The sequence below is a fragment of the Manis pentadactyla genome, chromosome 8 (genome assembly GCF_030020395.1).
Source record: "Manis pentadactyla isolate mManPen7 chromosome 8, mManPen7.hap1, whole genome shotgun sequence".
NCBI lineage: Eukaryota > Metazoa > Chordata > Mammalia > Pholidota > Manidae > Manis > Manis pentadactyla.
In genome coordinates, this window is record NC_080026.1 from 32,045,370 (window position 1) to 32,117,458 (window position 72,089).

The 72,089-nt window shown below is 37.7% G+C and overlaps 1 long non-coding RNA gene across 1 annotated transcript; it reads right to left on the minus strand.

Annotated features, from left to right (window-relative positions):
• Nucleotides 1-20,361: 20,361 nt before the first annotated feature.
• On the minus strand, nt 20,362-26,796 carry LOC118913017 (uncharacterized). The gene is made up of 3 exons (XR_005025043.2): nt 26,702-26,796; nt 24,907-25,052; nt 20,362-20,847 (listed from the first exon to the last, which is right to left on the minus strand). It is a non-coding gene; the product is annotated as an uncharacterized LOC118913017 (long non-coding RNA).
• Nucleotides 26,797-72,089: the final 45,293 nt, after the last annotated feature.

Sequence of the window (72,089 nt, forward strand, 5' to 3'; positions counted from 1 at the left end):
TTATTTCCACCATGTCACACTCCTCCATCCCCTTGGTGTTGATGCTGAGCTCCTGACATTTGCAAACCCTGTTCTGCAACTTCATTTAAATGTAGGGTATTGGGATTTTTTTTCAGCTGAGCTGGTGATGTAATCTTTAATATTAAGAGCACCCTACCATATTTTTTGACGTCTTAGGAAAAAGTAAATTGGACATATAGAGAAAGTAGAAAAAAAAAATAGTAGAAACAGTTAAGTAGATACAGTGAAAAAAAATCACAAAGAAAAGTAAGAAAGGAAGAAACAAATGAGATAATATTATTTAAAGCTAAAAATGTGCCATGTGCTTAGTAAATGTTAAGCACTTTACATGCATTATCTAATAAGCTAAAATAGCCCTGGGAGGTAAATACCCTTTTCCTGTCTAACTAGTTACATCTCACCTTCCACCCAGTCAGCTTAATACAAATCCCCATGGTCTGTATCCACAGATTCAAACCAAGTCTACCAGGTTCTGAAGCTTGAGCCTTAATTCATTAAACTCTAGTGTTTCTGCAAACATAATTTGATACAAATGCTGAATTGTGAGGATTTTCAGGAAGAAGTAGATAAATTATGAAAAGAAGGCAGATTCTAGGTAAGCTAGTGAATGCAGTTGATGGGGAGAAAGAAATAAGATCATGGACCATATTGTTAAAAAATAGAAATAGATGATTAAAAGCAAAGATGCCTGAGACCTGCAACAGAATTCTCCTGGACTTGGTGGTTGGGATGTGTTACCATGTTTTTGTAGGCATGAGAATGTACAATAAAATGTCATGCCTTTTCCTACATATGGCATCGGAATCCTGCATTAGCATTCACTAGAATCTCTTTGATTTGATGCTATTTGCGTTTGCCCGAGCCCAGGTAGCTTTGTCCTGAGGAGCACCAAATTCAGTCCTGCCAATCCTTCTCTAGTCAGAGTCAAATGCAGTGTTGTTAATGGAGAGAAATATGACAGGGAGTGCAGAAGGAGGGGAAGAATGAAACAGGGCAAAGGGTCCAAGGTAATTGTGGAACAGTGACAATGTGTGGGAAAGGGTGGGTCTCCTTTATGTTACAGACTCACAGTGAGCCTGGGCTTCCATACTCTGGGCTAGGAAATAATCCAGGAAACTTCCTTTTGGTCAAATAATTAACCTTAATGTACACCTTGTTCTGAGGCAGTCTCTTTACACTATATTTGAAATTGTATAACATGGTTTTTCTCTATTTTATATGATGATATACTTGCCAAGTCCACAAGGCCATCCTTTTTTTGAGCACTGGAGTTACATATATTTATACAGGAATATGGGAAGTGTTTGAGTTCAATTTCCCAATAGAAGTCATCTTAGCAGGTCCTATATTCTCTTCTTCGACTTAGTTCTGAACTATAGGACCTCCCATGAGATTAACACTTAGCATTGAGATCTTTCCTTCCTTCCTTATGTGGCTTCCAGTAATAGGCCATGGAGGTCATTCACAAAAGGAGCACAGCGCTGACCTGCTGAGCAATACTAGGGACTAAAAAAGCTATCTAGTATTGGCCTAAAGAAGGCAGAACATAATATTGGGTAAGAAGTTCTTAAGAACAGATTTTCAATGACCAGAAGAATGACACTGAACCTTTTCTCTGGGTGTTCCCTGTCACATGCTCTGTCCAAACTTCTCTATATTCCAGAATTTTTTAAATGGGAGGTAAATTGACAAGCTGCTAACCCCTTGCTTCTGCACATGTACTGCTACTACCATCCTACCAATATTCGTAACTACCTTTTGTTAATGTATTGAACATTTAAAAATTGTTTGTTTCAAATGTATTATAGTAATACATATATGTAAAATAAATAATGCACATAACATCCTTTTATTCCTATAAAAGTGCTTCAATATTCCAATTTTACAGATGATAAAAATACTCCAAATGGTGATAAGAAGTAGCAAATTTGAGATTAATATTCAGGTATCTAAGACCCAAAAGCCCCAAATATTTTTACTATACTTCATTTCCTCTTACTTTGTTCAGGAAAGAAAGGAAACCAGGTGAAAACTTTAATCTTTGAAAATCTAGTTAGGAGAAGGAGCTGTTCTTGAGGAGTATGTTTAAGCTAAAAGCCATGTCAGAATTTCCAGGGAATTTTTGAAAATTTCTTTTTAAGATCCATTCATTCCAAAATATTTCTCCTGCTCACCTAAGAACCATTGGCACAGTGATAGAGTTTATTCACTGAAGGACCAACTATCCCATAGCATAAAAAATGTTGAGAACTCCTGATCTTGGCATCTCCTTGTACAATACTTTTTCCATCCACATTATGGGATTCTGTGTGCACACACATATGTGTGATGTGTGTGTACCTAATTCACTGAATGCAGTGCCCTGAAAAACACTGAAATTAATTGTTATATTAATTGCAATTACTGGAATTTATTATATTGATGCATATGTACTTGCATGAGAATGCACACACACTTTTACCCCTTCTTCCCTCGACACATATATGCATCATAGCTATGAGGCCCAAGTGAGAAAATATGCCTCTTTGTTAATATCTCAGTGAGAGTCCTGTGGGAAACAGTTGGCTTGCTCAAAGTGGGAATAATTGAGAAGGTCTTGTTTACAAAGGTGTGGTTAAGGAACCAATAAAGTGCAGTAGCAAAGGGCACACGAAGACTTCATCAGTCCTAAGTCTAAATGAACAAGGGGATGAAGAATTTATTGGAATCCAGAGGGAGGTTGTATTTGGAGATTCAGCTGTCAGGAGTTGTGACCTTTAATAGAGGGATATAGGTAACCTATGACCCCAAGAAGGGAGGTTATGGGGAAATAGGCACCATGACCTCTTTTCATCCTGTTCTCTGATTCCCTTCACCTACATCCCACTGACCAACCCAATAGGAAACTGGAGGGCACATGAGCCCACTAATGCAGGAGAAGCGGGTCAGCTTGCAGGTGCATTGAGCAGGGTAGAAAAATGTAGGTGAATCTAGTAGGGCAAACAGAAGACTTCTAGTTAGGTAAGTAGATCAGTATATCTGTGCATTGTCAGAAGGATCTTATCAAAGCTTGCAAAAAGGAGGATCACATCATTGCAAATTCTAATTTACTTCTGAATCCTCTTGGATTGCTATTTAATGAAGTCTTACTGTTTGCCAGGCACTGTGTCAAACTCTTTAAATATACTGTGTCTTCATTCATCAAAATAACTGTTATAAGGTAGACACCATCATTACTATTTTACAGGAAAGAAAACTGTGTTGGCCAGCTCTCAAAAACTTGTCAAAGACCATGGATAACAAGCAGGGAAGCTTATATTCAAGTTCAGCCTGGCTGACTCCAAAGCCAGGCTCTTCCTCATCATTACAGTTTACTGCAGACCAAAATGAAGCAATAGTCTAAGAAATTGCTTGTGGAAAAATCTAGGCCTTGTGTATAATGTTAATATTCAGAGAAAGCAACATAATTTGATCCAGAACTGAGTTACACCAATTAGTTTAAATCAAATTGTGTATTTAACACTTTCATACTTCAAAATAAGAAGCAGTGGATGTTGTCAGTGTCCCCATCTACATCCCTTAGACACTACCATTTCGAGGCGCTCTAGATGATTTCTAATTCCCAGTATCTACATCTGGAGCCATGCTGGCTTTGTTCATGGCAAGTCACAAATACTGGGAAAGAACATCCCTGAAAAAGCCTCCCATCAGTGACTCTTAGAAAGTGGTATACAAATGTCCCGCTTCCCTTGTTGCTCATGTGGGATAATTCTGAGGTGTGTTTTAGACTTTTTCTCAGAATTTTCTCATAGGATTAAGAGCCTGATGCCCATTTCTGGTGGAGGCTTAATAGTGCACCCTTTCAGCTGCCTTCCCTTCCCTGTATCACGTTCCCACTTCCTGGAAGTGTTCCCTGCACTTCCACTTGCACTCAGATCTTTTGGGGACCACTGAAACTGGAAGAAGTTCTGCCAGAAGTCTTTCTATTGGTTTTCCTAAGAAAGTGCTCCTTGATAAGGGATTTTAAATGGGATCATTTGCTGGCCAGATGGCCAAGAGGAGACCATTGCTGGTGGAAGAGCTGTGGTGATAACTCTGGTGTGCCATAATACCACGGTTACTGAGATGCACATCTGTAGTAAATTGGGATGGAATAGAAGTGTAGTTGCCTTGGCTTGTGCAGTATTTCATGCAATGAGAAAGAAATATGGTGACAATCACAATTAAATGGTGGCACAGATTGGGTTGGTGTCATTATTGCAGTGATGGCTACAAAATCTGGCTTAAGTAAGCCAATTATCAGTTCAGAAGCATGATATCAAAACCAGAATGTGTCTGTGGTTAAAGAGACCCTTATCTCCTATAGCCACAGGGCTGAAACTCTTAGGCTTTGTAAAATCATTAACAACAGCAGAAGAAAAAATCATGATCTTTGTGGAAATGGGAAGATATTAAACAGATTCAAAGACAAAGTTATGAAGTCCAAGTTTTCTTTAAACATTTGATTGATTTGGATTTGAGCAAATAGTCTTCCTGTGTACAATTTCAACAGGAAAAGATGAAATTTTCAAAGCTGTAAAGAGCATGTTCCTTGGCTAAGAGTTTTCGGAGCTAAGTTTTAGTCTCTTCTATTTAATAAGACATTGAATTATTCCAAGCAGCCAGCACTCTTTTCCTGAGAAGAGCAAAGGAACAGAGCATGCTGTTATGCCACTTGGGATAAACAATTACTCTGAAAACTGAGACAGCCAATCAATTAAATAAATAAGATACCGTAGGCAAATAACTATCTGCAAATGAAATGTAGGGTTGGTGGCAAAGATGCTGAATAAATGTGAAACTTAATCTGTAATTATGATAAAAAACAAACCTTCTAAGTACAGGGGCAAAAGTTACACATATTTGATGGAACTGGAGGATTGGCCCAGAGGATCTGAAGGGGAATTTCCCCTGAAAAAAGAAGCAGGGATTGGGGGGAGAAGGGAGCTGACAGTAATTCTTCCCTGAGCCTAGAGATGGCTCTCCTGGTAAGCTTTACCTGAGTCTATGGGCACTTTGAGTAAGACTGACTTTACATACCTGTCCATGGGAGATGTTGTGGGATTATAGACTGAAGTGAGGAAAATACCAGGGAAGAAAGTATTGTTACCCTGATAGAATTATTAATGGTGCCCCCTTTCTCTTTCTTAAATATCCCAGTTCTGTTGATACTTTACATTGCTACCCTAGTCATGTGCTATTCACAATACTGCTCATTATCTTAGAAAAATGGGTGGTCTACTTGCTACCTGGATCAGCGTGAGTCATGGGAAGCACTGGGATATAGAATCAAAAGAGCTGGATTTGAGTCCTTTGTTCATACTCTGTTGACTGTGTGACCTAGTTCTCTTCATCTGTAGAATTAGCATGGCAATGTTTTCCTTGTGGTGGTAATATAAGTATATAAAGCACTTTACCAGTGCGAGGTATTTTTATTATTAACCCTTGAGTGAAATTTGAGTTTTCAGAGTGAGCCACACATGATCCACATTTTGTGGTAAGGCCCAAGGTCTAATTTCAGGATTATGGCAACCAAGGGAATGTGACCGTCAGATTTCCACCTGCAAGGAAGCTGGTTGTTCAAAAGCTTCAGCTGCTGCTCTCTGGTATCCATTTGTGTGTCTGCACAGAGACACACTTCCTGTGCACTGCTCCCAGACAACAACGGAGCACAAGGGAATATTGAGGCTGGCTCATCTGGGGAGATGGGGACTGCTCTGAAGGCTGAGCTGAGCTTGAGGAGTCTTTGACAAGGTCACCAAACTTTCTTAGCACAGCGTTGCAACCTGCAATGCTTCCACGCAACCTGCCTGCCTGCCTTCTCTCTCTCCTTTCCTCAGGGTCAGCCTGTATCACAGTCTGACAGCCCTCCCCAGCCTCTCATCTCCCTCCCTCTTCTCTTGAAGGTATTTTTCCCTAATATATTTCTTGCATGTCTGATCACTTTTTAGCATCCGCTGCTTGAAGGACCCAAACTAACACAATGATAAATATTATAAAGAAAGTTGTGAGGATATCACTACTTCTCAAATATGCATAGGGGTTGATATTGTGGCTAAAAACCAATGCTGCTTACTTTTATTTATGTTGTTTTATTTAGTACAGTAGTTGTAGGAATATACACTTTTCCTGCCTGTGCAGGAGAACCAGTGAAGTAAATACCCATTTTTACTTTAAATGGGGCAAATAGCCCTAAAGACCTCTTATTGTTCCTGCATTGGGCTTTGTAAAAAAAGCACTCTGCTGGCCAAGGTCCCCAGAATGGGTCCTACCTCTAAACTTTCCTCACATCATTTCATTACTGGAAATCATTTTTTTCTTCCTTTCATTTAATTTGACTCTTCCTCATCCTCTAAGAAACTTTCTAGGACAATTCCAAAACCACACTGGTTCTTCACCTCTGCCATCTGCCTTAATACAGTAAGTGAGCACAGCTTGGCTTTATTAAATTTAGCTTTATATATATTGGTCATATAAAAAAATTAACTTGATTAGAAAAATTATAGGACAGTCATTTTCAGAAATTTTGCTTAAAAATACTTAATAGTTTTTAAGCCCATTAGCAAGCATTTGCTAATAGTTTAGTGACAAATGATCCTAAGTCACGTATTCAAGTAGATCAAGCAGGAATTCTACTGGGGAACATTTTGTGGCCTTGAGTGAGTTTCTGAAAATGGTAAACCAAAGAAACTACATTTCTTCAGAAATACTCAGTAGCATACCAAGTTTCTAACACCCACCGATTTGTCCCATATGCTGTTTGATGTTTATGTATAAAGAATTTCTTTGGGGCAGATAAAGAAGAAACTGATGGAGTTTGTAATAGAACAACTGCAGAGAAATCGAATCTAGAATAGGGTCCAAGTATTTTGGTCTAAATCAAAATAAAGACTTGAATTTCATTTTCTCTGGGACCATCTGTCCAAAACCAGCTGACTTTTTTCCTACTGAACTATAAGCCCTTGAAGGACAGAGACCTTATCTAATTAAGTGCTTAAGAAATGTATTAAATAGGCCTATGGATGGAAGGTTAAAAGGGGCCAGAATTCTCTGAGATGGTCTGAGACCTCTGCTCAGACTGGCTGCCCATAAAGCTATGTAGCAGACATAGTTGCCTTTCAGTGCTACCTTCCCGGTCTCCCTTCCCCTGGGACCTAGCAGAGATGAATCGGCCTGCAGCCATTCCACAGAGAGGACCAGCCTGGCTGGAGAGTCCTGGGCCAGTCCTGCCCATCTCCTCCATCCCCAACTCTGCTAATGAGATAGAACATGCTAATCAGCTCACCTCACTTGTCAGGACCCACAAATTATATTTAACCAAGGACTTCCAGAGGCAGAGACCCCGAGAAATCAGGCAACTCTCGAGGTCACAGCAGCAGGTGGTACTAGGTATGTGGAAGCCATGCTTTCTGACACTTGATTTGTTGCTTTTGGATGCCATTTTGTATCTGCTATATGTTTTGAGTTACACTAGCATTGTGGTATATTTTCAATTACAAGTATAAACTTTCTGTAAGTTTTATCTGTCCTTCAATTTTCTACAGTTTCATGGTTATTTATTTGCAAGACCCAATGGACTGAGCCAAGCCACAGAAGGACAGGGCTCTGTTTTCCTGAGGAAATTGTATCCCTCCTTCCTCTTTAGTCAGAGTGCATCCAGCATTGCAGTTAGACGCAGGTACCTCTGTCCCTGACAACTCCTGGACCTTTGGATCTTGACGCAAAGGCCATGGAGTTTAAAGTGGTGTGAGCCAAGATGCATAATTCAAGGTGCCTTTCCATGCAGGCATTGCCTGAGTGTTTCAGGAACCTTGGAGATTGGTGGCAAGGAAATCCAGGAGTGAATTTTCAGGCAAAGCAGCATAATTTGTGATTAAGGTTATCAGTAATATCTAACCTTTAGTAAATGCCAGCTGCATAATGATGGCTAACGTGCTTTCTACAGATACTGCACTGCAGAGTCAGTTCAGCCAGGCCATAAGAATCTATTTAATAGACTCTAATGGGAAACGACCAGGATCTGACTACAAGAGATTAAAAGTGACAACACTAATTGACTGCAGAGGTATCTACATGAAGACCGGCCAGAAAAATCATTTAAGTCTAAATGAAACTGGATTGATTTGATATTTGAAAAAAGTACTACCTTCCTGCTGTGTTTGGCAGTGGGAATTAACTGCTTTATGTTTCTCAGAGAAGAGCCTTTGTGGAACAATGGGCTGCAGTTGTTGGGAAAAGAACTTTCCTTAGCCAGATTAGAGAAAAGAATTGTGGCTAAAGGTTTCATGCTATTGCAATCAGTGCTTAGTATCAGTGAGCAATACTGGTATCTAAATTGGAAAGGGTCTCAGAACAGTAAAGGATGGCCCATTCTTCACACCCAGAGGACAGAACAGCAAAGAGATGCTGCTGCTGATGGGAGATGAAGATCAACTCCTAACTTAGAAAGTCTTCTCTTTAAATTTAGGAATGCAAACTAATGAAACTTTAAAGTCAATATTATCTCTCTTTTCTGACTGTTTAATGATACTTAGAATCTCCTATAAGTTTTGTAGAATTACTAGATATGTACAATTTGTCCATCAGCTATGCCATCCTCCCAGCCATGTCAGGGGATTTGCATACATTCTTCTATTCCTCTTCCATGTGATTCCTACCTGGAATTCTGAATTCTCAGATCTCAGCTTAAATGTTTTTTTATTTGTTTTTGTTTTTATTTTTCAGGGATATCTTCTTAAACATCCAGACCAGATGGATATGCTTTGCATCATTATGTTTAAGAACACAGAATCTAGAGGTAGAATGCCTGGATGGAAACTCTGGCTTGGCCACTGGCCAACTCTGTGACCTTTGGTAAGTTACTAATTCTCTTATTACCTCAGATTCTTCAGGAACTAAATGGAAACAGTAATGATTGCAATTACTTCATAGGATTTTTATAATAAATAAATATAAGGAATTTCTATTTTGTTAGAAACTCTCATAGCTCTGTATACTTTCCTTTATTGCTCTTTTCATATTAGTACTAATTTAGTATACATTTAGTACTAATTAGTATATACTAATACATACATTGGTATGATTATTTGATAAATATCTGCCCCCCACCCACCCCACACTATGAGAGTGGTCCCATGATGTTAGCTAATTTACCATTAGATCATGGGCCTACAACAATGCAGTTTGTATTAGGCACTGATGAAATATATGATTGAATTAATGAATGAATAGTGGTTTCCACTGGTGACAGCTTGCTTCTTTCACTGAGTGCAAGGGCAGCCATTTCTACTTATAACTTCCCACAACTCTTCATTCAGTGTTTCTTACCTCCTACAACTCTGCTAAGGTAACTTTGCAATTAGAATCTCCAAACTACTTCTGAATGGCTCTGGGCATGGCTTCCTAGTGTATGCCTGAGAGTAGCAATTTTGAACCTTGATATGTAGTGAGGTAAAAAGTATTCTACATAATTTGTTATTAATAAAGTAGAGAGACCAAAGTTTGCAAGAGATGTGCTATTTTTATTTATTAACATAAAACTTATGAATAGTGAAATGCACACTTTTCAGTGTACAATTTAATGGAGATTTTTACAAAATATGCCTATCTAACTACCACACCAATCAGTAGGTTATTTCCATTACCTAAGAATATTGCCTCTTACCTCCATCCAGTCAATTTACAGTTACCACTGGCAATCTCTGTTCTGATTTTGTTTTTGTCCAGAATTACTAAGATATAATTGAAATATAACATTGTATAAATTTAAGGTGTGTAAATATGTTGATTTGATACACATATATTGCAAAATGCTTACCACCATAGTGCAGGCTAACACTTCCATCACATCACATAATTGTCACTTATTTTTGAGAACATTTAAGATCTACTCTCTTAACAACTTTCAAGTACATAATAAAATATTATTAACTATAATCACCATGCTGTACATTAGATCCCCAGAACTTATTTGTCTTATAACTGGACATTTGCACTCTATGATCAACATCACCCTATTCCCCCTAGCCTCTGTCTAGTCCCTGGTCACCACCAATCTACTCCCTGTTTTTGAAAGTTTGGCTTTTAAGATTTCAAATATAAGTGATATCATAGTTTTTGTCTTTCTCTGACTTATTTCACTTAGAATTATACCTTCAAGTTCCATTCATGTTGTCACAAATGACAGGATTTCCTTCTTTCTCATGGCTGAATAATATTTCAGTGTGTGTATTTGTGTGTGTGTGTGTATATGTGAGTACATATAAGTGTATATATATGCGTGTGTGTGTGTGTGTGTGTATAGATAGGTAGATAGATGGATGGATAGATAGATGATAGATAGATAGATAGATAGATAGATAGATAGATAGATAGATAGATGGTAGATAGATGGTAGATAGATAGTTTCGCATCTTCTTTATCCATCCATCTGTTAATGGACACTTAGGTTGTTTCTATATCTTGGTTATTGTGAATAATGCTTCAATTAACATAGGAGTAGATATACCTCTTTAAGATACTGTTCGCATTTCCTTTGGATATTTACCACAGATTTGGATTGCTGATCATATTTCTATTTTTAATTTTTTGAGGAACCCCATCCTGTTTTATATAATGGCTGTGACATTTACATCCTCACCAACAGCACACAAGGGTTCTATTTTCTCCATATGCTTGCCAACACTTGTTATCTCTTATCTTTTTGCTGATAGTCATTCTAGAAGATGTGAGCTGATATCTTATTGTGGTTTTGATTTGAATTTCCCTTATGATTAGTGATATCAAGGACCTTGTCATGTACCTGTTGACCATTTGTGTATCTTCTTTGCAAAAATGTCTCTGCATTTCTTTTTCCCATTTTTAATAGGATTGTTTTGCTGTTATTAAGTTGTGTAAGTTCTTTATGTATTTTGTATATTTAACCCCTTATCAGATATATAATTTGCAAATATTTTCTCCAATTCTGTAAGTTTCCTTTTATTTTGCTGATTGTTTCCTTTGCTGTACAGAAGATTTTTTATTTGGTATAGTCCCTCTGATTAACTTCTGCTTTCGTTGCCTGTGCTTTTGGTGTCATATCCAAAAAATTATTGCCGAGACAGTCAAGGAGCTTTTCCCTTTTTCTAGGATTTTTATAGTTTCAGGTATTACATTTAAGTTTTTAATCCATTCCTAGTTAATTTTTGTGAGTGGTGTAGGAAAGGGGTCCAATTTCATTCTTCTGCAGGTGATTGTCAAGTTTTCCCAACACAATTAATGAAAAAACTATCCTTTTCCATTGTGTATTCTTGGCTCCCTTGTCAAATATTGGTCAATCATATATGTAGGGTTTATTTCTAGGCTCTCAATTCTGTTTCATTTGTCTATGTACCTTTCTTATGCTAGTACCACACTGTTTTGATTATTATAGCTTTATAATATAGTTTGAAACCAGAGTGCATAATGCCTCCAGCTTTAACCTTTTTCAGGATTGCTTTGGCAATTTGAAGTCTTTTGGTTCCGTGCAAATTTAGATTTATTTCAGTGAAAAATGCCATTGAAATTTTGAGAGGCACTGTATTGAATCTATAGATGGCTTTGTGTGGTATGGACATTTTAACAATATGAATTCTTCTGATCTATTAATATGGGATATCTTCCCATTTGTTTGTGTCTTCTTCAGTTTCTTTCTTCAAAGTGTTACAGTTTTCAATGTACAGATCTTTCACCTCCTTGGATAAATTTATTCCCAGGCACTTTAATTTTTTGATGCTGTTGTAAATGGGATTGTTTTCATCCCTTTTCAGCTATTTTATTGTTAGTGTGTAGAAGTACAACTGATTTTTGATTTTTGTATATTGATTTTTTTATCCTGCAAATTTACTGAATTTGTTGATTAGTTTTAATAAGGCTTTTTTAGGATTCTCTCTACATAAGATCACATCATCTGCAAACAAAGACGGCTTTTCTTCTTGTTTTCTGATTTAGATGTCTCTTATTTCTTTTTCTTCCCTGATTGCTCATGCTAGGACTTCCAGTACTATGTTGAATAAGAGTGGTGAGAGTGGACATCCATGTCTTGTTCTCAGTCTTAGAGGAACAGCTTTTCACTATTAAGTATGATGTTGGCTGTGGATCTATCATATATGGTCTTGATTATGTTGAGGTACTTACCCTCTATACCTATTTTGTTGAAAGTTTTTATTATGAACAGATGTTACATTTTGTCAAAAGTGTTTTCTGCATCTATTAAGAAGGTCATATGATTTTCATCTTTCATTCTATCAATGTGATATATCATATTCATTTATTTATGTTGAACCATCCTTAGATCCCAGAAATAAATCCCACTTAGTCATGATGTATGATCCTTTTAATGTTCTACTAAATTCAAGGGGTTTTGGGAGAATTTTTTCATCTAATTTTACCAGGGATATTGGCCTATAGTCTTTTTTGTTTGTTTGTTTGTTTGTTTGTTTGTTTAGTATCCTTGTCTGGCTTTGGTATCAGGGTAATGCTGGACTTATAAAATGAGTTTGGGAGTGTCCCTCCTTTTCATTTTTTTGGCAGAACTTGAGAAGTTGATACTAACTGTTCTTTAAACATTTGGTGAAATTCAGCTGTAAAACCATCTGGTTCTTTTTGCTCTTTTGTTTGTTTTTATTCTAATTAGTTACTTTGATAAACATATAAGGATAACCTCTGGGGGTGTCAGTGATTGTATGATCACATAGTCCACATTTTAAATGTGCTGACGCATGTTACGTGTCCACCAAAGTGAACCCTTTGCTTACTGTAGGTACACCCCCAGTGGCTACTTTGCTCCTTTTACATTCTGTTTGAATTCAAATAATTTGGAGCTTTTGAAAAACTGAAAACTTTCTTAAGACATGTTATATCTTCACTGTGCTGGTCAGAAACTAACTTATGTATAAAAAAATTCTAGTGATTTGAGGTATATGTGTACATTAACAGCAAAGTAACCTTGTGCTACTTCAAGATAGAAAAAGGACACTCTCTAGTTTTTCTATTATTTTCAGAAATGAAATATTTCACAAGAGAAATTTCCAAATAACTTATGTTTAACAAAACAAGGATTGAAAACATTTAACTTCTTTTTGAAGGAAATCTATCAAAATTATGTTTTAATGAACAGTGCAGTGAATATGTCATACTTTGTTCATTATGGACATTTATTGTTGTACTGCTTTATATTGAACATACAAGCCCAGATGTCCACCAGGCATGTTCAATTAATGTTTCTGCTGACTTTCTAGCACTTACTTTTTTTCCACCTAGATATAACAGTTTATAGTTCTTCCCTATAGCTCACTTGTGAATACTCTCTCTGAATCTGGCAGTAATATTACTTTGTTAAAGAAAAAGATAATTATGATTATTGAATAAATAGTTTTGATTTTATAATTAAAAACTGAATAATGAAGGTATATGGGTTTTGTGACATGTGATTTGTTCATTGTGGAGCATAACATTTAAAACAATTATTTCTTGGTAAATCATGTTTGTGTTTTAACTTACTGCTATAATGCTGACTCTAGGCATACATATTTTATGTATGAATATTATTATATATAAAGAGCTTATAATCATATGACCATTGTTGTTTACATTTAAGTGAAAAATAAAACAAAAGTTGCACTTCTCAAAAAAGTTACTTTTTTAAATAGTAGCAATATCAAAAGGATTAAAGAAAAGTAGAACAAATTTAGCATACTCATGCTAAGATTGACATCCTTAGCATATCATTTTTAGAAATCTATCTTGAACTACATACTAGATTCTCAAGAATATTTGTAATTTCAGTAACATAAAAATTATATATTTCTCTTTTATGTGCTCAGTGTGGATTTAGGACATGGATTACAGTAATTGGCAGAAAACCAAACCTCAGTGCACATTGTAATTGTCAATGGGTCATGTTAATTTTCATATCTTACCACATGGAACTTATATTGGGGAACATGAGTTCAATCTAAGAAAAGTGTAAAGTAATTAACTGGATATTCTCCCCTAGAAGGTTGGTGACCTACAGTAAAATAGACCTGTGAAAGCATATATTAAACCTGAAAACATCTGGTCAGTGCAAATCACCAGTAGCACTCCACACAGGGCATGAGAATGCCAGTGGAACCCCAAAGAACACTGTGTGTTCATATATCCATATTACAGATCAGAAGGCGACAAATGAGTTTTGTTCAGTATAAACTTTGGCATTAGGAGATTCCTTAATGCTCTGTCCAGCTCCCTGGATCCCTCTCACTGGTTTTGTGTGTCCACACTATAGCCTCTTCATGTTACCTGTTAACAGTTCATACCAGCAACCTTCTTCAGAGGATTGGCCTTGGAGTCCTAGGAATGACTTTCCAGGAAACACCTGCGAGTTTATGTAGCCCCAGGGAGGACTGTAGTCAATGACTGACTGAAGAGAGGGTACAAAATTCTGATCCTGTGGCTGCAGAGGGAAAATAGCCTTTAATCTCCAGAGTACCCTGTGGGATCAAGCTGAGGTTAGGATGACGCCGAGGTAAGTTGTGCTCTTATCTTCCTTCTCCCTCCTTGATGTCTCTCACTCCCTTACCATTTCTCCTGAAAGCATTCTCCCAATAAATCATTTGCATACAAATCCTTTCTAAGCATCTGCTTCAAGACACCCTAAGATAATGGTGGTATATTCATATACTTTCCTAACACTTTCCATTCAAGGATCCAAAATGTTTTTAACACAATTTAGAATGCTAATTATGAAATAACCCCGAAAAACATGGTATTGGGAAAGTGCAATTAACATGAGTTCTGCTTGTCTTCATTGACCATGGAGGGGCCTGACAACCATTGTCAGAACTAAGAGGTAAGGAAAAGGAAGGACAAGTTAATAAGGTAAAGAATTCAGGCCACGATTTAACAAATACATTTAGAGCATCACCGATATGTCAAGCTTTCTTACAGCCAGGAGAAATGTGACTTCTGCCCAAGGAGTTCATATTTTAGTTGAAGAAAGCTACCAAACCATTGCCAAGGGAAGCAGATCATTGTCCTTGATGGGAGATTGCTTCTTCCACGGCTCCTACTGGTTGGTCTTCCAGGCATGTATTTTATGGTCTGACTCAATTAAATGCAATCTAAATGTTGACTGTTCTTTGGTTTAGTTTAACCACCATCTAGGCAACAAACCCCCATTCTGAATTTTTACTTCTTATACCCCCATTGGGACACTGAAGAGACACAATATGCTTTCTCTCTTCCTCACTTATAAATCTCAATCACTTACCACTTTGTATCTTCTCTTCCCTAGAGATATTTACTTACATAGGTACTAAATTTTCTCTAAAAATATCCATACTTTATAGAGGGGATTGTAGGAATCATTTGACCACTAAGCATGGATTCTTTCTTACATTTTCCTCCTTTTCTTCACTCTCAACTTCATCACATGCCCTCTGAATTCATGTGATGTTGGTTTGCAAGTAAAGACCTCCTTCACTGATATTTCATAGAAGCCTGATTCTCAGAAGTGACTGGATCAGTATCTGGTGATATAAGTAATAATAATAATAATAATAATAATAATAATAATAATAATAATAAAAGATTAAATTTGGCTCATAAAAATGTTATATATATACCTCAAACAATTTTAAACATCTAACATATAAATGCTCCTTCACAAGGCAATTCTTTGAGGTAAGACCAGATGCTTTTACATAACTATAGGTCCATGATTGGAGTTCTATTTCTTGCATAAATCATATCTGAAATGTATTACTTGCAATTTATAGTTTCACATTTTTTAAATGAAAAAAAACTAAGGAAATTTGTAAAGCAATGTGTCCACAATTCTTTCAAGTTTTGTGAATTATTTTTACTCTTATCTATTCCAATTCAGTTTTTTGACTAACAGTTATTGAGTCCATGCAAGGCATTCAATTTACTGTTTTAGACACAACAAATCTCTTTTTACTTTCACATTTACATACTATTTTAGTTATTTTTCATAGCTTGCATACCATTTCATTACATTACACAATTAGAATAACAAATCTGACTGGCATAAAAGATTCAAGAACAAATAGATAAATTGATGACAAATAATTTTTTGGTCATTTTAGGGATTAGCCAGGGAATTAAGTGTTCCATGGGAATCAGTTTACTTTATAGAAGGAATTGAAAGGGTCAATTATTTTGGAGAACTATTTATGTGGAGATAAGAAATATTCTATGGAGTATGCTCCTGCCTTTGGGAAAATAATGTAATGAAATAACACCAGGAATGGGTGCATGGAATAAAGTAGAGCATAACTGCTAAGTATAACATCTTCTTGGAAAAAGTGAATAATTACTGGGAGCACAGTGCCAGTTTTCCTGATCACCAGCTCCGGTTCAAACATAAACACTCTGTTTCTTCATGAGGTTATGGATACCATCTCAGAGAAAGACTTGCCATTTGTATCTTGAACCTAAAGTTCTAGAAAAATTCTCCCCAAGTTATTTTTCAAAATCCCACAAGTACTGAGTCATGCATTGTCTTCATTGTCTTTCCTCTTGGGCTCTTTTGTTAACTTCTAATTCTCTTGATCATTGTAGCACATTAAATTTCTAAGCATCTACCTTCATAGAATTTATCAGATTTCCTCTATGAAAAAGGCTGAGATAATGTGAGGATATTGAGTGACTCTGTGTGTGTGTTGGAGTGTAGATAATAGAAAAGGAGATCTAGAAAAGGGCTTAGAAAAGAAAAGGTGGGAAGCCTGAAACGTAATTTCATCTTTTTCCCAATTTTGCTGAGTACTCACTGACTCCACAACTGTTTGTTCTAAATGCCGGCCAAGGAACTACTAGGTGGGAACTGATGACTTTTAGATAGTCCTGATTTCAATTTTCTATCATGGAGAATATCCAATCAAATTAAAAGTGAAACAACTCAAATTAAGCTTTCTAAAAAAATGTATCTATGATTTTAATGAAAAGAGGCATTTCTCCATTAAAACTGTATTCACTTTTTTTTTTAGCTGTCAATATGGTATGTGCCCCATTTATAACTCAGCACACCTGGATTATCCATCATTGCTATCAGATACAAAAATGGCTATATATATATTTTTCTTTTCATCAGCTTACTGTTTTGACATGCAAAGAATCATTTTGTAAAATTCTAAACTTTTACAAATGTAAGAAATGGTGAAATAATAACAACATTTGTCTTCTGCCAGAAAATATTGACAAAGTATTACTGTAGCAAAATTGGTTTGTGTTCTGAAGTGTGTCTCATAGATAAATCAGATTTTAGATTTTTTAGAACAACCTAAATTATCATTTTTGTATTAATGTCTACAAAAAATCAGGGCATATAAGTATAGAAAAGATTCTATGAGGTGCCATAAGATTTGGATAGAAACCATGAAATGCCCTGAACACTCATTCTCCATATTTGACATTGACACAAGGTCATTCTCAAAGTATAATGTGGCATAGTTCATATTTCATTAGTGCCTAAATTGTGGACTTCTTGGGCCCTTTGTAAATGTCAAGGAAATGTCTGTTTACTCTTTCTGCAAGATTTTACTCAAGAGAATTGAGGAAAGAAGGGTGCAACATGTGAATGAAAACATAGGAATTTATATAGCAAGTTTATGTAATGGAGAAGAGCCCAGAATGATTAAAACATTGGCAGCAATATCTCTCAACAGTGAAAGTGAACTATGGTCTACTAATCAACAATTTATGAAGTTGGAACTCAGTCTCACTTCTTGCTTTTTATCCATGAGCATCAACCATGTACCAGAGTCAAACACCTAGTGCCATCTGTGTGATCAAACAAAAGACCAGGGCATGGAAATGCAGGCAAGGAAACCTTTTGTACCTTTAACAGCTTTATTTCTATGTTAAAGAAGAAAAAAAATGAGTCATAAGCCAAATGTGACTTAATTTAATTGGCTTCTAAATTCTTAAATTGAGAAATAGTAATACTTCAACTCATTTGCTTTCAAATTTATAACAGAAAATTCAAATTCAACTCATATTTATTAAACACCTACAATATTCATGGCCTGATCTAGGCAAAGTGGAAGAACACAGATGACTAATAGAGAGTAAGTAGTATGCTTTGTAAGCTCACTGGCTCCTGTGGCTTTGTGGATTTGAGATACTGAAGAGCTACTGTCCTTGGAGATGAGGCTGGTAAAGCAAGTAGGGGTTAGTTGAAGAAGACCCTGAATGGGACACTAAGCAAGATTGGCCTTTGTGCTGTATGTAGATAAGGGGAAGCCATCTAAAGTTTTTAATGAGGGAAATGAGCCAATTAGGAAAATTCAACTTGATTCAACTTTAATAATAACAGTTGCATATAAAACACTTCATTCCAGCCACATCTTGGTGAGTTAAAGAGGAGAGAGGTATGAGAAAAAGGAAAAGAAGAAGAGATAAAGGCATAAGGAGTAAATACCAGAGAAGTAGAAAAAAGGAGGAATGTATTCTGAGGAAGAAAAAAAAAGGAAAAGATTAAATAGGAAATTTAAGTTTTGAGTTGAGAATCAGATGCAGGATATAATTTGCTGTTTCTTTAGGCTGTCAGCTTCTGAGAACTCACCCACAATTTCTTAAACTAGAAGTTAAACTGATTGCTTGCAGTCTAAAAGCACCTAAAGTCTTGGGCTTATTTTATCTTATTTTATTTTATTGTATTTTTAGTTGATCTATTCTTTTTTAGCTGATGCATTTATTTTCTTACATTTTTAACATATTTTAAATTCAGTAGGAACCAATTAAGCATTATTGAGTGTACAGTAGAGGATATTCTTCTATTTTTGTCATGATTGCTTACTCATAAACAATAGTTCTGCTATTGGCCATTGTAGTTTAAAATATTGCCCACTATATTGGTCTTTCACTTATTTTCATCCAGATCTATGACAAAAGTCTATAATACTTTTCTTCTAAGTGTTAAGAGCATATAGCTTTCCCTCCACTCTCACCAAGAGGAATGTATATATTTATCTATGTGGTTTTAAGGTAGAAAAAGACATCTGTAGTTATCAGGATTCTGCATTTAACTATTGAGTAGACCATTTAAAACATCTAAGATCTAAAAACAATACCAATTTTACAGTTAAAATACATGAATTTTGTAGTATGTAAATACTACTTCAATAAAGATGTTATTTTTTTTAAGTGTAAGACATAATGACAACTGAGTAAAACATGGCAGAGAGCACATGCATTTGTATCTGTTTCCACTCCCAATCCTACCAAAATAAAGGTAAAGAAATTTAAAAAAGAAAAAAAAACTTATGAATCCATAAGAGTAAAGTGACCAGGAATGAAAAAACAGCTAATTAAGGATAAATTCCAAATACAGAATTGTTAGAGTAGGCACTTAGTTGGATATAAGCAGGAGAAAGGGGTCAGAATGGGGGAAACACACATGTTCAACCAGTAGCAGAGTGACAGAGATTAAATAACAGAACCTAAATCCTAAATGCCTGCAGAGGTGGGTGCAAACAAGTCGTCAACTAAAGGTCCTTAGAAAGTGACAGAAGGCCTTAGAAATTGGTCTTGGGTACTCCAAATAGGATGACTAGAGTACAGAGCAGAAAATGGGGTGATCATGTCAGGCCAAAAAGGGTCCGCCTGGTTTTTCAAATTGGTGAGAATGACAACTCAAACTTGGTTCAAAGTTGCTTTCCCATTGGTACCAATAAGTCAGTAAGCAAGCATTACCAAGATAACCCCAAAATAAAGATAAGGGAATAACCCTGGCTGCCAGCCTCTGTATTTCCCATGCAAATGTACAATAGAGAAGTGGCAAAACAGCTTCATGAGCAAGAAATCTGCAGATCAGAAGGTCTCAGAACCACAGGTTCATACCTTTTATATCATTATAGAAAGTAAAGAGCTCCTTGCTCCCCAAAGATCTGCCTAGTACCCTATGATATTTGATATTACATGTCAACTTGACTGGGCCAAGGGACACCCAGATATTTGGTACAACATTATTTCTGGATGTGTCTGTGAAGATGTCTCCAGAAGAGATTAGCATTTGAATGTGAGTAAAAAAAGATCATCCTTGCCAGTGTGGATAGGTATTATCCCATCTACTGAGAACCTGAATAGAACAAAAAGGCAGCAGACAAACACTTTACATTTTTTGGCTTGAGCTGGGATGTCCATCTTCTGTCTTTGGATGCTAAGTTCTCCTAGTTCTTGGGCCCTTGGACTCTGTCTTGCCAATAGGTTTCAGCCCTGGGCAAGTTTGCTATGGATTCAGTGTGACCAAAGAAATTGACAGCAAAACGTTCTTGGGGTGAAAGGGCTATACCCAACTTTATTTCCAGATGGCAGGTCAGTCACTAAAATTCCGTTCACTCAGAGTGAGTCTGCATGCAGCAAGCTGGTCTCTGCCTCTGGGCCCCTCTGTCCACACAGCCATCCTGGGCCCCTCTGTCTGCACAGTTGTCCCGCACAGCCATCCCACACAGCCATCCTCTGGGCCTCTCTGCACAGCAGTCCCACACAGCCGTCCTCTGGTTCTCTGTCTTCGGCACTGCCCACTCCAGCCTCTGCTCTGCTCTCCTGCAGTCTTGCAGCCCTGCCACCGTGTCATGCCCAGAGTACTGGGCAGAGCTCTTTTTATAGAGTCAACAGTCATGTATTGCCCACAGGTGTCCAGTGAGCTAGTCAACCACAGCCAGGTGAGAATCCTGGCCACAGGAACTCTCATTTTATACACAGACTCAAACCAGCTTTTCTGGTTTTCTAACTTGTAGGTGGCATGCTGGGGGACTTCTTGGTCTTCTTAATTGCTTGAGCCAATTCCTATAGTAAATAAATAAATATTATATGTTACATATACATGTCAAAAGTCATCAAATTGTAAACATTAAAAATAAGTAGTTTATTATGCATCAAATACACCCTAATAAAGCTGCAAAAATTTTTTAATTGTCTAATATTGACAAAATGAAACAATTAAAAACATATATTTTAGAAAAATAGCCTCTGAGGGGACTTTTTCAACTATGTGCATACATTACTTTCACGGGTCCATTTTGAAAGACCCACGTACTCACACATACTTATAATGCTTTCACCAAAGTAGATAAGAATGTGTATGTGAGAAGTTAACTTTTGTAAACCGTGTTTGCTGCTGAGTAAATATTTGGGAAATGGATGACAAGCATTCACTGCTGGTCTCCACTGAAAGTAGAGGTCTAGAAGGAAATTCCTTCCCTTGCCTTCTGAGATTATCAATCTTTGGTTATAATCCTTCCTACATTGCTAGTCAACTGCAAAGACAAGAATGCTATAGCTGAAAGACTCAAGAAAGAGTGGTCTGGGAGAATTGAGCAAATGAATCTAATACAACTGTTAACTAGTGTCTAAACAATTCTACAAAGTTTAGAAGCTTTTGTGTCTTGGGTTTTCCAATGGTCAGTCACTGTAGGTGTGGGACCTTAGTATAGTGAAAGAAGATTCCCATCATTATGCATGATGAATTGGCTCTGTCCTCATCATAACCACATAATTGGATAATATAAATCAGGTTAAAGGTAGAGATTTCAGGAAAAAAAAAATTTTCATAATGAACAATTATTTAAATGAATAAGATAGCATATGCAACCAATACCTTACCTATAATAGGACAATAGTTAGACCACAGGGTGTAAGAAAGGAACTCAGCACAGCTAATGCTAGCACAGGTGATACTCCAATTGACGGCCCATTCAACTTCGGGCCACCAGTTTTCTTGGATTGTTAGGACTATGCACTGAAATATGTACAAGAAAATTGCTTATAAACATTGAAATTGGTATAGTGGTAATTTATGATTAATTATATTTTGGCTTTATAACTGTGTGTCATGGAGTCTACTGGTGAATATTAAGAATAGTACACTTCATAGTAACTTCAAAGAACTTCTAAAACCTGGTCATAATCTTGCCCATTATGGTATGGCCTCTGCATCGGATTTTGATAATAGGATTTATCAACAATCTATTAAAAATGTAAATGCCTTGTTAAGTAACTATCAGGTGAGGCTTCCTCCTGTGGAAAGATTCTTAAGGCTATTTAAAATAACAAAGAAAATTAGTCACCTGCACTTGATGACTTAATTGCTTTATAGGAACAGACTGCACTCCTTGCAAAGGCATCAGAACATGAGTGGGAAACTCTGCCAGTCTTACAAATACTTCCTAATGAATTCACAAGTTTTTTTCTCCCAATAAATATAAAGCTGTACCACTCAATATTTCATTCCTCATAACCCTTTTCTAAAACACTTTGGTACTTTGCTTAGGATTGCAGGGGCCCATACTGCTTATCTTAGTCTATTGGTACTGCTGTAACAAAATACCATAAACTAGGTTATAAACAACAGACACTTATCTCACAGTTCTAGAGGCTGATAAGTCCAAGATCAAGGCATAGGCAGAGGCAGTGTCTGGTGAAGGCCCACTTTCTAGGTCATAGATGGTGCCATTTTATTTTTTATTTTCTTCATATGGTAGAAGGAAACCAGAGAGGTCTCTGGGGTTCCTTTTATAAAAGCACTAATCCCTTTCATGCTGGCTCCACCCTCATCACCTAACCATCTCACAAAGGACTTTAACTTATGAACTCTTGGGGGTGATGCTGTCTCACCTGAGGGGGATTGCCCCTGGACAAGTTCACTCTGGATTCAGTGAGACTGACTAACAACAATGGAACAGTTACGGGTAAAAGGGTTTATACCAAGCTTTAGTCTCACAGCGGCAAGTCAAATGCTGGAATCACATCTGCCTCTGTCAAGTTCATAATCCGTCTCTGTCTCTGTCTTCAGGCAGAGCACTGGGCAGAGCCCTTTATGTCTAGCACCAAAATTAAGGGCTCATTGCCAACAGTTGTGTAAGCATTATCTTAGCAGTAGGCCAATTACATCATCAAGTAGATTAAGGCCAGGTGAGGATCCTGGCCATAGGCACTTTCATTTTTCCTACAAACACAAACATTCAGACCACAGCACTGCTGAAAAAAACTAGGACAAAGAATTAGACCTGTGCACATGGAAATATCAATCAGAAAGATGATTTAATCTACATGGGGACATGGATCTGGCTAAATGAATGATCCTCACCTTTCTTTACCACATCCCTTAACAAATTTCACCTTCGCCTGTACCACCCTTACCCCTTCTTCTGCCACCACCACCCACAGACACATAGACAGATGGATATGAGGGCTTAGAAGATTTATTACTAATAATAATGCTTGTTTATTCTCAATAGATATTTATTGCACAGAAAGAAACAGTCTTTAGAACACAAATCTGTTTGATCATTACTGATATAAAAAATAATGACAAAAGATAGGATAGGGAAACACAAAACCTCATATACTTGAATCTTCCCCAGCTTTTTCTTTACAGTGCAGGGTGGTAGGAAGGAGCACAGGTCTGGAAGAGGAAATGAAGACCTTGAAAATGTCAATATGAATGAAAATATCATAAACTTTTCAGGTGACTGGCTCTGAACATGGATTATAATATGTCAGTCTATGTTAGCACTGAAAGAAAGCAGAAGTTCCAAGTCCTTACTAGCTAAGCAGAAAATTAATAGTCATGCACTGTTTCAACATTGAAAAACAAAAACCAGAACAATTAAAGAAATACCATTACTCATTAATTTTAAGTTATAGTCTAATTAGTTTTGCATGTAGCCAACAGACTTCAAAAATACTGAATCCTTGACTGTCTTCTGCATTTTATGTATGTTTGAAATATAGAAAAATCCTTTTATTCCACTGACTTAGAAGGATAAAGCTAATGATATTAAAGCTGGTGTGGCACCTGACATTTTACAATTAAAGTCCATGAAGTTACAGACAGCATAAGTGACCTATAATATATTCAAAATGATGTGAGAACCAAATTTCCAAACAAAATCTTCTAAACAAGGAAAATCTCAGGAACCATGGCAGGAATATGATGTGTGAGAGACATTGATCATGTTGGAAGATGATGAGCATAGAATTTGAGGTCAGGAGTGCTTGGTTTAAGTAGGAGTCTTGCCACGTGTCGAAAACCATACGATCTGGGGCATGATCCCTCTTTAGCTAAAGCCTGGGTCCATTATGCCCATCATGCCTTTCTAGAGTAATTGTGCAGACATCAAATAACATGTAAAACTGTCATACTTTGTAAAGTATTATACAAACATAATGCATTATTTTTCTTTCTTTGCTCAGTTATAGGGTCATCTGAAAACTTTTTAACCTAAGCCAGTGTAATAAGAACCTGCTATATTACTAACTATGGAAAAGCAAATTTTATTTACTCTTGAATTTTTTTATAATGAGGTTCGGAATAAAACCTAGTGTCATTAGATTTTATCAATGGCTGTGGGGAAATCCAGTTTTTAGAGGAAATGATTTTAAGATTTAATCTTTATCCTTTTGTTTTGGGCCAGTTTTGATGATGGCAAAATCAACTTTTAATGAGCAGGGAAAGATTGGGGTCAAACAGGAAGAATTATGTTAAACACATGCAACAAATATTTTTTCTTATTTAAGGTACAATCAGTAGTTCCAAATGACTTTTAAGAAATATATCTTAAATAATCAAGAGACCACCCTCACACCCTTTATCTCCAGAGAATTACAGTTTCAAGAAATGTTAAAATATCCAACAATCCTAGTTGGTGTTTTCTCCCCTTCAATGTTTATTAGTATATTTTAACAGATTTACTAAGGTATAGCTGTCATAAATTTGTGCAATTTGATAAATTTGACACAGCAAATAATCCTAGTTTGGAATTTTCAATTTCAATTTCAATTCCATGAACTCATTTACTGTTAACCCAGTATGGCAAGTTTTACAATGATGATGACTGTACTTACCTATAGCCACAGATCCAAGGAAAGAATCAGTAATAATGTCCAGACCCTTTGACAGGGAGACCTGGGTCCATGGTCATTGCACCAGGATGCTTAGGAGTGGAATGAGGCCCTGAGTGCATGTGCATGTCAGATCCAACTGTAGCTCACTGTCAAGAACAACATTCCAATCACCTGAGCTCCTGTGTCTAAGCATAGACTGACAAACCACTTGGACACATTGGCCCAGATGGTTTCGTAATCCCTTTCAAACCTATAGTGTTATGCCTTGCCTCACATTGTAGTGCCTCCAGTTAAGAGACAATGTGTTTTTTACACATCACACAAAGTTATACACATAATAAGAAATTGGACTAAAGATTCTTCATTGGAAAAATGACTATTGAGCACTTCCAATCTCACAAATGTTTACGTGAAGGTAGGAGTATTCTACTAATATTAGGTGGCCTTAGTAAATTACGGCTAAAACTTCAGCCTCCTGACTCTAACCTCACCGCTTCCTCTGGGTGATATCTGACATAGTATCATTTCAAAGTATTAAGAGCACGCTGATGTTTCATGAGATGGGCACTGACCCTGAACAACACATTTTCTTTCCAGCAGCCATGCAGTTGTCACCTCATTCCCAAGGTAGGCTATGACTCAGTTAATGTTCAAAGCCACATCATCCCAAGTGGTGAGGGACTTCATCCCTCCTACCTCTCCCTGGAGGTAATACGGTAGCCTCTCATAGAAGGCTACCTTTAGATCAGAAGATAAAAAGCAAAAGAGTTTATTCCCTCTTCTAGGTTTTCTAGGAAACCAGTGATGAAACATACCCATAGACATAATTCAGAGAGTCATTATTATATATAGTCACAGTATATGAGTGTATAAATATGATTAGTTGGTTCTCTCCTGAAGAAGACCTAGGGGTGCACTGCCATGGTGGCCACTGATATTCTAGATCATCTCCAAGTTCCTTTCAGCTCTGACATGCAGGATTCTTAGCCAGGTTTGGAGAAAACCAACAGAGGAAGCTGGCAACCCACAGGACAATTTGAATATACAACAAAATTAAAAGAAATGAATAGGTTTTTCTTAGACTTATTTCAGCTGCTGGGGCCAAGGCTACATAAGAATGGCTGAATCTCTCCTGACTGAATACTTCACTGGGCACCTGTCAGAAATTTAGGTGTACTAGAGACCCAGGGCTAATTCAGCCATATCTGTATGTGTATACACACACATACACAGACACACACACGAAGAAGAATAAAGCACAGGCTGTGATTGTGACTTGGCAATTACCAAGTATATTTTAATTGAGATGGAATGCCACATTGGATCTTATGCCTACCAAAAGTATGATTTTTAGACCATATATACTCAATGACCAAAGAATACATGATCTATTGTTTTCATTGGACAATACTTTTGCGATGTCTCTATATTTCTCCCTTATACTTGTGGCCTCATCTCATATTAGTATTTTTATAGTAATAATGAAGTAAAATTTTATAAAGTATCTGTTTTGTTAATAATTTGAGAGCTAATTCAGGCCTCAATTTAGAGGCCTGAATTCACATTAATCTCAAAAGACTTGAATGTGAATACAAACAAACATTATTTATTCCTCAAATAAAACAGCAAAAAAAGATAACCAGAAAGAGCATGCAAGAATGTTTGTTTCTTTTTTTAAGAGACTAAAGATTGTGTAGACAAATTACTCAGGCTCCTAAGCAGTTTTAATAGTTGGTCACAAGTATTATTCTTTAACTGTCATCACTACTTGTGCCATTATCGACTGGATAGTTACACCAGAAATGTATCATGTCAAACTCTAGATATATTTGCTCTTGACATCTTGGGAGTCACATATGTAACATTAGAAGTGATTCATTCCATCTGTCTATGAAATAAACAGTATTTCAATGAGATAGATACAAAAGCTTGGGGAAGTTTCAGAAAAAAAATTTTTGTGCGTTACAGGAGATATGTATTCTTTTACCTTCTGTTGATACCACTTTCATCAATAAAGGTCTTCATATAGTTGCAAAAGATACGAAGAAAATCATTTTTATATCATACTGAGAACAACCTTGATGTATTTCCCTGGCTTTAAATTATAATGTATGTCATCAGTAATGTAAGTTGTTATAATTTACTTCTGACATTAAGATGTTGCTTTAGGGCATATTGTTGCAAATGTACCCTATTCACTTTCTTGCCTTCTAAATGCCCTTCATGTTCCAGTAAAAGAATCCAATCAAAACTAAAGACCAAAAACACTGTAAAACAAATCAAGCATATAAACAGTTCCTAAGCATTCCTGTTACATTTTAGCCCTTTAGCCAGAGGCTCTTTAAATTTCTTAAGCTGTATATAATAGTTTAACTTAGCAAACTGACCACAGAAAATGTCATCAGTACATAGTTTTCAGTCAGGTTCTTAAGGACTGCAATGTATTTCCTCCAGGAAAAACCTGGAAGATACTGGAATTATTTGGAGCACCAGGAACCACTCCAGGTAGACCCCTTACAGACCACTTCCAAAGTTAATTAACCATTTTCTTTCCCCTTGTTCCAGCTTACAGCAGGACTCCTGACACTGACCTCACCCTGCAAACAGCAAGCAGTTTTCCACTCACCTTCTCCTCTGAGATGTTCCCAAAAAGATGGAGAGGGATGGCTTTTGGAGGATCTGGATTGCTCATGTTTGGTGGCAGAAGCATGAATTTAAAACTGTTAGGGAATCTTCTACATGCAAAGTCTCTGGAATAAGGATTATTGTTGCTAACAGTGATAAATTAAGTTACTGGAACAGGATATGAATCCACTGGAGGAGAATACTACCATATAGTCAATGCAAAAATATCAGGCCACCAAAGGGGAATGCAGTGAAAAAGCTATTTCCGTAGTGATGCTTTCCTTCCAGGGTCCAAGGAGGACTTTAGTATTATCAAATAGAATAATTTATTCTTAAATACTCTACTTCCAGACAATTTAGAAAAGGAGAATACACGTGTGTATGTATGTATGTATATATGTATAGTTTTTCACATTACAAAATGATCTCAGAACCTTAGTCCTTTTACACAATATGTTTCCAAATTTCTGATTATTTTGTGTAGTTCATAATATGTGTCAAGCACCTACTTAGTATGAAGCACAGTATTATGCTAGGTATTGGAGAAATACTAGTGAATGAAACAGACATGGCCTCTGGCCTCACGGAGATAACATTCTACTTGGGGTGGGCAGATAATGTATAAGTAGAGAGAAATAATACACTTGCTGATGGTGGTAAACACTATAAAGAAAATGAATAGGCTGATGTAATTCAGAGTGGTTGAACTTTTATGCTGTTGCTTTACAGCATCAGAAAGATTTCTCTAAAGAGGTATTGTATGAACTGAGATGCAAATAGCCAAATAAATTTGTTCAGAGTAAGTGCAAAGGCATAGGGAGAAAACATCTTTGGCTTATTTAAGAAATGGGATGGGAGGAAGTCCAGGTAACTGGTATCTAGGGAACAAAAGGAAGATGATACAATAGGTAAGCAGCACCAGATAATGTAGAGGCTTGCAGACTGTGGGAAGAAATGTGGATTTTGCTTTAAATGCAATGGTACATTGGTGAAGATTTAAAGGGGGTTAATAGCATCATCTTACATAATTTTGCAAGGTCACTCTGGCTAGTTTTGGACAATGGTAAAAGGAGGCAAAAGTGGAAGAAAGGAGAGCAGAAGAGTATTAGAGTAAAGGAAAGAGATGGTAGTGTCATGGGCTAGGGTGGCAGTGGAAATGGGAGAAGTGGCCAGATTTAGGCATATATTAGAAATAAAACCCTTAGGAAGTGCTGGTGCTTTGTGGTAGACAAAATCCTACAAGGCCCCAAAAGCCCCCACTCACTAGTGTACATGTCCTGTAAAATCTCCTCTTGAGTGCACAGAACCTGTGAATATGGTGGTGTAGTCATTCCTATGATTACATTATGCTGACTGAGATTTCCTCATAGCACACTGGAATGAAATTTTGATATTGGTTTGGAAAAATAAACCTGCTGTGTTGTAAGACAGCAATGTGGCTAGGCCCTGAGAGGGGCCTCTAGGTGCTGAAAGTGACCCCCAGTGGAAGTGAATTTTACCACAACCTGATGAAGATGGACAAGAACCCCAAGCCTTGGATGAGGTCACGGCCCCACCAACATTTTGACTGCAGCCTGTGAGCCCCTGAGAACCTAACCTGTGCCTGGACTCCTGATCCATGGGAACTGAGAGAAAATAAATTCTGTTGTTTTATACTGCTAAGCTTATGGTAATTTGTTATGCAACAATAGAAAACTAATACATGGTTTACAATGGATAGGAAAGAAGAAAGGTTGAAAGCAAGGAGAAGTTCAAGATTTTTGGCTTGATGTCTAAATGCCATCCTCCAATCCTCTGGAAGAGTCACTCCAGAAGATGACCATCAAAAAACTTCAACAAAGATCCTGGCACTGTTGCAGTTGCAGCTGCATTCATCCCTCCAGTTCCTGGACTTGCCATTGTAATGCGGAAGGAGATATTTAAGCTGGCCTGTGCATTCAATAAAACAACAAATTTGACTAGTTCTACATTGTCGGAACTCAACCAAGAATTAGGAGAAGTGCGAGTTGTAGTGCTTCAAAATCGTGCTACTATGGACTATCTATTGTTAAAAGAACATATGGGATGTGAACAGTTTCCAGGGATGTGTTGTTTTAATTTGTCTGATTTTTCTCAAACTATTCAAAATCAGTTAGACAATATCCATCATATTATTGATAAGTTTTCACAAATGTCTGGGTTACCTAACTGGTTTTCTTGGTTTCACTGGAGATGGTCAGTAATTGTAGGTCTGCTTTTGTTACGTATCTGTATTCCTATTCTGTTAATGTATGTACGCAATCTAATTAGTAGTTTGTTAAAATCTATACATGCTTATGTTACTCTACAAGAAGTTATGTCAAAGAAATAATCAATCTTCTCATGTTTTCTTCTGTCTGCTACTTTTATAGCTTTTCTTCTTCCTTCCTAATTACAGCCCTTTAGTAGAATTCATGCCTCATATTTAAAATTACTGAGTATCATAATTCTTCCAAGTGGTAAAGATACCTCAAGACAAGTGCTGGGCATAGAAGCCACAGGGCATAAATATGCAAAGAAGTAAAAAGCTAATCTTTTCAAAGAATATTGCTTCTCTCTCACTTACCAAATTTACATTTCCCTGTATGGCCCCAGAAGACGGCTGGTTAGCCAGAGACAGGTAAGATTCCTCAAGGGAGGAACAACCTAAGACAGGCACAGTCGCAAGGGGGCCATCAGGTGAGAAATTGGGGGTCAACAGAGGTGAGGCTTAGAACCTCACCCCCCCTGTTTTGAGAGAAATCTTCTGCATCTGTGGATGTTTTGTTGCCCTTGTCTAGCTTGGATTAATACTTAGTCTATAGGCACAGACCTGATCATCTACACTTGCCTTCTTACAGCACTAACTTATGCTTTCTATCTTTATCTTGCATCTACCTACCACTTCAGCATTTTATTTAAAAAAAAATAAGGGAGAAATGTGGGATTCACATATAAATCAAGTATAAAAGTCAAATGAATAATCATATCTGACTTGATTGTTTATAGTTCATGATGCGTGATCAAAACCAAAAGTTTCTGTGATGACTGCCCTTGCACTGTTCGCCGTGTAAGAACTTATTCACTATGTAAGACCTTGTTCACCATGTAAGAAATTGTTTGTTATGCTTCAGAAGATTGGAGACTGTTGAGAGTTAGGCTTGGGGTTGATTAATGATTGTGCATTGAGTCCCCTATACAGAATTTTATTGTTGTAAACAACCATTTGATCAATAAATATGAGAGGTGCCCTCTCAAAAATAAAAAATAAAAAAATAAGAAAAATAAATGCCATCCTCCACTGAAAGGAACAGATTCCCTTAGAAAAATAGCTGATTCTGAGACTAAATCAGAGAAAGAACAAAAGAAGCCACAAATATTTTTCTGTGCCAGATAGGAAGTACTCAAAGAATGAGAGCTATGTCAAAAGTCACATGGGGTCAGATTGAAGGGAACTGGCCAACTCTTAGACCTTTTGAGCATTATACTTAATTATGAAGTAATGGGTTACAACCCATTAAAAGAAGCAGTGATTCATAGGTCCATGACACACAAATAAATGAAAACAGAAATCATAGAGAAGGTGTGGAGTAATGGAAGTTTTCAACCAGAATTCCTGCCTGGCCTTGATTATGATATGCATATAAGGGCCTGTCTGCACATCAGTGTGATGTTTACTGTAGCAGAGCCACTGCTCAGTCACAGAATTGCCAGTCCTAGTTAAGGGGTGAGAGTGGCAGCCATTCTCTCCTCCCCTCCATTCCTGGTACATAATTGTACGTGACTTCCAGTCACCAGGGACCAGTCCAAATAGTTCCTCCCAGAGAAAGGGGCAGGGGGAGTGGAACACGTGGGGTGAAGAGGGGAAGCTGGGGAGTGGAACCAAGCAAGACGGGGTGGAGCCCACTGGGAGAGAGGGAGAGAGCAGAGCATGTGCGGTTTGGAGCAGAGCGCTGCAGGGAAACAAACCTTTAATGGCCGACCTACCCTTTCCCTTGTCATCCTCAGTATCTTCAGATTCTTAGGGAACTTTTCCCAGGCAGAGAACCCCCTTCCTCCTGGATTCACAAAAGGAAAAGTTCTTCCTTAGAGCAAAATGCTAACTAGTAAATCTGGAAGGAATTATGAAGATAGAAAACTCACCATTTGATAAACACCATAGTCATGATTGATTCAAGTGGAAAGTATGAAAGAATGCTAAGGCTGCGGGGTGGAGGTTTTATGAGAACAGTAGACCAGTCAAGGTTCAAACAGAGAAGCAGAACCATTAATAAATTTTATATGTAAATATGTATATGCATATGTTTTATAGATATGTGATTATATATATAATTTAAATATATAATTCATAATTTTATTATATAATCATGTATTAACAGCTTACATAATACATATTATATAATTAATTTTTGAGATATTTTAAATTTTTAATTGAAATATAGTTGATATACAATATTATATTGGTTTCAGGTGTACAACATAGTATTTGACAATATATATATATATATATTAGTAAATGCTCACCATAAGTGTAGTTGCTGTCAAAAAATATTAAAGTATTACTGACTATATTCCCTATGCTGTATTTTCATCCCTATGACTCACTTATTTTATATTTGGATGTGTTTGCCCCTTTATCTCCTTCACCTATTTCACCCTTATACAATTTATATTCTATGTTTTATTATATGCAATAATTTATCATTATTGTAATTATAATAAGTAATGTGTATATGTACTATGTGTGTGTGTGTGTATTATATCCTTGCAGTAAGATTTGGCCTCCTGCCATTGAAGAAGCAGGTGAAGCAGACTGCAGTCTCTGTGTGATGCTGGAGTTTTAAGTCCAGAGGGCAGGCAGTGAGCAAGAGAAAAGTGAATGTAAAGTAGCTGGGGAGGAAGGGAAGCAAGAATGAATGTGCTGGAATACAAATGCAAGCGGCAGACCATGAAGACTGAAAACTTTCAGCTGCTCTTCTTGCTTCTGATATTGATGGTATCTGTGTCCTATAAAGTCAAGCATCTTACCTGACCCAAGAGTCAGAGAAGATGAAAAAGGAACCAGGGAGAGGTGAACAGTTGCAAACCTGGCCACTACATACTAGTGAGGTGACCTAATAGACAAGTGGCAAGGTGCAAGAACACAGAGGGCTGCTGCCTCACTTCCACCCTCTGGTTCTGCCCAGCCCAACCAGAAAATTTCTGGGAAGTGTAGTTTAGCCTGGTCAAGTTGACACACTACAAAGCCATCATAAGTGGTATATAGGTTTAGACTTAATGTATCTTCCCACAAAATAGTTAATGTTTCCAAAGTGAAAATGGTGACTTTAAGGTAGAAAAATGTGGCAGAACCAACCTGATGAAGGTTTGCATCACTTCTTGTGGAAAGGATGATCTTCATGAGCTTCCTCATGCCCTTAGAAGGACATGGCATCATTCCTCTGGCAGTCCTACCAAGAAAGCATGACCGTGTCCGGACCTGAGGAAACCTCATAAAGACCCAGGTTGAGTGGCATCCTACAGAATGAAAAATATGTACTTTTTAAAAACATCAAGGACATAAAAGGCCAGGAAAGGCTGAAGAACTGTTCCAGACTTGCTATGACATCAGAACTAAATGCAAAGCATGACCCTGGATGGCACCTTAGAACAGAAGGGAAAATAGATCTGAGATATGGATGGATTTCAGGTTTGGTTGTAGTCTTCTATCAATGAAAGGTCCTGTTTGGGATGATTGTGTAGCAATTATGTTGGTGAGTGTCACACTGAAGTATCTGACGAAGAAGGGACACCACATCTGCAAGTTGCTCCTAAGTTGTTCAGAAAAATAATAATGATAATGGAATATATTTTACATGTATTCACAGGAAAGAGAGATAGAACAAATGTGGCAAAAAATAATTAGGGAAGCTACAGTGAAGGTGATTTGAGAGTTCTTTGTACTGTTCTTGCAAATTTCTTATTAGATTAAAATTGTTTCAAAGTAAATTACAAAAAAGAACAAACAGGAAATGAGGAGGTCAAGACAATAAACATTAACCATGATTTTTACAAGATGCAAATTGGGGGCTGAGAAATAGCACAAGACTAATAGGAATATTTGGTCTCAAGAAAGCGTTTTAAAAAATTCATTGATAGAATCTGTTTGTATGTCCACAAGAACGATATAAGTGACAGAGAAGGATAGAGAGAGAGAGTAATTTCAGTAGCAAAATCCTTGAGAAGCACCAAATGATTGATATCCATGAGACAAGTACATGGTATGGGGTAAATTGCAGAATTTCCAGAATCTCCCACCTACCCTTAGTTCATTTACTTATCAATAGGTGTTTATTGACCTGAAGCAGGGGATGGAGGGGAAAACTGCCATTCTTTCCTCCCCTCTGTTCCTGATATGAAATTGGTCTGATGTCTGCCAGTCACCAAGGACCTGCCAATGGAGTTCCTCCTGGAACGGGCAGGAGGGAAGTAGAGAGCGTGCTGCCAGAAGAGCTCCAGTGGCAGCCAGACGAGACAGACTGGGCTGGGCCTCGCTAGCAAATTCCAGCAAGCTGTGAGCAATAAAAATCGGTTTCTCCCAACCTACCCTTCCCCTTCAGTTTCACCGGTTTCATAGGGGGATTCGTCCTGGACCAGGAACACCCTTCACTCTGTAGCTACAGATGGGGTGGTCTTTGAGAGAGGCAGAGACTTTTGCTCTTCAGAACAGAAAGGAAGCAATGCATTTGGATTCAGATTTTAGTAGGATTTACTACATATGACATACTAAAAGCAGAAATGTCCATGGCCATGATGATAGTAATTAAAATCAGAAAAAAAAATGGTAAAGCAAAAATGATTACATTATTTATAAAAAACGAAAAGAAGCCTATGCCAGCTCTGGGGAAATTTGTGTAACCCCATCCAGTCAAGTCACCCAATGATTTGCCAGCGTATGTTGCTGGCTTCACTCTGGTTTTTTCGGTAGAGGTGAAAACCAATTTTCATTTGAAGCAGAAAAATGCTTTGTTGAGGCAGGGATGTGTGTGACTGTTAGTAGAAAAAACAACTGGGGAGTTAACACTTCAGTCTTTTGTACCAAATACTTCAGGCTTTGAGATCTGTCATTGAATCATGATCTTTTCACAAACACCTTACATTTTAGGATTTTAAAACTCTGATATAATGGAATTAGCTGCTATTTTCACTTACTTATCAAAGCAAAATCTTTTTAAATAAGTCCACAAAATTGTCCTTCTAGAATATTGATGAACTTGCCAATATTCCTTCCTTGCCGTGTACATTTTTCTGTTTATGTTTTAGATTAAACATAATTATTATCTGTTTGATAAATATCCTGTTTCTAGACTCTTTGCTAACAAAGGAAATTGTATCTTTTTGAAATGTGTACACAATTCCAACTTCACTGGCCTTGTGAATTGCACATCGGTGATACTAGCCAGCTCTAATTTAAATCCCAACTCCATTACTTACTATCTCCTTGATGTTGCAAAACGTACTTATCTTCTCTAGCCTGAATTTCCTCAAATGTAAAATACAAAAGGGGTTGCATTCAGTGGTTCATTTGAGTCTGCTCCTATAATTCATCCTTTCCCTGGGGTTACACTAAGTACTTTAATCCTTCTCCTGGGATTTCACTACATAATTAGTTTAAATCACATGTCTTAAGGCCACTGAGACTTAATACTAAGATAGAAAGAGGTAAACTCTTTAGCAGGGCCTGTTTAGAATTATCCATCCATCCCACATTTATCTCTACAGATTTTCTAGTTATATTAATGACATTTACTAAATAGTTAAGGGCTAATTTTAGGATTCAGTTCTGCATAAAGTGGCCCTGCCTTGTGGAGCCTACCATTATTGGGATGTTGTGCAGATTAAATGAGGGCACAAACATGGCACATAGAATGTTCTCAGTAAATGTTAAAGTTATCTTTATTGTCATTAGTCATTCTTGATCCTTTTACTAAAATCCATGCTGTACTTCAGAACCCAGATATATAATACACTTCACTTGGACAGCAGAGTTTGGAAACTAGCTTTAAACCAAAAGGTATAAATTACCATTCTCGAATAACCTTCACAAGGACACAAGAACTCAAAGCAAGGAAATGTCACTGGCAACACCAAAACTCAAGTCTTCTGATTTCTTTTCTAATTCTCTGTTGTCTTCTTTTTTAGAAGAGATACTGTGCTATATTTCCACACTGCTCCCAATCTCTCTTCAGGAGACTGCCCCTCATTACCTTAGTTCAATTGGTGATAAGCCTATCATATCACATTGCTTCCATCACCACACAAAATATTACTCAAGTGAGAATTCATTAGTTTCTTACTCTTCCACCCAATTCTCTCATGTCCATTTGCTGTATATTTCCTGTCATTACCATTTCTTTCTCCAAAGAGGTTAAAAATCTGTGTTTTTGTTGTTCCTATCCAGTGCTAAACACAGGTCCATTTTTGCTTTGCTAAGATTTTCTAATTTATTGGTTAAGTACTTTTGCTTTTAGCCATTGATTTGATTAGCACTTCTATGCATTTCTAGAGAGGCCCTAGGAACTTTGTATTTTGTAAAAGCCTATGTTTTCACCCAGGGTTAAAGAAATCTCATTGCTATATCCAATATGGACAAAGGCACTCATCTCTCTTAGAGATTACCACGTAGATTTATGTTACTATGATTTCTGTAGTAGTCACTAGAGGACCTCTAGGGCTTTCAGTCATACAGAAATGACTATCTCCTTAGAAAAGCAGTCTAAACGCAACTGATTGTCAATGGCTAGCAGTTTAAACCCTATTAGGTACCATGCTAATAATGGGCAATTGAAGCACAATGAGACCCGACATTGTTCTCTATTTAAAACCATTTTTCCAGGTTCTTAAAACCTTAAAATAAAAATTAAGTATCATTAAAATGACCTGAGAGGTACAGAATTCTAACACAAATAGAAAGCAGGTTAGTAAAATCACTCTTGATATGCTCTTATCATAGTGTGTTAAATTATTAAATGAATGGAGTGGAAGGGTCTCAAAAATATTTCATTATCCACTCACTACCAGTCTTCTAAGCCTGATGCCTCTTTGTCAGTTCATGCCATGTGACACTAATTAGCAATTTGAGACACTGCCCCTCAATTTTCCTCAGGTACCTGAGCTCTACTTGGTCATTCTAAGTTGGAGGAGGTTTGAAAAGTTCTAGTGGAAACTTTCTGACTGAGTGCAATACCTTTATCCTTTGGGGGATCGAGAGGAGAAGGGACAAGGAACATCTTGTGTCTAGAGTGACCACTGGACCAGGGATGATTTATGATTTCAAGGAAAAAGTTGTCAAGAACTGATTGTTTTCCCCCAGGCTGTCTTTGGATCTTCATGTTTGAATTAAATACACATAAGAGTTGGGATATTGTGCGCATCACAATTATAGAATGGTTTATGTGAAGCCAGAGACATCAGTTCTGCATTCAACTGTCTTTTCAGGTCACTAGTGTGGGGTGCAGAAATTTTCCTCTTTTTCAAGCTATGTCCTTTGGCTGGTCTCATAATTAAATCTACATAAAGCAGATCAACAGGGGAAAAGCAAATTTAATTTTGTACATTCATGAGCCCTATAAAAATATGGGACTCAAAGAAGTGACCAAAGCAGGAAGCTCTTATATGTTTTAGACAAAGAAACAATAAATTTGTGAAGAATTAAGAAAACAAATGAGTTGGGACTTGGGGTAGCAAATTGGTGAAGAAGCAACAATGTTTGTTTATACAGCCTTCTTGGCTTTAAATTCCCTCTCTGGTGATAAGCGTGCCTTCTACTCTCCTGGTACATCGAGGGTAATTTCCCATGGCAGATTTATCTCCTGCTTTCAGGGAGGACAATGAAGGTTCAAAGTGTCTTTCTTGTACCAGCTGTTTATCAAATACCTTTAATTCAAAATGATCAATATGCCAAAATGTCATAGGATGGCATATTCTGCTTCCCTACATGAGCAAAGCTTTTTTGTTTGAACTTTCTGTAAATGACCAGCAATCATCACAGCCAAATGAATCCACAACTTAAATATATGCTGAGGCTGAGTAGTTTCTTTCTAGATTCTTCTGGTTGCAAAAGTCTGGAAGAGTTAACTGAGCTTTTCTCACATTTTTGGTGGCCCTACTTTGCTGATTCCCAATAGCATGTTTAATCTACTGTCTACTAACCTGTTGGTTAATGTAACAACTTGTTAATTCTTTATCCATTCATATGTATTTATCATTTTATCATGTTTATACTATGTTAGGAGCTATAGAAACACAGGATATAGTAATGAACAATAACCTGTCTCTGTTCTCAGTAAACTAAGAATTCAGTAAAGAAGACAGACAAGCAAACGGGCAGCTTTATCTCAGGTTGTATGAGCCACAGCAAACAGTGTTGGGAGGCATGGTAGCACAAAAGAAGAAATAGTAATTCAAGTTCAGCTTGAGAGGTCAGGAAACCTCAGAGGAGATGCTGTCTCAACCACAATTAGCTTAGCAGGGGAACTGAGGGGAAACTGAGGTAAGGGCACAAGTGTCTGAAAATCTACAAGATTATTACATATTCATTTCTCTCTCCCATTCATGTTTATTTATTAGATTGAATTACCATATTCATTTGTTTATATTGAAGATGGATAGGTAGAGCTGATCTGCTCACCATTTAGCAAAATATATTTTTGAAGTTGAAAGTGTGTCAAGAGTAGAAAAATGGGTGTCATCCTAGACACCAGAAATTACAGCATGCTTCTAGGGCATTAGCTTTTGGTTTTACAGCAGCTAGAGTTTAAGAGTGGCTTGCAGTTATCAAACTGGACTACAGGGCACACTGAAGGGGTTCGTCAGCATGAAGCATCATGCCATGGTTACCTATACCTGTCCCTTCCATTCTGCCCTCTAATGACAGGGCAGAAAGAGTCCTGACTCCTTTTCCTGGGAGCAGCTCACCACGGGTGAATTACTTAAACTCTGTAGACATCATTTCCTCTATTCATAAGATGCAAAAACATATACCTGCTTACTGGATTGTTGTAAGGAACATTTATAATTATATTAATTCTCAAAAGCAGAGTAATACACACGGTAAGTGCTCAGATTATATAATTATTTTTATGGAATTACCATTTATGTAATTATTAACATTATTAGTATTAGTAGAATTATATAGAAGGTGATTTCAACTCACACTTCAGCAGTCTATAGACAAGTGCTTTCCAACTTTTAAAATTATATACTTCAGTAGTTTAAAGAAAGAAAGATTTAGTATACGCATTAAATAGAAATAAAAATTCTCCTTCCTAATTACAACCCTTAAATAGAATTCGTGCCTCATATCAAATTTACCGAGTATCATAATTCTTCCAAGTGGTAAAGATATCTCAAGACAAATGCTGGGCATAGAAGCCACAGGGCATAAATATGCAAAGAAGTAAAAAGCTAACCTTTTCAAACAATATTGCTTCTCTCTCACTTACCAACTTTACATTTCCCTGTATGGCCCCGGAAGATGACTGGTTAGCCAGAGACGGGTAAGATTCCTCAAGGGAGGAACAACCTAAGACAGGCACAGTCACAGGGGGGCCATCAGGTGAGAAATTGGGGATCAACAGAGGTGAGGCTTAGAACCTCACCCCCCGTTCTGAGAGAAATCTTCTGCATACGTGGATGTTTTATTGCCCTGGTCTAGCTTGGATTAACACATAGTCTACAGGCACACACATCACCTACATTTGCTCTCTTACAACACTAAACTATGTTTTCTACCTTTATCTTGTATCTACCTACCACTTCAGCATTTTATTAAAATTAATAATAATAAAGGGAGAAATGTGGTATCCACATATAAATCAAGTATAAAAATCAAATGAGTATTCATATTTGAACTGACTGTTTATAGTTCATAGTGGATGAGCAAAACCGAAAGTTTCTGTGATGACTGCCCTTGTACTGTTCACTATGTAACTTATTCACTATGTAAGAATTTGTTCTCCATGTAAGAACTTGTTTGTTATGCTTCAGAAGATTGGAGACTGACAAAAATTAGGCTTGGGGTGGATTAATGATTGTGCATTGAGCATTGACTCCCCTGTACAGAATTTTATTGTTGTTAACAACCATTTGATCAATAAATATGAGAGATGCCCTCACAAAAAAAAAAAAAAGTACACACTTCCAATGGTAATATAAATAAGTAACCAGGATGTAATGTATAGCATAAGGAATATAGTCAAAATATTGTAACAACTTGGTATGGTGATAGCTGGTACCTAGAATTATCATGTATATAAATGTTGAATCACTGTGTTGTACACCTGAAACTAATGTAATGTAATACTGTGTGTCAACTACCCTTCAATAAAAAATAATTATCTACAAAAAAATAAAAGAAAAGAAAAAGAAATGAAAATTCTATTTTTTCCCTATATATTTTCACCCTGATGACACCTGTTGGAGGGGGCTTAATTAATTTGTAGTCCATTGTTTCAGAGCATCCAGCACAGTGATGAACAAATAGTTGTTAGTTTTCTGAAATGTACTTGATGTGGTTTAGTTGATAGTCTATAAATATTTGTGAAATGTGCAAAAGATACAATGAAAAAACCTTGTCTTTCAGAGGGCTGTTGGTTCCTAGACCACTTTATACATATACATATATATATGGTCAGTTTCCCAAGTTGATTGTTATCTTCCCCTTACAATAACTTTTTCATTCTCTACTACTTTTTCCTTCTTCTGTACTCACCCAGCAAATTGTCAATCTTAGTGATACTCAACTGACTGCCATTGCTTGTCTACACCCAAGCAGCTGGGAAAAAAAACTGTCAAATAATGTTGACTTGGCTAGGAAATAATCCTGAGAAATTCTACTGCATTTTTCTGGTATATTTGCTTCCACACTCTCCAAAATGAGTTCTTCTGAACTTATTTCTGCTCAAATCATCTATACTCTCTCCCACCACTCTCTCCCAGTTGATAGTCTGCTCAATACTTTCTGATACATGAATATAATCAGAGAGAAGTTACTTTATCATCTCACCTCCAAATCTACTAATTTATGTGCATGTGTACCCGTATTTTCTGCCTCTCCTCCATGACAGTGGATGAATGCCCTATCTGTACCCAAGGCCATTCCTTCTAGTTGTGCTCTGCATCTCATCTGCTCTCAATCTATCAGGTGGAGAATCTACCTTTAATTTTGTCTCCTTTTCCCTACATCATCATTTTCTCCCTCTATCCTTGCATGATTCTTCAAAGGATACATACATGCTCTATTATCACCTCTCTAGTGAGTACATTATTTCTTCTCTCATTTTCCCAACTACATTTATTAAAGTTGTTTTGTGTAGTTGTCTCCATTTCCTTCCATCCTTTCTTCAGCCCTCTCCAAGATGACTTCTGTTCCTGACTCTTCTGAGAACAAACTTGTGAGTGTCATCAAAGACATGCACATTGCCAGGGCAATAGTCCCTCATCTCACTTGACTTCTCAACAGCTTTGGACACTTACCCCATATACTCTTTTTCTAGAAACAGTTTCTTCTTAGGTTTCTTTACACTGCCCTGGTTTTCCTCCCTTCTTATGGGCCACTTCTCAGAATCCATTGCTGCCTTGTCCTTGGCTTGTTATGTAAATGTTAAGAGTGCTCCAAAGCTCCTCCTTAAACCATTTCATCACTCCATCTACCTCCTCTCTCTTTAGATGACCTCATGTAGTCTCATTACTTTAAGTGCAAACTATTAAGAAATAATTCATAAATATATATCTCAGGTCTGACCCCTCCTGAAATTTCCAATACCACTGCCTGCTTATCTTCATCACTTAGAAATCTTTTGAGCATCTCAAATTTAATACAGTCATCATGGTACTATTGATTAAATCAATGTTTCCAACAAATCTGACTGCTCTTGAGTTTTCCCACATCAAAAAGAACACCACCCATTATCTAGCTTATATGACTTCTCTGTACTCTTTTGCTCATATCTGGCATCCAATTCATCTGCAAGTTCTGGGAACTCTACCTTTAAAACATATCCTAAATAGGTCTAATCATCATGTTCTTTCACTTGAACTAGAGCAATCACCTCCCACGTGGTCTGTTTGATGCAACACCTGCCCTTCCCACCCTTATCATCCATTTTGCACTCATTTGTTGAAATGAATTCCTAAAAATGTGCATCAGACCATGTTCCCGTGCATCCACACCATGTTCAAAACCATCCAAAGACTTCCCATCATGCCTAAAATAAAATTCAAACTCTTTACTCTGCTTAAAATGCCCTAATTATGGCCTAACTCCTGACTACCATACTGATCTTACCTTTTGTCTCTTTCTTTTCTGTTTGCCTGTCCCTTGGCTTTCTGATTCTAACTTAAAGCTATTGTACTAACCATTCTCTCTCAAGTTAAAAGTCATCTCCACAGAGAGGCTTCCCTGAAATTTGATCTAAAAGTCACTATTTTGTCACTTCAGTCTTTTTTATCTGCATCACTATTATCTCTGAGTTTTGTTTTCTAGTTTTTTGGTCTTACTCCAATTCTAGAATGCAAGCTGTGTGAGAGCAGGGATCCCATCTGCTCTTGTCTATATTATTGTATCCGTAGATCCTAGATAGTAACTCAATAAGTATCCTTTGTTCATGATCCTTGTGGTCTCAAAGCCAACAACGGTGTATGGATTCCTTCTCAGGTTGCCATCTCTCTAGTTCCCTTCCACCATCATCCCTCTGATGAATGGTAGCCAGGAAAAATTCTCTGCTCTTAAGGACTCATGTGGTTAGATTGGGCCCACCAGGATAATCTAGGATCATCTCCCCCTTTCAGGGTCCATAACTTTAATCACATCTGCAAAGTGTCTTTTGCTGTGTAAGGTAAAATAGTCACAGGTTCCAGATGACTAGGTGTGGCTCAAGGAGGAAGCGGGTTCCCAGCTCCAGGCAAGTTCCTTATAAATCCACTGAGACCAAATGAAAACAAGGGAAAGGGTAGGTTGGGGATTAAAGGTTTATTTCTCACAGCTCAGTCTCTCTCCTGGCGAACTCCAGCTGCTTAGTGCTCTCTCTGTCCCAGCACACTCCCAAGTCCTCCCTCTCCTGCCCTGGTGTGCTTTCCTTTCCCCCACCCTTTCCAGGAAGAACTCCATGGGCAAGTCCCTGGTGACTGGCTGGCACCTGTCTAATTACGTACCAAGAACAGAGGGAAGGATAGAATGGCTGCTACTCTCCATCCCTTACCCCAGACCAGCAATTCCATGAGGAACCAGCAGCTCTGCCCTGGTAACCACTGCATTGATGTGCAAATAGGCCCTTATATGCATACCACTATCAAGGCCAGGCAGGTATTATTTGAAAACTTCCACTTACCCAACACTAGGGTGTGGATATCTTGGGAACTGTTATTTAGTCTACCATACTCACAAGACTCATAGGTTTCTAGGCTCCCAGCCTCTGGCTTCTTTCAGAAAATCAGATCCCCATATTCATGGGGATCCTATTCCTGTACTGGTCCAGATGGTTGTAGGGCCCAGGTGGATGTCCCTGAAGATATCCTGCTTCAATGCCTATAAATGACTGTGTTGATAAAGGTGGGTGGGCTGATACAGAACAAGCATGGTGATTAAAATGATCATTTGAAATGTTATTTTTCTTTCATCATTTAAAAAATATAATATTTAGAAAAATCAGCTGCTACCTTTATATAAGGTGGCTTTTTATGTCTAATTCTCAAAGCAACCTGGTAATTATGAAGATGAGAACTGCACAATGAAATTTAATTTCACCAGAATAATAACAAGAGAACAAACTCTTTTTTAATTTTTTTATTTTATTTTCAAGGAAGATTGGAAATTACCCCTTCCCATCCTCCTTTTTGGTTTCCAGAATTGCTCTCATAATGGATTTTTATCTGTTTTAAAAGTAATTTCCTTAATATTTCAATGGTCAGAGATAGCGAGGATTGCATGTCTCTTCAGGAAACATATATTTCATCAGCACTGTCACAGTCTAGAGTCTCAGGGCTTGTAGACTGATGATTTTGCCCATTCTTGCTATCAAACACATAGCACAGAAATAAATGTGTTTGTCTGTTTGAGACTTTAATGAAATTGAAAACATAGTAACATTTTTCAATGTCAATAAGCCCATTTCTTGTTTAGATGCTAATGTTGGTTTTCCCTAAGGATTCCATCCTCTAATTGTGAGTCATGACATTTTTTTCTAGGTCTGAATGCTGGATTCCTAAGAATGGCTTGAATTATGCTGGGTGGTTTTCATCCCTAAATAAGACTGCATTTTTGGTTTTTTTTTTTGCCTGAAACCTATGGCATAGAGAAAGGAGATGATATGAGGATGCTCTTGACTTAAGTAATTCTTCTTCCTCCTTTAGGTTCTGAGTTTAGGTGTTACTTTCTCTGTGAAATCTTTCTGGCCCTCTCCTCACTTTGTCCCATAGACTTCCATATTATAATACTTAAGACTATGTGTTAGCATTGTCTCTTTCCTTCTCTGTACTTTTAACCAGATGGTAACCTCTCTGAGGAAAGAAATTCTATTATTTTTATTTACCATCAAATTCACAGTGCTCAACAAATATCTGTTAAGTTAATGAACCCATTGCCTCTTTCTAGCTCATAAATATAGGAATTTGCCCAGTGTCCTATACTTGGTTTCACTCATAACTGAATCTTAGAAGCTAATGATAACATCTGAGCCTCATATCTTTTTTACATTTCTACCAGAAGCCCCAGATATACTTTCTACATGCTTAGCCCCCTCAGATCATTTACCTCTACATACACATCCTTCCTGTTTCTCTATCCAGTCTTTGTCATACAGCACTCCTGGTAGTCCACTAAATGACCACATCTTCTAATTTCTGAGGTTTTGAGCATGTCACTGCCTCTGCCTACAGTGATGTAATTCCTAGTTATCATCTCTTACAGAACTTCCTTGAGTTGTCAAGATGAGTTTTGGGCCTCCTTCTAAATCATCCTGTAGTACATGCTTATCCATATCAGAAGCAGATCATATTGTATTGTGATTACCTAGTCAACCTTTTCTGCACCATCTTCCTCCTGTATGCAGCATAGTGATTGATATATCTTAAATGCTTGATAAATATATTTGTCTTCTGATTAATTTCCTAAATGAAGTTTTAGCTTTGCAGACTTTAATATCAATGTTTATAAACAGTAAACTCAGAAACTGTCTCAGTCGGCTTTTGCTACATTATTGCTGCATCACAAACCATACCAAAACTAAGTAGTTTCAAACATCAAGATCTTATTTCACCTCCATGAGTTTGCAGGTCAGCTGTAGCTCAGCTTAGCTAGGTTGGACTCCAGGCTCTGGGCTCTAGGATCCAGGTTGGGTTCTGATGTACTACACATAATTTTCACACTCTTTGTGCCAGTGGCAACTTGGCCATTTTCTCTTCATGAAGAATACTAGGAATCTCAAAGCCAAGCCAAACCATGCAAACATATTTAAAGCCTCAACTTAGTTCACATCTACTATCTTTCAACCCCAATATCAACAAGACAAGAAAGTTTTCTCTTCCCATGGTGAGAATGGCAGGAGAACTAATGTTTGCTGAACAATAATCTAAACCATCACAAACCCTCTAAAGAACACTGGCAATAATAGATGTTGAGCTCTCACTACTATAAAAAGCAATACACAGACAAAATTAAATGTCCCTGATACAGTAATAATCTTGGCAATGTTTCTGGTTCTCAATTTCTAGTTTATTCACTGGGGATTCCTTGGCATGCTAGTGAAGTGATGAAAATAAAGCTTCTCTCAGAGACACAACAAAGCCCTAAAAAAATCGAACATGTTGCCTGGTCTTCAATTAGTTTTACCATGATCCGAAGTAACATCATATATCTCAAAAATTCCTTATGCCTAATCTCCTAATAAAGAGGAGATTGAAATCAGTTCAAGTTAGGATTAGAAAACATCAAACCTGAACATGAGGCCAAAAATCTAAATCCATCTTTTCCCACAGACTACCCTGTGTATTTGTCATTTCATGTAGTTAATTTTTGTCTGTCTTTGAGGAGAGTGAGTTGTGGGGATGGTTTTTAATGGCCTGAAAAATAAGGAAGTATTATCATTGCAAATGCCATTCAAAGTAACTTTTAATGCAAAAGGTATCTGAATATTGCAGCTGGAATCCATTTTATTTGTTAGTAATCATGAGATATCCATATACACTGATGAAAGTACTCTACCCCTTTGCCAAGTACTTATCAGGGTATAGAGATGAGGGAAATAGTTTTAAAACTGTATTGAGAAGGTTGATTTTTAACTGTGCTGTTATATGAGGAAAATGTCCACATAACATACTTACTAATTTCTGGAGTAGGCATCTGGTTGATTTTTAACTGTGCTGTTATATGAGGAAAATGTCCACATAACATACTTACTAATTTCTGGAGTAGGCATCTGTACTCTCTAATAAAAAGAGAGCACCACTAGTCAGTTGTCTCCATGAAGAGAAGTTCTAGGCCAAGATAAATGTCTCACATTAGAAGGCTAATTCTCAGATGGTAGCTACACTTACTGCAGTGAGTTTTTAGTAATGTACATAATTATGGAATTCCTATGTTGACCAATATAATATTGTATATCAACTATATTTCAATAGAAGAAATTTTGAGAGGAAAGTCTGTTCTGCCACAACAGTATTGGAATTAAAAAGGGCTCTATTTCAAGTAATTAGAGATAGGCAAATTAAAATCACAGTGAGATGCCAAGTGTTAGCAAAGATATGGAGCAACTGGAGCTTCCATAAATGGCTGGTGTGAGGACAAATTTGGTACAACTACTTATGAAAAAGAACTGGCAGTACCAACTAGAGTTAAACAAACATACAAAAAATAGACTCGGCTATTAATACTCCAGGTTATAGACCCAAGAAAAATAAGTACATGAGTCCCCAAAACCATGTACAAAAATGTTTATAGGACCATAAATCATACAATCCCCAGGCTGAAAACAATTTATGTATATTTATGTATCAACCAAGACAAGAACAAATTAATCATGGGATAGTCATAAAATGGAATGATACACAACAACAACAAAAAAGCTAATGTCATACACAATAACACTGACATATCTCAGAAGTGTAATGGGGATAAAATATAAACACAGAAAGTTGCATAACACATTATTGTTTATGGATATAATGTTTGAAAACAGACCAAACTAATCTTCTGGCTAGTTGTTGAAGAGAACATGAAGCATTTTGGAAGCACTGATTATCTATTTCTTCACCTGGTGTATTCATTTTATGACAGTTCATCAACTGTGCTTTTATGATTTATGTATTTCTCTGGATGATTGTTTTACCCGAATAAAAATCTACTAATTAAGAAAAAGAGCAAATAAAGCAAAACAACCCCAAAATATGTACTGTGCTGGTTGCTTTCCTAGTTTATATAACTCTTCATTCTTACATCTAATCTATGAAGCAGATATCATTATTTCCAGGGTGTAGAAGACGAATCTGAGACTCAGAGATGTTCTGACAGCACCTTGTCACTCTCATAAAATCTCCCCAATACAGGTGCCTGAATCCTCTCACTCAATTTTCCCTTCACAGTCTGTATCCTATTGGTTCTGCTTCTTTGAAGAAATATGACTAATACAATAATGTACAAAATATCTACAGAGCTGTCGATCCACACAGTGTGAAAGGCCTGCCTCTCTTGCAACACAAATCAGGTATTCAGGCCAACTTGGCAGTGTCTCTTGCCTTTGTCTCTCCTTCACTTCCCAGGATCTACTGGTCCAGTACCATCCAGCAGGGAGACGGACTATAGATATTTACTTAATTGTCATACTAAGTTATCAGAGAGATCTAGACATCTATCAGCATTTTAATAACCATAATAATTGTATGGTGCAAAGAAATAGACTGTACACAAAAAAACTACCAAACTCATTTTTGAAAAAGTCATTGGTTTTAGATTGAAAAAACACATTGAGGGATCAGAGAATGCAAAAATCCACTCAAAATGAACTTACAAGGTAGAAATGCAAACATTAAGTAGACAGAGATACATACCAAAACCAAACTTCTCTAAGTATTAAATCTGCTATTATAAGCCATAAATAACACTCAAAAAATATCTCAAAAAGATGTACAATAATAATACACTAATTATGTTTGACCTATGTATTATATGTAATAATCATATATTAATGTGTTATTTTTTTACAATCTCAGGTGGTTGAGAAGTTATCCCCTAAAATTTATTGGTATAATACAAATTCTTGTTTTTTGTTTATTTTTTACTTAAAAACTTTTAGAATTAAGTAAGAAATACTCAAAGAATCAAACTTACAGTGTCTTTTTAGCTGAAGAATCAGAGCACACTTGGATTTTATATACTTAAACGCTGTTTAAGAGAGCTCACCTCCAAAATAACAAGTAAAATTTGTAATTTCAATATAAAATATATATTTTAATAACAGATTCAGACTTAGAATTTTGTTTACATCTTCGTCAATCTGTGAACAATATTAGGAATCCTACAGAATGTAAGTGTTACTATATCTATGTGTTTCACTGACTTGCTATATAAAGATTATATAAATATATATCAGGGAGCTAAAGTACTTAAAGGAGAAATTGAAAATATAAACTTAAAATGTGGTTAAAAATGTTTAGAGGAGTTCAACTATATATGTAACCAGGAACAAAAAATAATAAAAGGCATCCTTAATGGTGATTATTAATAATTGTTGTATCTGTAGAAAGAATATTAAGTTCAGTAAATTGAACTTGAAAGCTAAAGGAAGGCTGGATTTGGAGATTTACAATTTTAATGATGAATATTATTCTTCAAAAATTTCTTTCTTCTTAACTGTCTCTTTTGCAAATGTAATTTCATTTGTACTTTTATTCAGAGAATTTCGAGAGGAATTAACTTCTGCTTTGTATAGAAGGCAGCATAGATTAGATCAGGAGTTGGCAAGCTTTCTATAAAGGGCAGAGGTTAAATGTTTTAGGCTTTGCAGGTCATACATAACTACTCAACTCTGCCGTTCTAGTATGAAAGCAGCGTAGGTCTATGTGAACAAACAAGCATAGCTGTTTAAAACAAAACTTTACATGCAAAAACAGGTGGTGGGCAGGATTTCGCCTATGGCCCATGTTTGCTGACTACTATTATAGATGAAACACATTGCATATCTTATTCCTGGAACCTGATTTTGAATTCTAGCTCTGTCATTCACTATGTACCCTGATGTTCTTGATTTAAATTAGGATACATATATGGAACATACAGGACTGAGAAAGGATTGGATGACTTAGTGCATACAAAGCTTCTGACATGGAGCTTGCCTAATACATTTTAGTTTTGGGATTTTCTTATAGAAGGGATGCCATAAGTAAAGTAACAGTTTAGGGAATGATAAAGAATTCCACTTGCGATGTATGCACGAGACACCAGACAGCCATCCAGCAGATAACTCATCAGGCAAGAGGACATGTGGACATGGAGCTCTAGGATATAGTTCAGGGAAGGGGATGGGTTAGAATTTTAATTGCAGTGATCAAGTTAGGCCCCAGTGAGAAAGTGACCTCTGAGCAAAGACCTAAAGGAGTTGAAGAAATATATGTGGACAGAAGAAACACCAGACATTAAGCTTGAGAGGGAAGCATGCTTAAAATGTTCAGTGAGTACCTGAGAGGCCAGAGTGTCCGCAGTACAATGAAAAAGTAGGAAATATAAGAGATGAGATTAGAGAAGTAACAGGAAACAAATCATGTGGAATCTTGCAAGTCATTTTAAGGACTGGGTTTTTGCCCAGAGGCATCAGATGATGTGATTTCTATTTTAAAAGTACCTCTCTGCTGTGATGGAAAATCTATGGTGCACAAGGTTGGAAGTGGGGATACCAGTTAAGAAGGGATTTTGGTAATCCAAGTGAGACCTGATGGTGGCTCTCGCCAAGGTCACTTCCATGGAGGGGGTGAGAAGTGGTTTTTTTTCCTGGATATCATTAAGATAGAGGTTAAAGGGTTTGCAAATGGATTGCTTGTTTGATGGATTTGGCACATGTAATAGAAAGAGAGAGGTCAGGGATGATACCAAGCTAGAGGTGAAGCAGATCATATCTGAGATCTCTTCTCAGTATAATATTTTATGATTCTCTGATTATAGAGGATGTGTTCTAGTTGTTTGTGATCCTCATAACTTGGGTGTTGGAACAAAATGGGTAAAGCAGGTTTCATCCTAGGTTTTACAATTTATCACTGCAGAAAGTTTTCCTCCCTTTGGAAAAGCAGAATTGAGAGAATGCATTGGCTTAGTATGTATTATCAAGAAATAATTTTGCACTGAACATCAGGACACATTCAGAAGAAGTGCCAGTTATTAGCCTTGCCTCCCTTGAGATAATATAATATTTTAGCCAAGGCTCATTAAACCATAAGCCTCTGCTTTTTAAGAAGGAAGGAAGAACCACTGGAAAAAAAATGTTTTTTTCTGGTCCAATAGGCAGAAGTAATGGGGACTCTATCTGCCATCTGAGTCTGTAAATTGAGGATAGGTGTTATATTTATTTCTTTAGATGATGCTCTGAAACAAAATCCTCCTGCATCAGCTTTCCTATGATTGAAATATTGTGCCCCCAAATATTCTGTACTGAGCCACAGTACAAAAGTAGCCATTGCAATGTGCCACCAGCTACACATATGCCAAGAGAAGGTGCTCCCAGGAGCTCATACATCATTGTTCCACACTGAGCCAAAAGAAGCAACGAACTGTTGGTATTCTTTGTATCTGTTTCTTTCTGTCCTTGTCTACAGTAAGTGGGCTTCACTTATTTTTAACATTCTCTATACTAAATGTTTTCTATTCAGATAGAATATGTAAAATTGCTGAGCAGAATTAGAATTTACTATGAATTATTCAAGTGAACCACAGAAATTCTATGTTGCTCTTATTTATTCTGCTCTTTAATAACGAAGGGGTAAACGCATTAGGTAACATACCTGTTGGCACATTGGAAAGTAATGCTTTTAGAGAATACTTTTCATATACAGATTCTGAGGCCTCATACCAGTGCCTCAAATCAGAAGAGCTGGAAGTTGTGTTTTGTTCTGTTTTCCCCAGAAGATCTTGATGCAGTTGATTTGGATCAAATTTTCCAGAACAGTGCTTCAGGTCTTCTCACAATTACTATAAACGTAATATTTAGAAATATTACTACAAAGCAGTTTCACTAAAGAACTGAAGTTTCAAAGAAATTGCAGCCCAGTTATGATCTGGGCCACATTTGTCGCTCACTATGAACCTGAGATCTGACCATTTGAGATAATGAGCTCAGTTCAGGGGACCTCTCTATGGGTTACTCCAGGATGACCACCTATAGCTTTATTTCTTTAACTGTTGATTACAAAATGATCCGCTTTGCTGCCTGTTTTGAGAATGTAATGTTGTTTGGTAGTTTATTTTCATCATCAATAAATTGCTGATCCCTACCAAAGTTCACTGAAACAGCCAACCATACAGTCTTCAAAATAACTCACATCAATAACACGAATTTAAAAGCCCTCTCATACTTTTCTTGGCAGCTGCAAACTGCTGACTCACACACCTTTCCCTGTTGAGTGTGCATAGCTTCATATTGCAGCTTAATAGTTTCATTCCAAAACAAAGACTGGAATTGGAAAGTGCAGAAAGAAAGTGCAGTAGGTGAAATTAAAGTTTCAATATATGTTACCATATACAGGAATCTTAAATTACCTCTAAATAATACACAAGCTGTAACATAAGGCTGAAATGAATTTGTGACAGAATATCTCATCCAGACTCAACTTCCCATCTTTTCTTTTAGAAAAGATAGAATAACAAACTGACTCTATTGAATGTTTTCCAATTTAGGCATTTCAATTTTAAATTAAAACTGGCCACCTAAGTTTCCGGATGATCCAGGGAAGACCATCATGTCAGGCAAAATCCAGGCTTTTTATTAGTGAAGGATGTTATTAAATCAGTTGCTTTTCCAAGAATTAAGGTCAATATGATATAATTATAGCCTCTGTTTGTCAAGCACCTAAAATTATCAAATTAAGGGAAAGAAATAGTCAATTTCTGGCAGCCATACTGTGAAAGTCCCTCACTCACATACTCCCTCCCACTCCAACTCTGGGGCGAGATTATAAAGTCAAGGTAAATCACATGCATTATGACTTCCTAAAAATGGTGAGTCACTCTTTGTGAAGTTCTGACACCACCATATACATTTTTTACCCTGAATTCATTTCGGAGTTATATTTCTGAACATTTAATATCTATTAAAGCCATGTAAAGTACTTTGTGCTTTATGTAAAATGGAGTTCAGTTCTTGACTCAGGCAACTGTACACAGGTTTGCCACCTACTACCTGAGGTCCACCGGGCACTCAGTGTCATGTTTGATGCTAGAATGCATTACTGTGTGGGAAACATAATGTACTCTGACACTTTTCTAGGATCCTTGGCCCCCACCCACTAAAGGCCAGTAGGGACTCCTCACCACTGTAACAGCCAAAACCCTCTCCTTATTATTTCTAATGCACCAAAGAAGCTGTACCACCTCCCTAAAGAACCACTGATCCAGCCAACGAGGAAACAAACATCCCTCCCACCCACTGAAGGGCAGTAGATCACCCAGGGCATCATGACCTAAACAGGCCTATTCTGAGAGAATTCTCAGTTCTTTTGGGCAGAGTGGTAAAAGTGAAGGGAGCTGTGGATTTTGTGTGAGAAGATCCAAGCTTGCATTTCATCCTGCCTTGAATTCAGGAGCTATGTGACCCTGCACAAGTCACTCCTCCATTCTGAGTCTCCATACCCTTACCAATAAAACACCGTAAAAACAATGACTGTCCTGCCTAATTTCGCAGGATTGCCCATAATATCAGAATGAGCATGCGACCTGACTTTGTCATCTAGTTGGTTCTTAGAACTACACAGTATTCCTTGATGCCCAGAGCTCCCGTGTGGCAGGGAGGTGGTCTCTAGGCATGCTTATAAGCCTAGGTCCAGCTGACCTTTTGGTTGTATGGATCCACCACACGTGAGCTCAGCATGTCCAGTAAGCTTTGTTTGTCCCAGTGGTTTACCTCCAAGGGTCTAGGTCAGTTACACTCCTGCCATGGGCATGTTTCCTATTTTCTCTCTTCCCTCAGGCACAGCTTCCAGGGTTTTCTCTTTTCTCTTTTACTCAACCGCCTCCCACCTCTCCATGACACCTCCCCTGTTAATCTAGCACTTTCCCACCCACTTATTCCTTCTTCTTTATGAACCCATCCTCCCTCTCACCTGCCTTCCTCTCTCTGATAGTTTCCACCAAATTCTAAGAATATATAACAGTAGCTCCTGACCTGGCTGCACACTGGAGTCACCTGTGTGGTTATTCCCACCATTGTAGTTTACGTGGCAATAATTTCCTGTCCAGTGCTGCTCAGTTTTTAAATGTCCAGTGACATTCAGAAAGGCTGCAGTAGGCCACTGGAGTTCAGCAGTTGCCTCAGGTGGGTATGTAGCAACCAGTACAAAGTATCCAGGGGCCTGTGAAAATTTTGTGTGGGAGCCAGATGTCTGAACATGAACAGGAGAACCAAAGAGGGTCCATAAAGTTTGGAGGGAGAATCTGGAAATTGCTTCAGAAGTTCAGGGTCAATGCATGAGCACAGATTAAACAGAGTGGCTGCCTTGGGTCCAGATGCAGTAAGTACACTGAACACTCCTCCTGAGATGGTGCATCTCTTGAAGTCTTGGATTTACCTAAGGAATTTTCCTGGAGCCCTAGTGCTGGTTAACAGTAATAGCACTGGGCAATTCATATGTTCTCCAGGGGAAATGTGAAACATTGAAATGGAGTCCATTAACACTTGGGGGTGCTCTGCTGAAAGTCACTCTGAATTTTCCCAGGTGGATCTCAGAGCAGCGTAGAGCTGGGGGTTAGATCCAGCCTCTGAGAATGCGACCGTAAGACAGCCTTGCATTACCCAAAGGTGCTCAGGAGCCAGGATTGTCTCGGGCCTCCTCTTAAGTCAAGGCATCAGGAGAACCAAAATAATGGTGATTCAGAATTAGGTGGGTAATTTTTTCATGATTCTGGGTGGTGGAGTCAATTTTACTTAAAGCAATCCTAACAAATATCTGAGGGGAATTGGGAAAGGATCCAACAAGAAGGCCAACCAAGTGGATTAGTTACTATTAGCAACTTTGTTTTCCTAAGAGAAGTCATGCTAGTCAGGAAAACTAGGCTGAAGTGCAGTTATCCAGGCCGAGCTAACTGGCTAATGGGGCAGCTCATCCCAGACTTGTCCTAATGTTGTATCTGTAGAAGAGAAGGTTGCTAGTAGTGACTAATCGGCTTGGTTGGTTTACTGCCCAAGCCGACCTACTGCCTTTGCCCCAGGAGTTGTTGCTACTGGTCCACACACTGGCTCAAAAATTAGTTGGGTGGCATTTACAAGTTAATGGCATGGATTTTTCATTTTGTTTTGTTTAGCTGATTAGGGCTGGCCTGAGTGTTTTTGAGAAAAAATAAACCCTTCAGTGGGCCTTTAGTCTACTTGGGCCCAAAGGTTGCCATTCTGACCTCCCCTCATGGAGAGCTTCTAAGCTGGAAGCCATTTCCACAATATTCTGTGGATCACACTGCCTGCCTGTCCAGGAGGCTTGACCAGAGGTGTGTTCTCCTATTTCCTGGCACTGTGGCCACTTTGCCTCCACTCTTTCAGAGTTCACAGTCAGGTCCTTGACTTGGGAGACATCACTCCTAACCCAGGTTCTTGGACTCATCCTCCAGGGTCTTTATGAGAGGCTGTGAGCTGGCTCTGACAGCTCTGCAAGGCAGCACTGCTATCTACAGGATTCATTCCTTAACTTGTACATCGTGGTTTTCTACATGGTTACTGAGGACCTCAGAAGGCTCGGATATTAGCAGTCTCTGCCACTACCAATAAAATTTAGATAAATATAAACTTCCCTGAGCATCCACTTCTTCTTCAGTAGAATGGGAAAGTGATAGCCAGCTCCTTTTGTCCTTGTGTTGTAATAAAAATAAAATTAAACTCTAGATTCAAATTGTAAGAAGAAATACAGATAGAAGCTATGTATTTATTTACCCATTCATTCACTCTAGTAGAGTTTCTGTGTCTTAGAAAGCTGAGCCCTGACACAGGGCTTACTCGCCAAGTGGGTTATTCAGATATAAAGAAAACGATCATTCTGACAAATGTATAGTTCTGACAAAGGCAGTAAAGGAAGGTGTGTGGTTCATATATGTCACTTAGTTGAGCTATGGAGAATAAAGAGAATTTAACCAGGTAAAGATGGTAATCAAAAAAATTTCGGTGATTAGAAATAGCCTAAGTCAAAGAGAGAGCATGACAGATCTAATGGGCCACCACCAAGCCAGTCTGGCTATACTGGAGAGATGGAGGAGGTGCTTAGAAGGTGAGGCTTGAGAGGCAGGTACACACCGGATCACACATTGCTTTGCTGGTGGTGATATGGAGCTCTGGCTTGAACCTAAGTGGACATGAGAGAGGGAGGGAGGGAAAAGATATGTCCCGGTTTACATTTTGGATCATGCCTCTTGCAGGTTATTTGACTGCATTTCTTTTTTTGTTCCTTGATTTTATCTTTCATGGACTCCACCTTGAATCCTTCTGTTTCCTCTGATGGGATGATTAATGTCCTAAGATGCTATTTCATTTGTTTCCTATTGAAGGGATATTTTGCATCAAGTCATTTACATTTGCTTCTCAGGACCTCTAAAAATAATACCCATGCCGTGCATCATTTTATCTAGCAATAATTTACCTGAAGTCTGGATTTAATATCATTACCTTTTTAGGATTTTGCCAAACTGAATAATATAAAGTGATTCCAGGTTCCAAAAAAAAGGTTAAGCATGAATAAATGTAGGTTACCCTGGCAGCACCCTCAGTAGTAGCCAGTCAGTTCAGACAGCTGGATAGCTCTTACCTTTTTCAAGTGGATAGAGTGGCCCTGTCTAAAGCAGGTGTTGCTGGTTTTACAGTATTGAGAAATTGTTCAGTCTACTCACTAAGCTGCTGGGTTTGCAGTGAGTTCAATAATCAGGCTCCAGGATCTATTTTAAATGAAAATGGCTGCTTTTGAGTAAGACACAATGGTAGGTAGGGTTTGACCTACAAAGAGTAAAAACATCAAAATTCATTTTGAGGGAAAATTGAGATTCTCCTCACAACCTCAAAGCTTTCTTTTCTAATCACAATGCAGACAGTATCAGTGAACAGAGAATCTTTGTATTATTTCCAAGTTTCTCCCATTGTCAGTCACTGTGACAAAGTGCTGGCCAATCTGACACTATGATAAATCACTCCAAACATTGAGTTTTCACATGACTCTCGAGGGTTCTCAGTAGACTCTGTTGTATGGAAATGCCACAGACCAACACAGGATGCTCTGCTCATGAACAAACCAGGGATTTGTAAACAGACACATTTTAGGGAAAAGATATGTGTAATAAAAATTTACTATCTATGTTTTACCATGTGTTCAGGTTGCAGTTGAGTTAAATGCCTATTAAGCAAATCTTCCCTTTACAAACGACTTCTTGTCTATACTCTGCTAAAATGAGTTAGAGTTGAGAATACATTGAGAAGTTTAAATATTAAACCAATATTTTGTTTATTGTTTTTAGCTACAAAATAACATGTGAGCTCTCCTCACCCTTTATCCTCAAAATTTTAACAAACGACATCGTTCTTTGCTAATAACTTTTAACTGATTAGATCTTATAAACCCAAACGCTGTTGGACTTGATGATGGATTTGTGCATTGCCCAATGCAAATGTACTTGTAATGTCTACCTTAGTTTGCTGTTGGAGAGCTTGTCAATACACCAGTGCCTCAAATCCATTTTCTTGGTAAAAAATGTTGCACTTTTCTGATTATTATTCACAAAGGCAGCTTCCTGAGTTATTTCTGCTCCTGCACAATATTCATGATAGCAATTTGAAACTTTAACAGTTTCAAGGTTATCAAATGATTGAAAATCCTACTGCTTACTTCAAGGTGTAACATATACAACTGTGCTGTCATCCATTATAGCAGTATAATAGTTTTTCGTAATGCCTTTCATGAACTGCTGATTTAGAAGTGTAAGCCTAACTTCCGAAGGCGCTTATCAGTCTCAAGCTAGGGAAGTATTGCTTAACTGGAAAACATCAGTCCAGGGCTCTTTGTGCTACTTAGAAAAAAGAAACCAAGTTTCATTTCTCTTTTAGACAGGGCCAGTGCCCTGCCCTGTGAAGTCATTAAAGTACATTTGCAAGAAGAAATAAACAAACAAAGTTGTAGTTTATCTGTGTCTCTGAAGGGCTCATGCTAATCAGCAATTAATCTTAGAAGGAAGCATTGGATTTTGCAGATTTTGGAGATTAAGTTAGAAGCAAGGAATTATTGAGAAAGATGATGGAATTTCTGCTAAATTAAAAATACAGTGAAAGTCAGACAAATTCATAATAAAGCTGGAAAGTAAAATCAATCACTATTCAAAATCTCCCTTCTAAACTCTATTCATGCTCTGAATTTTGGTTTAGGGGTCTCTGGCTGGAGCAGGAGGTTGCTTGAGTGAGTTTAGAAGGTGGCATCTGTTTAACTAACAGATGTCTGTGTCACTGAGGTGCTATGTTCTTACTTTTTATATATGGGGAAATTGCTGCTGCAAGACTTTTATTGTCTTTATGCAAATGAAAATACCATATTCTTCTCCTTAAAGAGTTCCTTTTCCTGATGTGAATCCACAATAACCATAAAGGACCTCAATCTCATAAAAAATTTTTCTTTTGATATTTTGGAATAAAGTTTCTTATGAACTATCAATGATGCATGAAGTGGGGTTTTGGGACTGCAGACACACTTGCTCTTAAGGAGGCCCCACTGTGCTCTCTTTGAGAGGTGATCCCTCACCTGATGTATGTAGCACCATCAGAGCCAGGACCTGGAGAGGTACCAGCAGCCCCTCAGCTAGCTAAGGGTGGTTGGGAGATTGCTTTATGGTGGGATTTCTTTTGTTTTCCTTTTGGTTTGGAAACTTTGGAGGTTTTTAAATTGAAATAGAGTTGATATATAATATCATATGTGTTTCAGTTGTGTAATGCAGTGATTTGATAATTACATACATTTTTAAATGTTCACCATAGTAAGTGCAGTTACCATCTATCACCATACAAATATATTACAATAATATTGACCATATTTTAACTTCATTCACTTGGCTGTCATTTTTTAGAAATCTGTTTGCTCCTTTCATTTTTCAGAAGCGATGAGAAAGAGTAGAGTCATCCAAAAACACTTTCTAAGTTGGCACATAAAATTAACCAGCACAAGTATTCTGGGTGAGTAAATGGAAAGTATGCATACAGAACCACATTTCTGCTGCATCCAAAATACAGTGGTTCCCTCAAAGAAATGCACTTGTACCATTGTTTGAGGTGCAAACTGAACTATTCATTTATTTCATGAATGTCATATTTATTTAAAAGTACAGAAGAGAGACAAACTATCAATATTCAGATTTGGGTATGTGAGACCCATCTTGAAAATGAATAAGTCTGTCATTTCAAGGAAAACAACCACAGTATTTGTTGCCAGTGATAAATTAAAACTTTCGAGTGAAAAAAGTTTGAATATTGGAAAACTTGAGTGTATCACTATGAGCTTGCCAGCTTCTTAATATTTAAAGACTTGTCCAATGAGTGTGGTGGTGTTATTAATGAATGTGATTTCTTTTACATCATATAATGAAATGTGCATAACTCAGTGAGCCACTATTTTCTAGTTACAGAACCATGCATGGTAAACAGATTCATTCAAAGTGCAAGGTAAACTAACGGATTGCAATGAAAAGAGTAAGAAAAGTTCATTGATATGGTTTCAGATTTCATACACAACTTAACCTTTAACAAACTACCACTTGTTGAGTTTTGGTATACTATCAAAAAAGAATATTTACAGTTATCTAAAAAGGCAATTAGAATTCTCCGAACTTTTTAAACTATACATTTGTCAAAGGCCAGATTATTTAACATATTTCTGCAAATCAAGATATCACAGATTGAAAGCAGAAGCAGATACGGGAACCCAACTACCTTCTATTAGGCCAACCATTAACGAGGTATATTCTCACAGAGGTCTTCAAGGACCGTTTATTTAATCAAATGGGTTATTAAAAATGCCTGGGAGAACTTCTGTCAAAATAATTTTCTTGTGGACAATTACAGATACTAAAGTGATGTCAGGAGCCCATGAGGGGGTCTCAGATTTCTCAAGATGAACAATTAATTTTACACCCATGGAAATAATTCGGCTGTGGCAAACCAAATATTTCTGGATACCAGCAGCCTAGCACTAGTTAGGTCAAACGAATATTAGGGTCAAACCTAGCTCATTAAGTCCCACCTGCATACTTCAGAAGCTCAGTGTACCCTCTTCTGGGTCCTGCTCTATTCCGACCCCATAAGAATATCTGAAACTATCAAAGTGTTTTTCATTTATCTTAACTATCAGCTAAGTCTTCCAGGAACCTCCTGTCCTGCTCCAAGTAGCTCCAGCCAGTAGCTCAAAGCACACTGTTCATGCTTTCCTGCAGGCTACTAAAAACCAGATGGGCTTAATGTCATTGTCATCAACCTGCATCAGTTACTACTACTCTGAGAAAGTTGGGAGATCTCCTTTTTCTAGGAAATGGGACTGTAATAAGCATCTTAGCAGGAACTATGAGCTCTGAAATAGGAAGAGACCTGCTGCCTATTTAAGGCCAATGGGAAAAAGGAGAGGGCATACAGGTAGCCTCTGAGGAAAGTAGAGTACTGGTGCACACCAGGTATAGACTCTTCCTTAGTACTTGGCAGAGGGTGGAGGACTTGAGGGGAGAGGGAATGAATACGGAGTTGAGCTTCTACAAAAGGCATAGCTATGTTAGACATCTAGTTGTGAAAATGTTCTGGTAGCATAAAAATAGGTATTTTTTTCCTGCAAATATAGTTCCTATGACTTCAAGATGTCCCTAGTGTCTCTAAAGCCACTCCAGCTAAAGGAGAGGATGTGCCTCAAGGGCCTAATGCTTCTCCCTTATTAAGGCTTACCCGAGACCCATTTCCTCTGACCCTGCTTTACACCAAAAGCTGACAAAACAATGACTATTTAATGAGTGACTCCTCCCAGAGAAAGGAGTTGTCTTAGCTCAGTGAAGTTCATTCAATGTTGGAAATTTAAAAGGCAGGCTTGAGGTAGGCATGGATTTCCGGTTCCTAACTCCTGAAAACAGCAAAGGTTGGACCATTTTCCTCTACTTCTCTCACTTTCCATTTTCTTTGTTTCAAAAATCAGTTTTGGGGAAAGACTTCTCTGAAGATTGAGAATCTTAGAAAATATCCCTCAAGCACTCAAATGAGCTGCTGGGCCCTCTGCCTCTCCCACTGTCTGCATGTTTATGGAATTAATACATTTTGGTATTTCACAAAACAGAACACTCAGTGTGTAGGTCAGTGTGGCTTAGAGAAAGTTTTTATCATTATTTGAAATTATTATTATTATTATTTTATTAAGGTATCATTGATAAACACTCTTATGAAGGTTTCAGATGAAAAACATTGTGGTTATTACCTTCACCCATGTTATCAAGTCCCCCCCTATACCCCATTGAAGTCACTGTCCATCAGTGTAGTAAGATGCCACAGAGTCACTACTTGTCTTCTGTTTGGAATTATTTTCAATTATAAATGCTGAAATTTATCTCCATTACTGGAGGCAAATATGATTTGCTAACTTCAGAAATCAGTTTTCAGAGATAGTTATAAAACTTTAGTGAAGTTGTTTGAATTGAAGGAGGTAGAATAGATCAAAAGACTTCATAAAAAAATATGCACAGGTCAGTTTTACGGCTGTAATTGACAGGAAGACAGGCATGGAGACTTTGTCTAAAAATGGTGAAGCTCAACACTCACCTCTTTAGTACATCAGCAGTTTAGTTATTTGTGAAAGTCGCACGCAGACGTCATTGGAATGGCTTTCATTGGTTCTGTGATTTCCCAGATGACCCAAGAAAGAGAAAGGGACAGCTAGGGGCTCAGGAGAATGCTGACTGAGCCACTTTGTTGCGTTTCTCAATCACCAGAACTGAGCATCTAAAGACACACTGTACATCTGAGTGTAGATGGAGATAAAGAGAAAATCTGTACCATCTTCCTCATCATCTTTATCCCATTCCTGTCCTTGACAAACAGCCCCTGGATCTTGCCTCCATGTCACTAGGCAGGAGGTGATAGAGTAGAGAGCAGAGTGAAATGGATGTGATGGTCAGAGAAAAGTGAGAGTCCACGATTGTGGGTAAGGGTGTGACTGTACCTAGAGGAGGAGTGGAAAGCTCAGGGTCAGAGGCAGGGGGTTGCCTGCTTAGATGGAGCCTAGATTGCACTTCCTCTGAAGTGGATTAACAGGAAGGTGTTTTGGTGCAGCCCAGATCATGGATGGCAAATAGATTTCCTGGGGAAGGTCTTCAAAAAGACAGAACTGCTGGTCGCCCCATGGGTTCTACCTGCCTTCCCTGCTCCCAAGGGCTGCTCCGATGACAGCCTTGAGATAGTGATGTGTTTTGAGACCATCTAGACTGTATATCTGACTGAATCCATTTAACGCTTCTGTAAAACCTTCTAAGATTTGGTAGGTGAGTGTGGGATTCCATTCTTGCAGCTGCCCGAGACAAGCCTCGTATGTGTCCTCCCTAACTCACTGAACCTGCCGCCTAGCAACCTCGGGCGGCCTGCCTCCCTCCTCGGCCTCTCCCTGTCCTCCACGGACTCGGGCAGATCTCAGATTACACCTGGGAAGCTCCCAGGAGTTTACAGACCAACAAGATTTCTTCTGCTGAGCTACCACCATTTGATGGGTACTGTGGCATTCTGTGTTGAAATTGATTTTGAGGCCAAGTTTAGGTTGTGATGGAAAGAAGGTTGTAATTCATTTACAGTATCTGCCATGGGCATGGCAAGGTGATTGCCCATGTGTGTAGCATATTTACCACATGCTTCCAGTAGCCTGCTGAGTGTGTGACTACCTCTCACTTCCACATTCTCAGGTCTAAGGTCACCTTGATACTGGGTGACATTGCCTGCCTTAAGATTGGCATGTGTATGACAATTCCCGGCAGGGGCTCTTCTGTCTCTTCTTGTCCTTCAATTTCTAGAAGACATGAGGGATTCAAGTCTCCATGTTCATTATTCTCACAACCCTCTTCTCTGGTGCTGTTCCCAGAATATTTTCCTAAGACTGCCAGAGATGCCTTCCATCAGTCTCCGTATTCTCCCAAATGAATGACAAAGACAAAAACTAAATTATTTGTGACAGAGTGAGACTATTCCCCTGGGCCACTTAGATTCCTACAATAGTTCAGTGAAATGACAACCAAATAACTTCTTTATTTGTTCCTTTCACTTGACTAGCCACCAGAATGTGAATAGTTTTTCAGGAAATCCAAGTTAAAGATGGCTTGTTCCCTCTATTTGTATTGCATTTTAATGTAATTGGTTGTTTTCCCCCATTTGTTTCAGGGTGGTGACACAGCTCTGGGGGCCTGGGATGATGAAGTGAATGAGGAGGGAGAGAGAAAGAGCACACACAGGAGAAACCCCATCAGCAATACTTTCTCTTATTTATAGTGACAACCTCAAGCAGAATATAAAAATATATTTAGGGAGATGACAGCTTTGTTGCTTCTTGATCACAAACCAGAATTTAGGAATTCACTTTTGTGAGCAGATAAAAAGGGCTGCATCTTGATAAGGCAGGATAAGGAAAAAGGGGAGAGAAATCAGGCGAAGGGCAATCTGTCCTAGACAAAACCAGTAGAAGGACTAACGTGTTAACGAGAAGGGAGAGTCTCAGATTATTAACTGTGGATGCCCTGAGCTGAAGGTGGAGGAAAACCTCTTCCCTTCCAGAAATTAGGATTCCAGGAAGGCAAAAAGTCCTTAGACTTGCGTTCCAATACTAGAATTTATATTTGAGAAAACACTCCATGCTCAATTTATCTCACATCAAAATGAGAGGGCAAAGAGGGTGCATGAAAACATTTGCGGCATTACCTATTCCCGTGTTAAGCAGAAGCAGTCGGCAGGTCATAAATGGGTCCATGCTTGAAGAATCAAATGTAAATGTACTCTGTGCTAAGCCTCAATGATAAAATGATGAAAAAGAAACAGATCCTGCTTTTAAGAAATGCACTGCAATAGAACCAAAAGTTTACAAGTATATCTGGTTTTATAGCGCTTTGCTTTACTGTGCTTCCCAACACTGCAGTTTTTACAAATTGAAGGTTTGTGGCAATCTTGTGTGGAGCAAGTCTGTTGGCACCAATCCAGCCAGATGATTTGAAATGGGATCCTTTGACTGAGGCTGGGATTGTGAGTAAAGCATCTGTCCTCAGAGTGTTCATTAGTGGGTCTGGTGGCAGTGCCTCTCAAACTTTGCTCCCTTAGAATCATCTTGGAGCTTTCAGAAATCCTGAGGTCCAGACTACATGTCACACCAATTAAATCCATATCTCTAGTAGTAGGACAAAGACATCAGTATTCTTTAAAGCTTCCCAGATAATCTCAAGGTGAGACTAAGTTTGAGAACAAGTGGCTGGGCTGAAGGAGCAGTAGAAATGGAAACTGTTTGTGTGGAAAGAATTATGTGGACTGTCGGGAGGACTGGATTCAGGCTCTCTGCATCTTATTAGCTTCACCACTTTGATTAAGTCACTATACCTCTCATAGCCTTGTTTTCATTAGCTATAAAATGGAGTTAAGTACCAATTCCCAGATCACCTCCAGGATTTTAAGGAAGACTTAGGAGATCACAGTTTTGTAGTTTTGGAAGCATTTTGCAGACTATAACATACTGTTGTTAATAGAACATCATATTGTGGCAATGCAGATCTTCAGAATCTCCAATCCCTCATTCCGTTTAACGAATATTGGCAACCTTGTAACTACCTAAAGTGTGATTGGCACACTTTCCCTAACTCCATTTTTGGCCACTCTCTGTTTTGGTGCTTATGACTTGTTTTACAGTGTTGTCCTGGCATTCAGTGACTGTCCTGGACCATGGACGTAGTAGCCATCTAGAAAAGAGGTTATTCAGGCAGCCAAGGGCTAACCTTGCAGCCAGGATTTAGTGAACAGAAAACATATTTAGCTAGGATTTCAAGGGCCCAAGTACTGTTCTCTATTCTGGAACTACTATGTTATTTCCATACAGTATATTCTTTTTTTCTGACTGGAAGTTTAACCTTGATGCCACCTCATCACATCCTTTCTCTGTCTTGGGTCTTCTGAAATTGCTTAATACCTTGACTTGAGTCTTTCATGTTTTAATGGTTATTGCTTTTGTTCAACCTTTTCACCCAGAAACTAATTATTATATTTCTGACTTTGACTGGGGTCCTAGCTTCTATTTCAGACATGTGTTTTGCCCACATTTTGGGTTTGGGCCCACACTACCTCTGAACCACAGTTAGCACAGGATGATATTCATCATGACTGGCTTGAGCCTCTTCCTCTAACATAACTGCATTTTTTCTACTCTGATATTGCTCAACTACTATCAGTTCTTATTTTTGCTCCTTCACCTACTAAAATATTTAATGATCTGCAATGGACTCTTGCATGTATCATACTTTAAATAAAAGGAATAACTGTTTTAGAGTGAAAATTCAGGCATTATGGGAACAAGATTAAGCCATGAGAGTTTAGAAAGTCTGTCTCTGTGTAAATGGCTCCTCATCTGAACCCACTATTGCTTCTCTTTCACATTTTCCTTCCCTACTGCCTAGAAAGTTTGTTTCTCCTCAACTCTTCTCCTAATATATGAGACACACTAAAAACACACATGGGTAACATTTAGTTCCTTGGAAATAGTGTAACATCAAAGCTTCCTAAACAAGAAGTAAAATCAAATATACAATATTTAGTTATAACCTCAATGAAAACTTTAAAAGACTTATAAATAAAACCAGAAATTTTTACTGTAGGGCCTAAAACAAATCTAGAAGTAAATGAAGGAACAGATTCTTGACTGAAATAAGGCTGAAATGGTACAAAGATAAAATTCTAACAAATTAATTTTAAGTTCAATGTAATTTCAACAAAAGTTATAAGACAAGTTTTCATGAGTATAACTTAGAGAGTCCAAATTTCATCTGAGTGAGTAAACAAGTAAAAATAGCCAATGCTGTTGAAGAGTAATAACATCCATCACTATGCAAAGTCATTACAATATTATCAACTATATTGTCTAAGTTGTACTTTTGCTATCATGGTAAATATTTCATAATGTTGATAGTTGTTGAATCTGTATTATGTTGTATACCTTAATCTAGTATAATATTCAACTATATTTCAACTATAATATAAAGTCAAATAGACTTCAATAAAACAGTTATTTTTAAAAAAGGGTAATAATGAGGAACTCACTTTACTTAATCACAGACTGTGATAATTCATTAATGATTCTAAACAGAATGGCATTTGGTGCATGATTCAACCAATAAATCAGAACAAAATAAACTGAGCACCCCACCAACAGATATTAGCTTATGGAGCATTTAGTATATGGGGACTGATAACATGAATAAACAAATAATACTTGGTTAGACATGGGGATGGAGAACAAGTTAAATCCTCACTTTAAGTACCAAAAAAATTCCAGTGGATTGAGAGTTAAAATAAATAATTAAGTCCTATCAGAACCAGGAATATATATATATATATATATATATATATATATATATATATATATAATTATCTGATCTAAGAATAAGGAAGGACTTTCCAAGCACAAAAGCAATGAAAGTAATCACAGCTGAAAGAATTATCGATAAATTTGACTACTTAAAAATGAAAAGTTCTATGTCATATATACATTTAAAGGTAAAGGACACTTTGGGAAAATATTTGAAACATTCATGATAAATGATAGGAGTCATCAATCTATAAAATACTCATACAAATTGATTAAATGAAAAAATCCTTAAACGCAATAGATATAGTCAAAATGACACAGCAAGTAACTCCTAGTAAAAGAAATACAAATGTTCATTATATATAGAAATGCTCAGCTACATCAATAATTCAAGAAATATGCATTAAACAATAGAAAACTATTTTCTACCCTTAAGTGTGCTAAAGGTCAAACAATTTCTCATTCAATATTTAGAGGATGGTAAGTGTGAAAACTGGTACAATCTCTAATGGACATAGTCTGCCGTAAGGTTCACAGTACCACAAAAATTCTTATCTTTTGATGTATTAATTCTCTGTCTGGAGGACCATCCTGAAACAATAACAGATATATGCTCAATTTATTGTGGTCTATCACAGGGTAACTTTAATGTAAATAAAATAACTCTAAATGTCCAGCAATTAGGGGATGATTTAAAATTATTATATATCCACAAAAGCATTATATAGAGTCACTAAGTCATGTTTGCAAAGAATATTTAATAGTATGTAAAATTACTCCTAAAGTGTCAAGTGGAAATAAAACATGATACAAAGTGGGATAACACAGTATGACAGTCTCCCTACCATGTGATCACATTTAACCATTGCTGTATATTGAGGGCATTTCCATGTGCATAATCCATTTGATCCTTATATGGTAGGAAGGGGAAACATTACTTACTTTCTTGGGTTGATGAAGAAAGAGACTCAAAGCTGAAGTTTTATCACAAACACACACACACAGTAGGATACACGCACACACATATATGAAATATGCATTTCACATATATATAAAAAATATGGAATTGGCTCAAGTAATTCTGGAGGCTGAGAAGTCCCAACATGTATAAGCAGCAAACTGGAGACCTTGGAGAGGCAAACATTAATCTCATCTGGAAACACTGTCACAGACACACCCAGGGTAATGTGTGACACAATGTCTGGGCACCCTATGGCCCAGTCAGGTTGCCACATGCATCATCCCCAGTGAGGCTGGAGCATGATAAGCAAGGGGGAAAGCGCTGCACTGGCAATAGCATAGAATGGATCATAAATAATGTGGGAATAGCAGGTGATCTACTGGAAGGCACTATTGGAGGAGGTTGAAAGGACATGAGAGCCAGTTGGCCTGTGAACTGAACCTGGGCAACTGTAGACTCCTTATCCCCTCCCTTTCCTTGGAAAGTATGTTCCACCCATGATTCCCCTTCTAGGGGCCACTTCAAGGATGCAGCCTTGAGAGAGTAATGTGTTATTGAGACCATCTGGACAGTATACATGACTGAACCCCATTAAGAGCTCTATAAACCCTTAAGTTTCAGGGGCAGGTGTGGAGATCTACTTGCCATGTGGCCACCTAAGACAAACCTTGTGTATAAGTTCCTTTGATTAAAACTGCCACCTACCAATCCAGAGTGGTTTGCCTCTTCCTTCTGTCTTTCCTTGCTCTCCATGTATGGGGCTAATTTTGAATTTCACCTGGGCAACTCCTGAGGTTGCAAAACAACAGGCACCCAGAGTAAGCAGAACTGACACTGACCAATTGCTCAGAATAAGTAGGATTTATGTAAGCAGAGAGATGGGGAGGAACATAGTTTCAATTAGAGCAATAAGTTTACAGTGTGAAGCTGATTTATAGTATGACTGTCTGATACGAGAGCACTTTAGTTCTTCCAGGTATTCCATTCGTTGGATAGGGAGTGGGGCTGCACCAACTTTTGCTGACAGCAGTTTTATTTTAACTAACATTTTAGGAAGGGCCAGATATAATCAATGCAAAGCTCATTTTTAGAACCCCAGCTTTTCCTTTCTCATACTATCTTATGTTTAATGGTATGAGGAACTCAGGAATGGTTGCAGAAAATTGAAACACCATCTATATCAAAAGTATCAAAACTTATTCACACATTAAAATTAGCAATCAAGAATTTAACAATGAAAGACAAATGGACAATACTGTCCAATTTTATCAGTCATGTTATGTTAATGATGAATGTAACTGTACTGATCACAAATTTAAGAAAAAATAAAATATTCATTATGAAAGAGTAAATACAAATCTGAAACCTTAGCAATGCAACATAAATGAACAGAAAGTTTACATTAGATTTCAATACTTGGTCAATTTAATTTTATTGCAACTAAGCTCATCTCTTCCCTGTAAGCAAATTGTAACATAAGAGGATATTTATAACATTTTATAACTATTCATAGTGCAATGTTAAGAAAACATCTGAACATGCTTTTTATTTATGTATTTTGAGATAGGTAAAGTTGAATAACCTTCAGAAGAAAGAAGCCAGGTTCTCTATTGTTTCTTATGTTTTGCTTTCTCTTAACTTCTTTTTATACGTTAAAGTTTAACACACTGGGAAGAAGAACAAACTGGAAAGTTTAGGGTCAGTTCTTTCCTATTCAACCCACATATGATAGCTCTCATTCAGCCTTTCCAGCTCTTTTTACTTCCCTTTTCCTTTACATCTGAATTGCTCACCTTGCAGAAATCCAGTTCTGAACCAGCTAGGCTGTTGCTTTCTCTGCATCTCTTCCAACCTGCTATTGGAAGGTACCCCAAGTACCAGGAATCCAGGATCTTCAACCTCTGTGAGCCCCTAGTCATAAGTAAGGCTGAAATTTCCTTATCAGCATCTCATCTTTCCCATGCCTTCACTATTGCCCTCAAGACCTCTGCTCAGCATTTTGCCTCACACTCAGTAACTCACCTTTCTTTGCATCTCTGCCTCTGTCAGAGAAACAGATGCCTTCTTAAGTGTTTCATTGATTAAAAAAAAAAACTCTCCCTCCCTATTCTGGTCTTAATATTCACCAAGTTATCCCCAGGCCTCCGATCCCTGGCTCACCACAAAGCACAGGGTGTAAGAAGCTCCTGGTTCATCTGAGCTCCCTCACCTCTGCCCTGGTACCTGTTTCCTGCTTGCCCAGTGCAGCCTGAGGAGACACACTTCCCTGGTTATCTCTTCTTCTCTCTGTCATCTTCACCACTTTTGTAAACACATTTAAATCTCTTTCATCTAACAAAAAAAATAAACAACAACAAAAACCCAACAATATTCCTCCCTAAATATTAACCAGCTCTACCTCTTCTCTTCACAGACAGGCTTCTCAAAGAGAAACCCATCTTGAACACCTCCACTGCTTATGTTTCCCATCCATGTCTACTCTATGTGCTGTCATCTGGACTTTCCCTACCATTTCACCAAAATTGCTCTTTCCAGGGTCATTAATGTTGTTCTATAGAACAAGCCCCAGTTCTTATTTTGTAAAAATCCTTTTGCAGCCATGGATACTATTGCTCAAATTCTCTTTGCTGACACTACTTTTCCCTTGAGTTTTATGTAACACTGGCCCACGGTTTTCCTCCTACCATTCTGGAAGATTCTTCTCAACATCTTTATAGGCTCATATTCCTCCTTTAACTCTTTAAATGTGTACGAGTTTCTGTCTTAAACCCTCTTTCTTCAGATTTTACCAACTCTGAATGACTATCTGCTACCATGCTGTGATTTTCCTATGACTTCCTATAACTATTTGTAATCCTGGCTGCCTTCTTCAGGTCCAGACCCTTCCATCTAGTATGACCATATAACTTAATATCCTGGTCTGGGCTCTTCTGAGAGTGAAAGGTGTCACATTAATAACAAGCAGAGATTGGGACCCTCCTTGGAAAACCAAGGCATATTGTCACTTTAACTAAAACCAACTGACATTCTCAAAAATTAAATTTAGAGTTAAACACCATATGACCTATCAGTGTCACTCCCAAGTGGTATTTTTATGTTCACATAAAAACTTGACCACAAATGTTGATAACAGCTTTTTTTAATAGTCATAAAGTGGAAACAGCTCAAATGTGCATCGGCTAATGAATGGATAAACAAATGTGGTATATCGAAATGATGGAATATTATGCAACCATAAAGAGTAATAAAGTATTGATATATGAAGCTTGAAAACACATTATGCTAAGTGAAAGAAGCCAGATGCAAAGGCTAAATAATAATGATTCTACTTATATTAAATGTCCACTGTAGCCATGTTCATAGAGACAGAAAGTATATTAGTTGTTTTCCAGGGGCTTGGAGAAAGGAAATTAGAGGATTGACTGTTAACAGGTATAGGGTTTCCTTGTGGGACAATGAAAATGCTCTGGAATGAGATAGTGGTAAAGGTTACCCAACTTTGTGAATATACCAAACTAAAAACTACCAAATTGCACATATCAAAAGTGTCAATTTTATCATATATGCATTATATCTCAATTGAAAAGACCTTGACAAATAGACCTTTTGAACTTAGTGTCCTACATCCAGGAACTCCCATTTCTTATCTCATTGAATAAAACCACCCTCCATAGAGACACTTGAGCCTAAAATCTGGGAACCATCCTTTACTTCTTTCTTCCATCACTGATTTATTCAGAGATCTTTTAAGTTTACGTTAAATCTCTGTATCTCTTCTCTGCTCTCCACTGACACTGCCCATGGCCTTCAGTTCCTTCTCAACTTACCACCATTACTTCACTCAGAAAATATTTATTAAATGCCTATTATGTGACAGACTCTGTTCTAGATACATGCCATGCATAAGGGAACAAAATCTACAAAGATATACATTGAGGAGCCTACATTTTAGCTGGCAGAGAGCAATGCAAATATAAGATATAATAAATGAGTACATTATTTTATGGTAAGTTAAAAAGGAGTAAGTACTGGAGAATAAAACAGGGTAAGGAGAATAAAGAATGCTTGTGGGATAAAGAGTTGCTACTTAAAATAAGGAGTGAAAGATAGGCCTTACAAAAAAGGTTACATTTGGGCAAAGACTTAAATGAGGTGGAGGTGTATTTAGAGGAAAACATGGGCATATCTGGAAGAAAAACATTTTCAGGAGAAGAAATAATCAGAACAAAAACCCTTAAAAGGAAGTATGCCTGGACAATTTGAGGACTGACCAGGAAGGAGGACAGAATGCCTGAAACAGGGTGAGTAGTGGAGGGAAAGGAGGTGAGGTCAGAGAGGTGATGGAGAGGGCAAGTTGTGTCACTTCCTGTGGAGTGGTCTGATTTGAAGCCCCATTCAGGTAGGTTTACAGAAAGAAATTGGTAGGAGAGGAATTGGGACAGTGAGTATAAACAACTCTTCTGAGATTTGCTTTAACTGGGAGCAGAGAAACATGGCATAGTTGGTGGGGAAAGCGGGCCAAGAGTTGGATTTTTAAGATGGGAAAAATAACAGCATATTTATATTCTCTTGGGGATGACCCATGAGTGGAAAAAATGTCTTGGGAGAGCGAGGGGAGAAATTGTTTTGAATAGGTGAGATGGAATAGAATCTAGGAGTGGGAGGGCCTGGATTTAGGTGGGACCACAGTGAGTTCATCTCTGCTGCCAGGCATGAGGTGTCAGGATGTGCAGACACCGAGGGCAGGTAAATGTGGCATTAAGTGGCTATGTAGGTTCTCTTCTGCTTGCTTTCATTTTCTTAGTGAAGAGGGAAGCAAGGTCAACAACACATATGAGGCTCCAGGAGGAAGAGTGATGGTTTGAGGGAAGAGAAGTGATGGAATAGTGTCTGGGCAGTGGAGGGGTGGACAAGCATGCAGCATGACTGCTGGGCAGCCCCATGGGAGGGTCCTGGTCATGCCCCTAAAATGAGGTCTGTCAGTGAAACTGCCTCTCCCTCACAAGCCTGTTGTCTCCAGTTGGCCTTGTTCACATATCCAGTGGCTAGGACAGTGCCTAGCTCCCAGCAGGCACCCACCCCACCCTGCCTGCAGTCTCGCCTCCTTCTAATTCATTCTGCACACAGCTGTCAGAGAGATTACTGTAAAAACAATGTCATTGTATGTTCACACACTATGGCTTCCCCTAGACCTCAGAATGAAGTGCAGCTTTTTACCATAATGTAGACGCTCTTTCTAGTCTGGTCTCTGGGTTCATTTCAACCTCATGTATTATGTTAACCCTCATGCTGCACACTCTAGAGCCAGCCACAACAGCTACTTAGAAGTTCCTGTGATGTGCCTTCTATCTCTTTTGGACTATAGCCTTCACCTTATTGACGTCTCAACGACTGAGCTTATTAATCACCTCCTCCAAGAAGCATTTGCTGATGTCCTTCTCACACCGCCCCTTCCAGTTAGATGCCCCTTTGGTGACCTCTATCACAACACTTCCCATGCCATATTATAATTGTCTCTTCTCTCTGTTCCCCAAAGTATTTTATGTAAATTCTAGGACAGCAGAGTGCTATTTATCTACATACTAAGCTACTACCATAGCGTCTGACATATAACAGATGCTCAAAATATGTCTGTGGAATGCAAGCAGGAAAAGTAGGAGTCAATAATGGCTGTTGATTGTCTATCTGGGTAGGGACTGGTGGATGTTATTAACACATAATATAAAGCAAGAAGATTCAAAGCAGCCATTCTCAACCTTTTAGGATTATTTGCTTAATTCATTGACTCTTTCCTACTCCT